This window comes from Petromyzon marinus, chromosome 60, assembly GCF_048934315.1.
Source record: "Petromyzon marinus isolate PM22_M1 ecotype Great Lakes invasive population chromosome 60, UKy_Petmar_22M1.pri1.0, whole genome shotgun sequence".
In the NCBI taxonomy this organism is placed as follows: domain Eukaryota; kingdom Metazoa; phylum Chordata; class Hyperoartia; order Petromyzontiformes; family Petromyzontidae; genus Petromyzon; species Petromyzon marinus.
This window is the reverse complement of record NC_133726.1, coordinates 4,829,091-4,901,179: the sequence shown is the minus strand read 5'-3', so window position 1 is coordinate 4,901,179 and position 72,089 is coordinate 4,829,091. Positions and strand designations below refer to the sequence as shown.

Sequence of the window (72,089 nt, the reverse complement as noted above, 5' to 3'; positions counted from 1 at the left end):
AGTTTTATTTCTCGTCCTGAAATGAAATTGCTGATTTATTGCGAGTTTGTTTTTTCTCTCGCAAGAATGCATGGAATATTAACGCTCCAGGATAAGGGAAAAACAGAGCCGGTAACCGCTGCAAGCCGAGGTTTAAACCCGGGTTTTTCAGCCCCTGCCTGTGATGAGAGCGGTGTTCTTAAGAATGTTGAGTTGATGGTCTCAGTCCGGTCACCACTGACTCGCACATATATCCACAGACTCCCACAGAGCAATAGACTCGCATAGAGACCCATATAATCACACAGAGACCCATAGACTCACATAGAAACCCACATACTTACATAGAGACCCATATATTCAAAGAGACCCATAGACTCACACCGAGATCCATAGACTCACATAGAGATCCATAGACTCTTACAGAGATGCATAGACTCACATATAGACCCCGACTCACACAGATCCATAGACTCACATAGAGACCCATATACTGACATAGAGATCCATAGACTCACACCGAGAGCCATATACTCACATAGAGATCCATAGACTCACATAGAGACCCATAGACTCACGTAAAGACCCATAGACTCACACCGAGATCCATCGACTCACAGAGAGAACCAAAGACTCACATATAGACCCAGACTCACACAGATCCATAGACTCACATAGAAACCCATATACTGACATAGAGATCCATAGACTCACACATAGAGACTCATAGACTCACATAAAGACCCATATACTCACACCGAGATCCATAGACTCACACCCAGATCCATAGACTCACACAGAGAGCCATAGACTCATATATAGACCCAGACTCACACAGATCCATAGACTCACACCGAGAGCCATATACTCACATAGAGATCCATAGACTCACATAGAGACCCATATACTCACATAGAGATCCATAGACTCACACATAGAGACCAATAGACTCACATAAAGACCCATAGACTCACATAGACTGAGCTGTGATTAAACAGGGTTCTCAAGTGCAGTGAGTTGATGATCCCTGGACAAAGCTCAGCCTACCCGCAGTCTAAATTTTGAAAAAATTGGCGGTTTTCTTTTTAAGCGCCACTTTTTAAAAAATGTATTGCTGTGGGTTTCACACGTGATGATGATTGCTTTTGTTGCAGTCGAAACGTCGTAAGAATTTTATTGTTTTATATTTGTATTATTTTATTGTTTCCCTTCAACGTGACTTTACCGAAAGAACCAAGAAATATGAATACCCGCAGTCTGTCATCCACACCGCACCGACTTCTTGCGATGAAGTTCAGCACGGCAATAGTGGCACCTCCTCTCCCGTTACCATCAATCCCGACCGCCTGACACCACAGACGCCAATTCCCCCTGGACTGTCCTGGTCAATTGATACGTGTATTCTATCCATGTGACAACCCCCCACCACTCCCACTCCCCCCCCCCCACCCCCCACGTGACTATTCTTTGACACAAGGTGGTACACTGCTGGCTGCCATAAGCGTCTAGTAAAAACACTTCCGTCTGAAGGGCATCATGTCGAGAGCACTGGACTAATTCTAGATTTGAAGTTTTCGTGACTGCAAGGACCCATACTCTTTGGTTATTTCGGTAAAGTCACGTAGGTGATAAAAATAAAAAAAATATGAAATAAAAAATGAAAACAACTAAATTAAATATTTTTTTGTTTTATTTTATTAAAATTTTCATTATTTTTTTTGCCTACTTGACTTTTCCTGAAAGAACGCAAAGAGCATAGCATTAGACTAGGCTAGCTTTAGACGAAACTCGTTTTTATTTAGTCAGGTCAGGCCCACTGGAGCTAAATCTCTTTCTTTTTGTCACAAGCGACCTGGCAGTCCACCAATGATGGCTTTAATTAAGTGGCCTATCATTCTCGCGTGGGAAATTAAGGCCAGCCACACACTTTGAACGTTCAGTGGTTCTAAGTGTGGTGGGGGAAAACCCCGAAGGCTCCTGAGAAAACTCCACGCGACCACGGGAAGAGAGAGAGAGAGACACCGCAAACTTCAAATATACAGCAGCAGGCGTCAGGGTCGGAATCGAACTCACTCCTGCCCCGAAGTGATATTGTTTTGTTCCCATCATTTTGCGGCGCGGCGATTTCGCTCGGTGAGAATGTCCAATGCCTCGCTAAATAACAAGCAGACGCCACGAGAGTCGTCGTGGCGGTGAGAGCCGGCGACACACAGACACACAAACATAGCAGGGACAGCTTCTGAACGTTCATTCATTAACTTTTGTCAACGGTTGAACATTCGTCAGAGGTGGGTTGACATCGGCACGCGTTTCGTGGCGTGCCTGGCAAGGCTTACGGGGGCCTCCAAGGCCGTGATGTACTCATGGCAGAATCCCATCTTGTCTAGATTAGTTAAAGTTAAAGGAGCATTTATTTACTTATTTATTTTATAGAGCCTGGTGCTGATGGTGTCAAGGGCACGTGGCAGATTTAGTCGTGGGGGGGGGGGGGGGGGGGTGGGGATGGTTAACATTGGTAAAAAAATAAAATTTAACCGGAGCAGACACATGATATCAGTGGGCACGTTTCGTAAATACGCGATATGATAGAAGGAAGGAGTGGAATAATGAACGAAGAGAACGGATGCCCGGGAATTGCGATGCTTGAGGAGCTGAAGGTGGGGGGAATAAGGAGGTGGGTGGAGGCCAGAGAAGGATGAAGGAAGTGGATGGAGTGGATATTCCGCGAAAACTAAACTATTTCTTTTTTTTTAAATGAGAATAAGTTTTTTCCCCCTTTCATCTGGCAACAAAACAGTCGTGTTAAGTTGTTAAAACACCAAACTGAAACCTTTTACAAGGAATCATGTTTGCATTAAGGGGCCGTCCATAAATGACGTCACGCACCTAGCGGGGGTCAGAAATTTGTGACGATGTGTGACGACGGGGGGGGGGGAGGTTGAGAAATGTGACGTCACGTAAAAATGCGCAACTTTAAATAAATATAGACAACACGTTCTACTTAATTAAATAGACTTTTTAATAAATGTTTTCTCCTACAACATCAGAGTGCAGCGGCACATTAAATACGCACTACAATGACAATAGTTTAAAGCGATTTGAAGCATGTTTTATTTTTTTGGTGGGGGTCAAAAATCGTCCAAAATCGTGTGACGTCATTTATGGACGGCCCCTAACCACAATACTTGTGGTGAAAACGCAAACAAAAATCACCCCGAGCTCTCATTACTCTGATTGTGACGTTGTCTCTGTGCCGTGTGACGCCTTTTGGCGTCCTCTGGTCTAACACCGTTTGAGACGAGGCTCAAAAAGAAATCCGTCTCTAAGGTGGACCAATCAGTTTCAAAGACAATCCATATACTATCAGAGTAGGAAATTTTGTTTGCATCCCGACCACAAGTTATTGCGGTTAATGCAGAAATGATTTCGCGCAAAAGGTTTCAGTTTGGTGTTTTAGAATTTATTGTCATATTTTGGTACTGGCAAAAGGAGGTCCCGTGAAGTTTTTTTTATTTTTTATTCTTACCGGGTAAGGCCCCACTGAGCAACACAGCTCGTTCTCAGAAGAGCCCCACTGGCGATCCCAAACGATAGCCTCAAGGCAGTGGCTTATTATTATTATCATCATCATCATCATCACGTGGACATCTTACACACCACCTGTCTGATTGCCAGAAAGGGAAAAAAATCTTGATTTGAAGCTTTCGTGACTGCAGGAATCCATACTCTTTGTTTCTTTCGGTAAAGTCAACGTAGAGTATAAAATGAAATAAATCACGACGTTTCGGGCGCAACACAAGCGTCCGTCAGCAGGTGGGGAAAATATAAGAAAGGGTAAAAAAACTATTCTTATTTCTTCATACTTTGATACTGACAAAAAGGTCCAATTTTGTAAACTCATTTTTTATATACCACGATGTGGCTCATCATCATCATGTGGAAATTTCTAGCAGCAGCTAAATATTCTAAACGCGTGATGTTGATTATAAATGTGGAGGGAACAAAACCGGAGTACCCGGAGAAAAATCCCCGCTACCACGGGGAGAGAGAGAGAGAGAGACACGACCTCCTGCATACCAGGCGAGGTAGTTAACATCTTATAGACACCGTGATGATGATGATGAGACAGAGAGACACGCAAACTCAAAATATACAGCAGTAGGCATCAGGGTCGGGATCTAACCCACGACCTCCTGTATACCAGGCGAGGCAGTTAATATCTCACCATGGGGAGAGAGAGACACACGCAAACTCCAAATATACAGCAGCAGCAGGCATCAGGGTCTGGATCGAACCCACGACCTCCTGCACACCAGGCGAGGGTAGTTAACATCTCCTAGCCACCGTGATGATGATGATGAGAGAGAGAGAGACGCAAACTCCAAATATACAGCAGCAGGCATCAGGGCCTGGATCGAACCCACGACCTCCTGTGCACCAGACGAGGTAGTTAACATCTCATTGCCACCGCGGCGCCAAGGTGGAGCACCGCAATAAGAGAGAACTGATGCTCCCCACGAGTGAATCAGAATCAGAATGTTTATGTCTACTGCAGGAGGAATCCGATGAGCTTTCAAGCTCTTTCCATCACTCATGTCCAGTCGGGGCACGGGGTCAGAACGTTACAACAACAACAACAAAAAGTTACAGAAACACGATGGGAGTGCAAGTGATGTCCCATGCGGTGGCGGTGATAGACGACCCAGGTCGACTCAGCCTCAAATGAGTCCCTGGTGCGGTGTGTCAACGTCACCAATGGGGAGACAAAGGCGGCCGGGCGTGGTGTTGGTTCACCCAATCGCACCTCGTCGTGTGCCGTGCCGGCCTTCGTTGGTGCTGCTCGCTGACAGCACTTGCCCAGAACCCAGGGCTTGAACCCAGTATCTAGGTTGTGCCGGCGCAGTGTCTTAGAGGGTCGTCCATAAATGACGTCACGCGATTTTGGACGATTTTTTTACCCTCCCCCCCCCTCGTCACACGGCGTCACAAAAAGTCAGACCCCCCTCAACTATGACGTCACAAAGATCTGCTTCCCCCCTCCCCCCCCCCCCCAAATAAAAATAAAACATGCGTCAAATCTCTTTAAACTATTGTCATTGTAGTGCGTATTTAATGTGGCGCTGCACTCTGATGTTGTAGGAGAAAACATTTATTAAAAAGTCTATTCAATTCAGTAGAACGTGTTGTCTATATTTATTTAAAGTTGCCCATTTTGATCTGACGTCACATTTCTCAACCACCCCCCGTCGTCACACGTCACAAATGTCTGACCCCCCCCCCCCCCCCAGGTGCGTGACGTCATTTATGGACGGCCCCTTAGGCAATGTTGCCATCATGGAACCCGAGTGAAAGTGACGCCCAGACACCGGGCTTGAACACAGCTCCTAAAGCTCTACAGTGGGGCTCGCTGTCGCTGACATCTCAAGGATCAACTTAACGGGTGAGCAAAATAACAAGCTTGGCCCAGGATGTGAACCCAGGTCTCTCAGCAAGGCGGGCTCAGTTAGACGTGCTTGCTGACACGACTAGTATGCCGCAGTGGCTAGGAGATGTTAACTACCTCGCCTGGTGTACAGGGGGTTCGTGGGTTCGATCCCGACCCTGACGCCTGCTGCTGCTGTATATTTGGAGTTTGCGTGTCTCTCTCTCTCATCATCATCATCACGGTGGCTAGGAGATGTTAACTACCTCGCCTGGTGTACAGGGGGTTCGTGGGTTCGATCCCGACCCTGACGCCTGCTGTATATCTGTAGTCTGTGTGTGTCTCTCTCTCCCCGTGGTGAGATGTTAACTACCTCGCCTGGTATACAGGGGGTTCGTGGGTTCGATCCCGACCCTGACGCCTGCTGCTGCTGTATATTTGGAGTTTGCGTGTCTCTCTCTCATCATCATCATCATCACGGTGGCTAGGAGATGTTAACTACCTCGCCTGGTGTACAGGGGGTTCGTGGGTTCGATCCCGACCCTGACGCCTGCTGTATATCTGTAGTCTGTGTGTGTCTCTCTCTCCCCGTGGTGAGATGTTAACTACCTCGCCTGGTATACAGGGGGTTCGTGGGTTCGATCTCGACCCTGACGCCTGCTGCTGCTGTATATTTGGAGTTTGCGTGTCTCTCTCTCTCTCATCATCACGGTGGCTAGGAGATGTTAACTACCTCGCTTGGCATACAGGAGATTCGTGGGTTCGATCCCGACCCTGACGCCTGCTGTATATTTGGAGTCTGTGTGTCTCTCTCTCTCATCATCATCACGGTGGCTAGGAGATGTTAACTACCTCGCCTGGCATACAGGAGGTCGTGGGTTCGACCCTGACGCCTGCTGTATATTTGGAGTCTGTGTGTGTGTCTCTCTCTCTCCCCGTGGTGAGATGTTAACTACCTCGCCTGGTGTACAGGAGGTTCGTGGGTTCGATCTCGACCCTGACGCCTGCTGCTGCTGTATATTTGGAGTTTGCGTGTCTCTCTCTCTCTCATCATCACGGTGGCTAGGAGATGTTAACTACCTCGCTTGGCATACAGGAGATTCGTGGGTTCGATCCCGACCCTGACGCCTGCTGTATATTTGGAGTCTGTGTGTCTCTCTCTCTCATCATCATCACGGTGGCTAGGAGATGTTAACTACCTCGCCTGGCATACAGGAGGTCGTGGGTTCGACCCTGACGCCTGCTGTATATTTGGAGTCTGTGTGTGTGTCTCTCTCTCTCCCCGTGGTGAGATGTTAACTACCTCGCCTGGTGTACAGGAGGTTCGTGGGTTCGATCCCGACCCTGACGCCTGCTGCTGCTGTATATTTGGAGTTTGCGTGTCTCTCTCTCTCATCATCATCACGGTGGCTAGGAGATGTTAACTACCTCGCCTGGTCTACAGGAGGTTCGTGGGTTCGATCCCGACCCTGACGCCTGCTGCTGCTGTATATTTGGAGTTTGCGTGTCTCTCTCTCTCTCTTCCCTTGGTCGCGTGGATTTTTCTCCGGGTCCTCCGGTTTTTCACTCCAGTACTTAGTATCAACATCACGCGTTTAACAGCAATTGGCTGCTGTACATTAACACTTGATGACGAAAATCCCAATTCGTTCAACTTTCATTCTTGATGGCAAGGTCGCGTGTTAAAAAGAAAAAAGAGCTACCTGGCTGAGAGCTACCGTAAACTGTTAAACTAAAAAATCAGGGAAATAGTTTGATAAAATAATGAATCCTTAAGCCAGACCACCGCGATTGTAGCAACCGCAAAGCTCACCACGAGAGGGTGCTAATCGGACAACGGTCGTGAAGCATCGCCATGCGGTGGTCCTCGTTCCATCGCGTGAGCGTTCCTAAGGCGCACGGCCAACGAATCAGCGGATGTCGAATCAGCGCTGGCCCGTAAATGACGTCACGCACCTAGAGGCGTGATGAGGGAGGGGGGGGGGTTTGAGAAATGTGACGTCACATCAAAATGCTGCAACTTTAAATAAATATGGACAACACGTTCTACTTAATTAAATAAATATACTTTTTTAATAAATGTTTTTTTTCCTACAACATCAGAGTGCAGCGCCACATTAAATACGCACTACAATAGTTTAAAGCGATTTGAAGCATGTTTTATTTTCTAAAAGGAAATATGGTTTTGGTGGGGGGGGGGGTGGGGCAGAGCTTTGTGACGTCATATTTGTGGGGGGGTGTCTGACTTTTTGTGACGCCGTGTGACGAGGTGGTGGGAGGGGGGGTCAAAAATCGTCAAAAAATCGCGTGACGTCATTTATGGACGGCCCCTTAAAGCTTTCGTGACTTCAGGAATTAATATTTTTTTTGGGGTATTTCGGTAAAGCTACGTAGATAGAACAAATAATAAAATTAATAAAATAATAGCAATATCGCGACGTTTCGATCGCAACACGAGCAATTCGTCATCAGGTGAAAAATATAGCGGGAGAGCTGCTGAGGCAGGGGAAACAATGACTCTCCCGATAAAGGAGGTATCATAATGTTAATGCTCACCCCGAGCCCTCAATACTCTGATAGTGCGCTGTTTTTGAGTTGTGCGCCTTTTGGCGTATTCTGGTCCAACACCAATGGAGACTTAAGGGCTCTAAGAAAAGCCGTCTCGGGTGTGGACCAATCAAATTCAAGGACAGTGCCAATATTATTATCAGAGTTGTCTTTTTTGTTTGCATTTTGACTGCTTGTGTTGTGGTTATTGCAAACATGATGCCTTGAATAAAGGTGTCAGTTTTCACCTGATGACGTTTGCTTGTGGTGCGATCGAAACGTTGCGATATTGTTAATATTTCATTATTTTTTAAAAAAAAAATCTACGTGGCTTTATTCACATTCTTTATTCTTTGCCACGACCGTGATGTCACGTGCCACGCCGTGCCCCTTCGATACAGCCAGCCGCGTGGACGATTTCAAGGGCCACATTGCCGCTCGTGGTTACGCGTGCTCGCCACCGCCGACTAATGCCGATGCCGGTCGAGCGAGCGTGCTGGCGGTGCAGCTGCGTTTATGCGACCTAAGCCAACACAACTCGATTATGGATCTTTGTCTTTGAGGGCGTCAGTGGGCGAGTTGGGGCGAGCGAGCGGGCGAGTCGGGGTGGGGGCACTTTTCACAATGCGGCACGCTTCCCGTGCCACTGCCGCAATCCACGACCGCTTCCGCCGTGGGCGTGCGGGCTGTCAGTGGTGGCGCGGTACCACTGCAGGCCCGTGGCTGCCGGTTCCTGGAGGTGTGACGCGTGTCACCTTCACACGTCACCACACCTCGTCACCACACCTCGTCACCCCACACGTCACCCCACCTCGTCACCCCACACGTCACACCACCTCGTCACCCCACCTCGTCACCCCACACGTCACACCACCTCGTCACCCCACCTCGTCACCCTACCTCATCACCACACCTCGTCACCATGCCTCGTCACCCTACCTCGTCACCCCACCCCGTCACCCCACCTCGTCACCCCACACGTCACCCTACCTCATCACCACACCTCGTCACCATGCCTCATCACCACACCTCGTCACCATGCCTCGTCACCACACCTCGTCACCCCATCTCGTCACCCCACACGTCACCCCACCCGTCACCCCACACCTCACCACACCTCGTCACCCCACACGTCACCCCACCTCGTCACCCCACCTCGTCACCCCACACGTCACCCCACCTCGTCACCCCACCTCGTCACCCCACCTCGTCACCCCACCTCGTCACACCACACGTCACCCCACCTCGTCACCCCACACGTCACCCCACCTCGTCACCACACCTCGTCACACCACCTCGTCACCCCACACGTCACCCCACACGTCACCCCACCTCGTCACCCCACACGTCACCCCACCTCGTCAACCCACACGTCACACCACCTCGTCACCCTACCTCATCACCCCACCTCGTCACCCCACCCGTCACCACACCTCGTCACCCCACCTCGTCACCCCACCTCGACACCCCACCTCGTCACACCACACGTCACCGCACCTCGTCACCCCACACGTCACCCCATCTCGTCACCCCACACGTCACCGCACCTCGTCACCCCACTTCGTCACCCCACCTCATCACCCCACCCGTCACCCCACCTCGTCACCCTACCTCATCACCACACCTCGTCACCCCACCTCGTCACCTCACACGTCACCCTACCTCATCACCCCACCTCATCACCCCACCCGTCACCACCAGCCTGCAATGAACGCCCGCGGAAAAGTAGCCGCAGGAAATAAGAAACGATATACACTGTATATAGATCATCTCTGCTTGTGTGTGTATATTTTAAAAGAACAGGTTTTATTCACGTTGTTGCGGCCTCGATTTGTGCGATTTCGCGTTTACGTGGTGAACATATTGCCGCACAAAATTCGCTCAATGCGGTTGGAGTCCGCTCACTAAGCGGCTATGCGGTCGAACGCGAGACAAGATCGTGGGACAAGATCGTGTGTGTGTACTGTGTGCGCTACTCTGCAGGTGCCTGTCTTACACACAGAGATGCATAGAGATACAGTGAGGGAAAAAAGTATTTGATCCCCTGCTGATTTTGTACGTTTGCCCAGAGACAAAGAAATGCTCAGTCTATAATTTTGATGGTAGGTTTATTTGAACAGTGAGATACAGAATAACAACAAAATCCAGAAAAACGCATGTCAAAATTTTTATAAATTGATTAGCATTTTAATGAGGGAAATAAGTATTTGACCCCCTCTCAATCAGAAAGATTTCTGGCTCCCAGGTGTCTTTTATACAGGTAACGAGCTGAGATTATTAGCACACTCTTAAAGGGAGTGCTCCTAATCTCAGCTTGTTACCTGTATAAAAGACACCTGTCCACAGAAGCAATCAATCAATCAGATTTCAAACTCTCCACCATGGCCAAGACCAAAGAGCTCTCCAAGGATGTCAGAGACAAGATTGTAGACCTACACAAGGCTGGAATGGGCTACAAGACCATTGCCAAGCAGCTTGGTGAGAAGGTGACAACAGTTGGTGTGATTATTCGCAAATGGAAGTAACACAAAAGAACTGTCAATCTCCCTCGGCCTGGGGCTCCATGCAAGATCTCACCTCGTGGAGTTTGCAATGATCATGAGAACGGTGAGGAATCAGCCCAGAACTACACGGGAGGATCTTATCAATGATCTCAAGGCAGCTGGGACCATAGTCACCAAGAAAACAATTGGTAACACACTACGCCGTGAAGGACTGAAATCCTGCAGCGCCCGCAAGGTCCCCCTGCTCAAGAAAGCACATATACATGCCCGTCTGAAGTTTGCCAATGAACATCTGAATGATTCAGAGGACAACTGGGTGAAAGTGTTGTGGTCAGATGAGACCAAAATGGAGCTCTTTGGCATCAACTCAACTCGCCGTGTTTGGAGGAGGAGGAATGCTGCCTATGACCCCAAGAACACCATCCCCACCGTCAAACATGGAGGTGGAAATATTATGCTTTGGGGGTGTTTTTCTGCTAAGGGGACAGGACAACTTCACCGCATCAAAGGGACGATGGACGGGGCCATGTACCGTCAAATCTTGGGTGAGAACCTCCTTCTCTCAGCCAGGGCATTGAAAATAGGTCGTGGATGGGTATTCCAGCATGACAATGACCGAAAACACACGGCCAAGGCAACAAAGGAGTGGCTCAAGAAGAAGCACATTAAGGTCCTGGAGTGACCTAGCCAGTCTCCAGACCTTAATCCCATAGACAATCTGTGGAGGGAGCTGAAGGTTCGAGTTGCCAAACGTCAGCCTCGAAACCTTAATGACTTGGAGAAAATCTGCAAAGAGGAGTGGGACAAAATACCTCCTGAGATGTGTGCAAACCTGGTGGCCAACTACAAGAAACGTCTGACCTCTGTGATTGCCAAGAAGGGTTTTGCCACCAAGTACTAAGTCATGTTTTGCAGAGGGGTCAAATACTTATTTCCCTCATTAAAGTGCAAATCAATTTATAAAATTTTTGACAAGCGTTTTTTCTGGATTTTCTTGTTATTCTGTCTCTCACTGTTCAAATAAACCTACCATTAAAATTATAGACTGAGCATTTCTTTGTCAGTGGGCAAACGTACAAAATCAGCAGGGGATCAAATACTTTTTTTCCCTCACTGTACATACACACGACAAATACAGAGATCCCCACGTACAGCCTTAACAGCCTTAACAGCCTTTTGGGACAAGTGCTGTTAGCGAGCACCTATGAAGACCGGCACGGTACACAGGGGGTGGCGATGTTTACTACACATCGCACTAGCGACTCATTTGAGGCTGAGTCGACCTAGGGGAGGCCCGGAACCGGTTCACATAATCGTCAGTGATGCTGGGCGTGAGCGGGAATCGAATTGGGTGCGACAGGTTCGTAGCGCAGCGTAGCGTTAACCGCTCCTCATCATCATCACCACCACCACCATCACCACAGACACTATCATCATCCTGTAAGCTGACATTCTGTCTGCTTTAAAGGCTTTGTTTGTCTCCCTCTGTACTTTTCCACGAGAATCTCTGACAAACCCTCAGTTCATTAAAACAATTCACAGTTCGCCTTTGAAGCTGAAAATATATCTTGAAAAGGTCATTGGGCACAGCCCAACAAAAACCAAACGTTTCAAATTCCACCGATAAACGTGGCCTCCAGACACAAATGTCCGCTCATAATTGGCGGACAGAGAGGGAGCGGTGGCGCGGTTGTTAGTGCACTGCTCAACAAAACCCAGCTGACCCGGGTTCGATTATCCCGGCCACGGATATCATCAATGGCGAGCGACATCGGAATTCGTTCTGACCATCGTATGGGCAACCAAAACTGACCACCAGTGGCCATGACAATGGGGGAGGCTTTCGTCCGGCAGTGGATTAACAAACCGCTGTACATTAATCAATGCAACTCATTAACGCGTGGAATTATCCATACTCATTGGTTCTTTAGGTAAAGTCACGTAGGTTAAAAACCAAAAAAAACCTAATAATTTAAAAAACAATTTTAATTTTTAAATAAAAATAATTGTAATTTAATTATTTTATTTCATTTTATTTTTATTCATTCATTTTTTTACCTACGTGACTTCACCTATAGAGCCAAAGAGTATATGGATCATTGGCAGTCGCGAACACTTCAAATCTAGAATCGTGGAATGATACAACAACGGCAAGTTCTCCCTGTTGCACCAGCACTGGACTTGCAATCCCGGTTCAACTCCATCTCCCTGGCGTGACAGTTTCAACAACTGTGCGAGATTCCCCAAACTTTAACTAAACCACTGGTCGCCTTTTCGGCTTCGTTCTCCGGTCTGACACTGGTGGTGAGACGAGGCCCTAAGGGGCCGTCCATGAATGACGTCATGCGATTTTGGACGATTTTTGACCCCACCCCCCTCGTCACACGGCGTCACTAAAAGTCAGACCCCCCCCCCTCAAATATGACGTCACAAAGCTCTGCCCTTCCCCCCCAAAAAATCATGCTTCCATTTTGAAAATAAAACATGCTTCAAATCTCTTTAAACTATTGTCACAGTGTAGTGCGTATTTAATGTGGCGCTGCACTCCGATGTTGCAGGAGAAAACATTTATTAAAACGTCTATTTAATTAAGTGCAGAACGTGTTGTCTTTATTTACTTAAAGTTGCAGCATTTTGATGTGACGTCACATTTGTCAAACACCCCTCCCCCGCTCGTCACACATCGTCACAAATGTCTAACCCCCCCCCCCCCCAGGTGCGTGACGTCATTTATGTACGGCCCCTAAAGAAGGCCGCTGTCTCCGGCGTAGGCCAATTAGTTTCAAAGACAATGCCACGTATTGTCAGAGCGTGTGTGGTGTTTGCATGTTCAGCACAAGGACCGTGTGTGTGGTCAATGCAGACGCGATTCCTTGCAAAAGGTGTTTAAATATCTTACACACACCACATGTTTTATTGCCATAAAAGGGTAACAATCTTGATTTGAAGCTTTCGTGACTGCAGGAATCCATACTCCTTGTTTCTTTCGGTAAAGTCCACGTAGAGTTTATAATAAAATAAATCACGACGTTTCGGGCGCAACACAAGCCTCCGTCAGCAAGTGGGGAAAAAATTCAGAAAGGGTAAAAACTATTCTTATTTCTTCATACTTTGATACTGGCAAAAAGGTCGAATTTTGTAAAGTCATTTTTTATTTACCACGATGTGGCTCATCATCATCATGTGGAAATTTCTTGCAGCAGCTAAATATTCTAAACGCGTGATGTTAATTATAAATGTGGAGGGAACAAAACCGGAGTACCCAGAGAAAAATTCTCGCGACCACGGGGAGAGAGAGAGAAACACGACCTCCTGCATACCAGGCGAGGTAGTTAACATCTCATAGACACCGTGATGATGATGAGAGAGAGAGACACGCAAACTCCAAATATACTGCAGGCGTCAAGGTCGGGATCGCACCCACAACCTCCTGCATGCCAGGCGAGGTAGTTAACATTTCATAGCCACCGTGATGATGAGAGAGAGAGACACGCAAACTCCAAATATAGAGCAGGCGTCAAGGTCCAGATCGAAACCACGACATTCTGTATACCAGGCGAGGTAGTTAACATCTCCTAGCCACCGTCATAATGGTGAGAGAGAGACACGCAAACTCCAAATATACAGCAGGCATCAAGGTCCAGATCGAACCCACGACCTCCTGCACACCAGGCGAGGTAGTTAACAGCTCCTAGCAACCGTGATGATGGTGAGAGAGAGAGACACACGCAAACCTCAAATATACAGCAGCAGGCGTCAGGGTCGGGATCGAACCCACGACCTCCTCCATACCAGGCGAGGTAGTTAACATCTCACCACGGGGAGAGAGAGACACGCAAACTCTCAAATATAAAGCAGGCGTCTGGGACGGGATGGAACCAACGACCTCCTGTGTACCAGGCGAGGTAGTTAACATCTCACCACGGCGAGAGAGACACGCAAACTCCAAATCTCCAGCAGGCGTCAGGGTCGGGATGGAACCCACGACCTCCTGTATACCAGGCGAGGTAGTTAACATCTCCTAGCCACCGTGATGATGATGATGAGAGAGAGAGAGACACGCAAACTCCAAATTATACAGCAGGCGTCAGGGTCGGGATGGAACCCACGACCTCCTGTATACCAGACGAGGTATTTAACATCTCCTAGCCACCGTGATGATGATGATGATGAGAGTGAGAGAGACACGCAAACTCCAAATTATACAGCAGGCGTCAGGGTCGGGATGGAACCCACGACCTCCTGTATACCAGGCGAGGTAGTTAACATCTCCTAGCCACCCTGGCGTTCCAAATCTCAAATCCGCCATCGCATCGTCTCGGTCCAGCCAGCAGCAATGAGTGGGCACACGTCAGGGAGTGGGGGTGGGGGTACAATGTGGGTCCTCCCACCCCTTCTTCAAGACGCCTGGCCACAGAGGAAGAGAATGGCGTCAAATAACCTTCTCGAGTCGGGCCATTGAAGTTGCGATCCCTACCGGCGGAGGCCCTCGGAATCTGCCAGCAGTGGCGTCGGCATGGCAAGTGCAGGGGCTGCGCTTTGACCTTTGTGTCGAAGCAGCTGTGTTGAGTACTGGAACATCTTCGCCGGTTAGAAACATTTAGGCTAGCCTGCCTTCGATCCATCCAGGGTTTAACCAGGCTGAATTGTGTGAGGAACTCACAAATCCTTGAAAGATCTGGGCAGGGTCCATTCGGTGAGCTCCTCTGGCAGGCAAGGCTGGGTTGGCTGGGTCACGTAGCCCGCATGCCCAGCCACCGCATGCCGAAACAGCTTTTGTTCGGCCGGATCGAGGGGGCTAAACGGGCGCGGCACGAGCTAGAGAATAAATGGAGTGACGTGGTACAGGAGGACGTGGTGCTGAGTGGACTTGCCGATGACTGGTTCCAGCGGTGTCAAGATCGGCCTCTGTGGAGGAGGCTCGTGAAGGACGCTATTGGGCAGTTGGAGGCAGTCGCCCTCCAACAACAACGGAGGGCGGAGGAGCGACGCTCACAACAACGAGCGGAGCGCCGGGTGGCTAAAGCACAGCAGGTTGGCACAGTAGGGGGCACAGGTGGTGCATCAGCCACTCATCTCGGTCATCTCAGTCAGTCGACCCGTGGCACCTGCTGGGTCTGTCCCGTGACCTCCTGCAAGCGGGCGTTCGACACTTCACGTGGCCTCAAGGCGCACATGGCCTGGCACAAGCGCCGTGGTGATGTCACCGCCACTTAGTGGCGAATGGCGGTTGTTGTATGGGTATGTGTATATGCGTGTATGGGTATGTGTGTATGGGTATGTGTGACTGTGTGTGTCTGTGTGTGGGGAGCGGTAGTGTAGCGGTTAGAGCTACGCTGCACTACGAACCTGGCGACCCGGGTTCGATTCCTGCTCACGGCCAACATCAGTGATGATTTTCTGAACCGGTCCCGGGCCTCCCCTAGGTCGACTCAGCCTCAAATGAGTACCTGGTGCGGTGTGTAAACATCGCCACTGGGGAGACAAAGGCGGCTGGGCGTGGTGTTGGCCACCCCACCCCCTCGTGTGTATCGTGCCGGCCTTCATAGGTGCTACTCGCTAACAGCACTTGCCCCAGCAGTCCGTTAAAGGCTATGGGGTGGGATCTTTTTCTGTGTGTGTGTGTGTCAGAGTGTTGTTGAAAGGGTTCAGGCTGCACCGCCCACCTTTCGCTGATAACTGGGAAATTGCAAGGGCTGCGCCTTTATTTGATTTTTTCTTTATTTTTTTCGTAACCTTAAGAAAATTAAAAAAAGGAAGACGAATGAACATCGTTCGTGGCGGCAGCGGCGCTGCCACTATGCGAACGCGGAGTATTCGCCTCCCGAAATTCCAAGGGCTCGCGAACCGCGTACCCTTGGAACGGTCTTCGCATCAAAGGCCGTTCCAGGTTGGCCTCTGCGAGCAAAGCGCTGCAGAGACCCACCCCGAGGCAAGGGCTCACGGAATTCACGGATTGCAGAGATCTTCCCGTACAGCCTTCACAGCAGACTGCTCGGAGGCACGGGCAGCAGTAGCAGCAGCAGCTAGCAGCAGCAACTAGCAGCAGCAGCAGCTAGCAGCTAGCAGCAACAACTAGTAGCAACAGCAACTATAATCAGCAGCTAGCAGCAGCAACTAGCAGCAGCAGCTAGCAGCAACTAGCAGCAGCAGCTAGCAGCAGCAACTAGCAGCAACTAGCAGCAGCTAGCAGCAACTAGTAGCAACAGCAACTATAAGCAGCAGCAGCAAGCAGCAGCAGCTAGCAGCAGCAGCAACTATCAGCAGCTAGCAACAGCAACTCGCAGCAATAGCAGCAGCTAACAGCAGCAACTAGCAGCAGCGGCTAGCAGCTGCTAACCGCAGCAGCATTTAGCAGTAGCAGCATCAAATAGCAGCAGCAGCTAGCTGCATCTAGCAGCAGCTAGCAGCATCAGATAGCAGCAGCAATAGCAGCAGCAACTTTCAGCAGCAACTTTCAGCAGCAACAGCACCAGCTAGCAGCAGCAGCAGCTAGCAGCAGCAACAGCAACTTGCAGCAGCAGTAGCAACCAGCAGCAGCCAACAGCAGCAGCTAGCTACATCTAGCAGCAGCTAGCAGCAGCATCTGACAGTACAAGCTTTCAACAGCTTGCAGCAACAGTAGCTAGCAGCAACAGGAGTTAGCAGCAGCAGTTAGCAACTCGCAGCAGCCACGATCAATTAACTGCTGGATATGAAGTCCGTAGCTGGTCTTAAGGTGTAACTATCCTGAGATGTAACAATCCACCTACTGTAGCTTACTGCGCACGAGGCGATGTTGAATCGTCACCCCATTGGCTGCCGCTTCCGTGATTCGTCTCGACCGTCGAACGTCATCGGCGTCGTCATCGGCGTCGTCACAGCGTGGGCGTGACGCGTCCAGCCTGAGCGTCATTCATTTCCAGCCGTCACGTGGAGTCAGCGAAGGGGGCGCAGGTCGCGTAACTATCGTAACTAGAGTAACTAGCATAACTAGAGTAACTAGTGTAACTGGAATAACTAGAATAACTAGAGTAACTAGTGTAACGAGTGTAACTAGCGTAACTAGCGTAAGTAGAGTAACTAGCGTAACTAGAGTAACGAGTGTAACTAGCATAACTAGTGTAACTAGCATAACTAGTGTAACTAGTGTAACTAGCGTAACTAGAGTAACTAGTGTAACTAGAATAACTAGTGTAACTAGTGTAACTAGAATAACTACAATAACTAGAGTAACTAGTGTAACGAGTGTAACTAGCGTAACTAGCGTAAGTAGAGTAACTAGCGTAACTAGAGTAACGAGTGTAACTAGTGTAACTAGCGTAACTAGTGTAACGAGTGTAACTAGTCTAACTAGCGTAACTAGAGTAACTAGTGTAACTAGAGTAACGAGTGTAACTAGCGTAACTAGCGTAACTAGAGTAACGAGTGTAACTAGTGTAACTAGTGTAACTAGCATAACTAGTGTAACTATCGTAACTAGAATAACTAGAGTAACTACTGTAACGAGTGTAACTAGCGTAACTAGTGTAACTACAGTAACTAGAGTAACTAGAGTAATGAGTGTAACTAGTGTAACTAGAGTAATTAGTGTAACTAGAATAACTAGAGTAACTAGTATAACTAGCATAACTAGTGTAAGAAGCGTGGGGGGCAGGGATGCCTTGCCTACTGATAATGTAGTTACTACGCCACTGATAATGCAGTTACTACGCCACTGATAATGTAGTCACTACGCCACTGATAATGTAGTTACTACACCACTGATAATGTAGTTACTACACCACTGATAATGTAGTTGCTATGCCACTGATAATGTAGTTACTACGCCACTGATAATGTAGTTGCTACGCCACTGATAATGTAGTTGCTACGCCACTGATAATGTAGTTACTATGCTACTGATAATGTAGTTACTACGCCACTGATAATGTAGTTACTACACCACTGATAATGTAGTTACTACACCACTGATAATGTAGTCACTACACCACTGAGAATGCAGTTACTACGCCACTGATAATGTAGTTACTACGCCACTGATAATGCAGTTACTACGCCACTGATAATGTAGTTACTACACAACTGATAATGTAGTTACTACACCATTGATAATGTAGTTACTACACCACTGATAATGTAGTTACTACGCCACTGATGATGTAGTTACTACACCACTGATAATGTAGTTACAAAACCACTGATAATGTACTTACTACACCACTGATAATGTAGTTACTACGCCACTGATAATGTAGTCACTACACCACTGATGATATAGTTACTACGCCACTGATAGTGTAGTTACTACACAACTGATAATGTAGTTACTACGCCACTGATAATGTAGTTACGACACCACTGATAATGTAGTTACTACGCCACTGATAATGTAGTTACTACACCACTGATAATGTTGTGACTACACCACTGATAATGTAGTTACTACGTCACTGATAATGTAGTTACTACACCACTGATAATGTTGTGACTACACCACTGATAATGTAGTTACTATGCCACTGATAATGTAGTTACTATGCCACTGATTACACTATGTAACACAATTTTTGTTCCTGGGTACTAAGTGTGATATTTTTAAATTACGTATGCGTTAAAAGTATCGAAAATGGCTATTATCATTACTCCCCACAAACTTTGTTTTTGTGACCAGGATTTTACGTGAACGAAAGACACAAATGCACACCACGTTTTCTCATTGACAATAAGTACATTTCAAAATATCACTGTCCTGGTCAGGTAAATTCTGCAAAAGAAGATAATGTGTTTAGTTTCATTTGTAGATTTTTCAGTCATTTGTTTACCTTACCTAAACTTTGCACTCCCATCGTGTTTCTGTAACTGTTCGTTGTTGTAACGTTCTGACCCCGTTGCCCCTCCTAGACATCTCTGATAAAAGAGCTTCATAGCTCATCGGATTCCTCCTGCAGTAAACAAACAAAAATATTCCGATTCTGTACGACTCGGAAACTGGTCGGACAGCCGAAACAGCAAACAGTAGTTGTAGTGAACAAAATCAATAAATAAATGTTCCAGAGGGATACGCAGCCGTGCTGAACAAGACTGGGCTTAGTGGTGTGGTTGCAAGTGTGGCTGCTGAACACGGGGTCGCTTGTCAGCCTTGGGATGATATGTGCCAGCATTGCCCGAGGTGACGAAGGGTGGACAGAGTCAGTGAGAGATTGAGATAAGTGGCGACCCGAGCCCTCTGTTGAAACCCGCAGCTGGACTTTAACCCGATCCTCGTTGCCTCCGAGTGTGCAGTGTGGAGATGTTCGTGTGGGTGTGTGTGTGTCTGTGTGTGTGTGTCTGAGTCATCTCAGTCAGTCGACCCGTGGCACTTGGGTCTGCCCCGTGACCTCCTGCCCGCGGGCGTTCGACACTTCACGTGGCCTCAATGTGCACATGGCCTGGCACAAGCGTCGTGGTGACCTCACCGCCACTTAGTGGCGAATCGCGGTTGTTGTTGTGTGTCTGAGTCTGTGTGTGGGTGTGTGTGTGTCTGGGGAGCGGTGGTGGAGCGGTGAGCGCGAACCCAGCGATGGTAATTACTGCTCATTCAGAGGAGTTGGAGACGCTGCTGCTGAAACTGGAGCGTGCCACTAAGAGGTGGGGCCTTACCATCAGCCCCACCAAAACTAAGCATCTGCCTGGGTATTTTGTACCATCGGACACTCCACCCACACAACTCCCAATCGGTGATGGGGCAGTTGTGGACTGAGTGGAGAGTTTCCCATACCTGGGCAGTGTGCTCATGATAGACTCCGGTTTAACAGCAGAGGTCTCACTCCGAATCAGTCGAGCGGCAATATCTTTTCATCGGTTACGAAACGCTGTGTGAAAGCTACCTGGTCTGTCGCTCCGCACGAAGCTTCAGGTCTTCTCGACCACGGTCGTTCCCTCCCTTCTCTACGCTTGCGAAACGTGGACCCCCCTAATGGAACATCTTCGCCGGTTAGAAACATTTAGGCTGGCCTGCCTACGATCCATCCTGGGTTTAACCAGGCTGGATTGTGAGGACTCACAAATCCTTGAAAGATCTGGGCAATGTCCCATCGGTGAGCTCCTCCGGTAGGCAAGGCTGCGTTGGCTGGGTCATGTAGCCCACATGCCCAGCCACCACATGCCTAAACAGCTTTTGTTCGGCCGGATAGAGGGGGATAAACGGGCGCGGCACGGGCTAGAGAAGAGATGGAGTGATGTGGTACAGGACGACGTGGAGCTGAGTGGACTTGCCGATGACTGATACCAGCAGTGTCATGATCGGCCGCTGTGGAGGAGGCTCGTGAAGGACGCTGCTACTGGGCAGTTGGAGGCAGTCGTCCGCCAACAACAACGGAGGGCGGAGGAGCGACGCTCACAACAACGAGCGGAGCGCCGGGTGGCTAAAGCACAGCAAGTTGGCATAGTAGGGGGCACAGGTGGTGCATCAGCCGGTCATCTCGGTCATCTCGGTCAGTCGACCCGTGGCACCTGGGTCTGCCCCGTGACGTCCTGCCAGCGGGCATTCGTCACTTCACGTGGCCTCAAGGTGCACATGGCCTGGCACAAGCGTCGTGGTGACGTCACCGCCACTTAGTGGCGAATGGCGGTTGTTGTTGTGTGTGTGTCTGGGTGTGTGTCTGGGTGTGTGTGTGTCTGTGTGTGTGTGTCTGGGGAGCGGTGGTGGAGCGGTGAGCGCGAACCCAGAGATGCAAGTTCGACTCCCGCTCACGGCCAACACCAACATCAGTGGCGTAGTAACTACATTATCAGTGGTGTAGTAACTACATTATCAGTGGCGTAGTAACTACATTATCAGTGGTGTAGTAACTACATTATCAGTGGTGTAGTAACTACATTATCAGTGGCGTAGTAACTACATTATCAGTGGTGTAGTAACTACATAATCAGTGGTGTAGTAACTACAATTTCAGTGACGTAGTAACTACATTACCAGTGGTGTAGTGACTACATTATCAGTGATGTAGTAACTACATTATGAGTGGCGTAGTAACTACATTATCAGTGGCGTAGTAACTACATTATCAGTGGTGTAATAACTACATTATCAGTGACGTAATAACTACATTATCAGTGACGTAGTGACTACATTATCAGTGACGTAGTAACTACACTATCAGTGACGTAGTAACTATATTATCAGTGGCGTATTAACTACATTATCAGTGACGTAGTAACTACATTATCAGTGGCGTAGTAACTAGATTATCAGTGACGTAGTAACTACATTACCAGTGACGTAGTAACTACATTATCAGTGCACAGCAGCCAAATAACTCTAGACGCGTGGTGTTGATTCTAAATGCGGAGGGAAAAACCGGAGGACCCGGAGAAAAATCCACGCGACCACGGGGAGAGAGAGAGAGAGACACGCCAACTCCAAACATACAGCAGCAGGCGTCAGGGTCGGGATCGAACCCACGACCTCCTGTATACCAGGCGAGGTAGTTAACATCTCCTAGCCACCGTGATGATGATGATGAGAGAGAGAGACACGCAAACTCCAAATATACAGCAGCAGGCGTCAGGGTCGGGATCGAACCCACGACCTCCTGCACACCAGGCGAGGTAGTTAACATCTCGCGACGGTGTCCGTATCAACATGGTCAATAACTTATCCTCATTCCTCCAGCGTTGATAAATCAAGTGACCTTTGGTTGCTGTAACTTTATTGAGGTTTAGCGGGAGGAGGCGTCAACATTGGAGGCCGGGAGGATCTGAGCGAGTCGCACGCGCACGAGTGATGCGAGTCACCAAACTTGACAGGTTCTCTTATCCCCGGCATGATAACGTGGAATGTCCATCACGATCTCGCGCCCGCCCCGTGCCGTGTTGAGCAAAGAGACGCAGCGGCCTGAATTGTCACTCTTCACTTATTTAATTTTTAAAAATAAAAATAAAAATGGTTGCGAATCTTTATTCTCTCCGATAAATTATCCCGCTGTTAATTAACGTTACTGAAATTACCAAAATAAAAAAATAATAAACACATCAAGCCTGATTTATGTAGTAAGGCGCTGTTTGAACTCAAGCTATGAAAACACGGAACGATAAAAAGCCGTGGCCTTTATGAAGCGTGGATACGGGGGTTGGTGGTGGTGGTGGGGGGTGGTGGTGAGGTGGTGGTTGTGTTGTGTGGTGGTCGGTGGTTGTGGTGGGTGGTGGGGAGTGGTGGTGTGTGGGTGGTGGGGAGTGGTGGTGGGTGGTGGTGGCGGTGGTGGGGGGTGGTGGTGGGTGGTGGTGGTGGTGATGGGGGGTGGTGGTGGGGGGTGGTGGTGGGTGGTGGTGGTGGTGATGGGGGGTGGTGGTGGGGGGTGGTGGTGTTGTGTGGTGGTCGGTGTTGGTGGTGGTGGGGAGTGGTGGTGGTGGGTGGGTGTTGGTGGGTGGGTGGTGGTGGGTGGTGGTGGGGGGTGGTGGTGTTGTGTGGTGGTCGGTGGTGGTGGTGGTGGGGAGTGGTGTGTGGGTGGTGGGTGGTGGTGGGGAGTGGTGGTGGGTGGTGGTGGCGGTGGTGGGGGGTGGTGGTGGGTGGTGGTGGTGGTGGTGGTGATGGGAGGTGGTGGTGGAGGGTGGTGGTGTTGTGTGGTGGTCGGTGGTGGTGGTGGGGAGTGGTGGTGGTGGGTGGGTGTTGGTGGGTGGGTGGTGGTGGGTGGTGGTGGCAGTGTTTGTGTGAACACCACGAGGGAGTTTAGACGGCCGCAGGAAGGCATTTGATGTTCAGCTTTAACCGTGATTGTTGTTGTTGTTGTTATTTATTGTTGTTGTTTTTTTATTGTTTAGAGGGGTGGGAAGTGAGGAGGCTGGCAGAGCAGGGATGGAAAATGTCAAAAGTGCGGATTAAGAAGGGCTTGGTGTACCTCTCGTCCGTACTTGGTCTACTCTTCCACCTCTCATCCGCGTGTTGAATAGTCAAATGGCGCAGCCTTGCAGGTGCCTGCTCGTGTCACTGCTGGTGGATGTCGGCCTGCACCGGAGCAACATCTCGAGCTGTGTTTGGCCTACTCTTCCACGTCGCATCCACACTGTGGTTGAATAAGTCACTCACCCACTCACCCACTCGCTCACCACAACGCAAGCCACCTCAATTCTCTCTGTGTCTTCCATCGCACTCACGACTCCACTCTCGAATTCCTTGCTCCCATCATCATCACCAGCAACATCATCATCATCACCATCAACATCATCATCACCAGCAACATCATCATCATCACCATCAACATCATCATTATCACCATCAACATCACCATCAAGATCATCATCATCATCACGGTGGTGGTGGTAATGGTGGTCGTGGTGGTAGCGGTGGTGGTAATGGTGATCGTGGTGGTGGTGGTGGCGGTGGTGGTGGTAGCGGTGGTGGTAATGGTGGTCGTGGTTGTAGCAGTGGTGGTGGTGGCGGTGGTGGTAGCGGTGGTGGTAATGGTGGTCGTGGTGGTAGCGGTGGTGGTGGTAGCGGTGGTGGTAATGGTGGTCGTGGTGGTAGCGGTGGTGGTGGTCGTGGTGGTAGCGGTGGTGGTGGTGGTGGTGGTAGCGGTGGTGGTGGTGGCGGTGCTCCTTAACAGAAGAACGTCACGAAGCGAAGTCTTTTAAGAGCCATGTCACGCGGCTCGTAGCGTCACTGTGCACAAGCCTGGGTGTGACGAGGTGGTGTAACGAGGTGGTGTGACGAGGCGGTGTGACGAGGCGGTGTGACGAGGTGGTGTGACGAGGTAGTGTGACGAGGTGGTGTGACGAGGTGGTGTGACGAGGTGGTGTGACGAGGTGGTGTGACGAGGCGGTGTGACGAGGTGGTGTGACGAGGCGGTGTGACGAGGTGGTGTGACGAGGCGGTGTGACGAGGCGGTGTGACGAGGCGGTGTGACGAGGTGGTGTGACGAGGCGGTGTGACGAGGTGGTGTGACGAGGCGGTGTGACGAGGCGGTGTGACGAGGCGGTGTGACGAGGTGGTGTGACGAGGCGGTGTGACGAGGCGGTGTGACGAGGCGGTGTGACGAGGTGGTGTGACGAGGCGGTGTGACGAGGTGGTGAAGGGAGGGAGGGGGATTTGTAAGTCCGATGGCGATGCGACCCACTGACACCTCCCACCCCACAGACACCCCGACTACAGTTTAACACGCAAGGCTTTGGGCACCAATATTATTTGTAATACAGATTATCGTTCTTTGTTGTGGGCTTAGATCGCGTAAATACACCGCTGTGTGCTAAAGTTTGTCACCAATTGCCACGTTTTAGTCTACGTGGTAAACCTTAACAATTGGATTTGTCGGGTGGTGCCGGGTTTTACGACACATTTATCGTTACGCGATCTTACCCAAGAGAAGAAAAAACAAACCTCCCTTTAGTATGGATAGCTCCATATCGGCTTAGGAGATTAGGGCAAGTGCCGTTAGCGAGTAGCTCCTCACCTATGAAGGCCGGCACGGTGCGTGACCAGTCATCGCTAAGCCCGGCCGCCTTTGTCTCCCCAGTGGTGACGATTATACGCTACACCAGGTACTTATTCAAGGGCTGAGTCACCACCAAAGATAAGGACAAAGAACCCCCCCGTGTAGCCTTAACAGACTGTTAGCGAGCAGCACCTATGAAGGCCGGCACTGTGGCACGCGAGGGGGTGGGTGGCCAGCAACCACGCCCGGCCGCCTTTGTCTCCCCGGTGCTGATGTTTAGACACCGCACCAGGTGATCCATTGACGGCTGAGTCACCATCCCAAACCGCGCACGGGCCACACAGCACCACATTCAGCTGCCAAACTCGTTATACTCTCCTGTCGCATCAGATTTCGCGAAGGAATCTTGAATCCTTTGCGAGCGCTAACCTTGAGAAATATTGGCAACGCCAAGCGGCTGTCACCCATCGCCGTCCGTCAGAGATATATATATATATTTATATATTTCTAAATATATATAAATAATGCTGCCGTGCGCCTGTCAAATTCCCCGACAGATCTAGCAGCATACGGGCAGAGGGAGAGAGAGCGTGACGGATTATTCGGATCAAAGCGAGGCTGGCAGTGTTGCCGGTTCACGCGGGCCCGACTGAAAATGTAAAGTGATGGAAACAATAAATGGGGAAATACAACAGACAAGGGAGGGGGGGAGGGGAAAGTGTCTGTGTCCGTGTATGAGCGGCTTCACCCAGGTGCTCGCTAACAGCACTTGCCCCACGAGTATGTTAAGTCTATACGGGGGAACTTGATCTTTTTTTATTGTGGCCTTTATAGTTGCTCGCTAACAGCACTTGCACCCACTAGTCTGTAAAGGCTATACGGGGGATCTTTGTCTCTGTGCATGAGAAGCCGTTAGTGCGTGTGTATTTGATGCGCGCGTGCGCGTGTTATTGTGCATGGCAGAACTGGACACATTCCAATCGGTGAGCTCCTCTGGCTGGGTCACGTAGCCCGCATGCCCAGCCACCGCATGCCTAAACAGCTTTTGTTTTTCTTCTTTGGTTCTTTCGGTAAAGTCACCACGTAGAATGAGAATAAAATAATAAATTGATAAAATAATAAAATAACACAATAATATTCTCGCGACGTTTCGGCCACAACACAAGCGGCCTTCATCAGGTGAACAACGCTGTCCTACCAGACAGTCTCGTCCCTTCACCTGATGAAGGCCGCTTGTGTTGTGGCCGAAACGTCGTGAGAATATTATTGTGTTATTTTATTTTATCAATTTATTATTTTATTCTCATTCTTACGTCACTTTACCGAAAGAACCAAAGAAGATGAATCCTTGCAGTCACGAAAGCTTTAAATCGAGCTTTTGTTTTGACCGGACAGTGGGGGGCTAAACGGGCGCGGCACAGGCTGGAGAACAATATGGAGCTGACACGATCCAGGAGGATGTGAAGCTGAGTGGACGGCTTGCCGATGACCGGTACCGGCGGTGTCAAGATCGGCCTCTGCGGAGGAGGAGGAGGCTCGTGAAGGACGCTGCTGCCGGGGAGTTGGTGGAAGTCGCCCTCCAGCAACAGTGGGGAGGGGGCTGGGGTGGGGGCAGAAGAGCGACCCAGCCATTTGGCACCCTGGGCAGCGCAGTTGGTGGGTGCATCGGTCACTCGACTCAGTCAGTCAACCCATAACACGTGGGACTGTCGTCCGTCCCGTGACCTTCTCTACCTATCCTGGCGCAGCGATCAACCCACGTGCCTGCGTCTGTCCCGTGGCCTCCTGCCAGCAGAAAGGAGTCTTCGATACATCACGTGGCCTCGAAGCGCACCTAACCTGGCACGCGTGCCATGGTGACGTCGCCGCCACTGACCTGCAGGTGTTGTTGTGTGGGTATGGCCGGTGGTGTCGCAGTGATTGACGCGAGAATCGAACCCGGCCACCAGGGTTCGATTCCCGCTCACGGCCAACACCCAGTGACGATTATCTGAACCGGTCATGGGTCTCCCCTAGGTCGACTCAGCCTCAAATGAGTACCTGGTGTGGTGTGTAAACATCGCCACTGGAGAGACAAAGGCGGTCGGGCGTGGTGTTGGCCACCCACCCCCTCGTGTACCGTTCCAGCCTTCATAGCTGCTCGCTAATAGCACTTGGCCCTACAGTTTGTTAAGGCTACACGGGGGATCTTTGTCTTTGTGTGTGTGTGTTGTCTCTGTCTGCTTGTGTGTCTGTGTGTCTCCGTGTCTGTGTTTTGTCTCTCTCTCTCTCAAAATGTAGTTCTACCTGATGACGGTCGCTTGTGTTGCAATCGAAACGTCGTATTTCTATTATTTAATTCATTGTATTTCTACACGTGACTTTACCGAAAGGACCAAAGAGTAATTCCTGCAGTCACGGAAGCTTCAAATCAAGTTTGGGTGCCCTGAACCGGTTCAGATTTCACTCGCTGCCACTGCTGATGTGTGGGAGCATCGGCGGTGGGGGCTGCGCTAATCGCTGCGCCACCGCTCCTCAAACGTCACCACTCGACTCGGGCAACAACAACAACAACAACGGCGACAACAAAAAATTGAAGCGACAAACAAGGGGTCATTTTCCAAGGTTGAGAACTTAATTCCACAAACATTGCCATGCTTGTTACAAAGCAAAGACGCGCATACACACGCACACACACCACAGAGTGTAACCTCGGTTATAACGTCGATTTGTTAAATATATGTACATCATCAAACATATATATACATTTAACTTCTTTACCCGAAGACGAACACGAAAACAAAATGCCTAACACGGACATTGCTGGAATGAATCTTAACGTTAACATCACGTTAACCTGACGCACACAAAGTCATTGGAGTATTTGTACTTATTTTTTCCCCCCGCATTCGTTATATTTAAAAAAAACTGGACACTCGCTTCATCAATTGCATTTCAACCCCGCCCTTTCTCCCCCCCCCCCCCACACTCTTTGTGTTATAGAACGGCCCCGCGGAAGTGGATATCAGAGAGCCACCGCTGATGAGATCCCTTCTTTTTCCAGTGACACTCTGTGTTGGGGAAAACGGCACCGCGGATGCGGACATCAAAGAGTTACTTCTGAGATCTTCAGGTGATCTCAGCATGAGAGAATGGCCCCGCGGAACCGGACATCACGGAGCAAGCTCCGAGATGCATCCTTGTGCAAGTGACCTCCGTGTTAGAGGACGACCTCGACGATGAGCTATCATCATTGAGCGCATCGCCCAGCGTCTCATTGCGTGTCCCATGAACTGTGAATGTTTTGGTCTTCGTCACGGCAATGTGGAATTTCCACCGAGTAGAAGAGCGCTGCCTCGCTCACCTCGTGAGCAAAGCGACGCAGAGTGACTTTGAAACGTTTCCTTCATTCGGATTTGTACTTATTTCTTAAAAAAAAATAATATTATTTTCTAACAACACTTGTAAGGCTTTAGATTTCACCCCCTTTTTCAATATTTCGATGTTGCAGACGTTGCCCGCTTTGCGATATTTCGGCTGGCTGGCTTAGGGGGCTTTCACCTTCATCCAACCTCGAGCTGGAAAGCGCTTTTTTGTTTTTGCGGAAGCTTCATCCGCACTCTCCCTTCCTTACCCCCCTCCCCCCGTGTCCCTCCGTCTGTAAGTGGGAGATCAGGAAACCTCTCGCCGAGATCAGTGCCGGATGATCCTAGTAGCAAACGTATCATATGTAGCCACTACACTACACTACTACATGTGTAGTAGCTACATATGTAGTAGCTACTACATGTGTAGTAGCTACTACATGTGTAGTAGCTGTATGTGTAGTAGTTACATGTGTAGTAGCTACATGTGTAGTAGCTACATGTGTAGTAGCTACATGTGTAGTAGCTGCGTGTGTAGTAGCTACATGTGTAGTAGCCGCATGTGTAGTAGCTACTGCATGTGTAGTAGCTACTACATGTGTAGTAGCTACGGGCCCTGCACTTTCAAGGGCCCCGCGCTAAATGCTTTCAAGCTTTAAATTCCGGTTCAGTGATTCTGCACTTGCTCTATTACTATAGTACTATACCGCCTTCAACTTGTACGAACGACCGGGTGTTTAAGGCTAGCGATTTGTCGTATTATCTGGCTGTATAGCGAATGAGAAAAATACAATTACTTTACCGTGCAAGTTAAAAATGTTTCCTTCAGTATTTATGTGTTTTATTGATTTATTTATTCAGAGCCCCGTTATAACAAACGATGCAGGCCGCGCAATAGCCTAATACGGAACTTGCCGAGATGATCCGATCCGACTGACCCAGCAAGAAAACCGGCCAATGTTGATCAGAGCGTTAGGGCATCCATTGGCTCTGTGTCCGTCACTGGCGATCCGAAAGTCACAACATTTTACAGGGACATTGCACCGATTGTGAAGACCGATCTTCGGGAAAGCTGGGCCACGTTAATCCATGGGGTGTTGCCCCCAAAAACGTCCCAACAACAACAACAAACAACAACAACAACAAACCAGCGCTAAAGCGATCCGCCATGCCAGCCGAGGCGCGCACGCCTCTACCTCCCCCCAACCCCCCCCCCCCCTCCATTGGTGACGTCACAATAGCGTTGCGACGTCACACGTTCGGTGACGACGTCGAAGGCTTGCTTTGCGGTGACTCACATTCGTCATCGGTTCTTCACGCGCCAATGGAAGGAGGTTCACGCGAGTTCAAGTCAGTGGATGTGGAATATACCCCGAAACGTAACGTTCGCGTTTATGCCTCCTGCCGACACGCCTCGGCTAGCCACCTGCCCTTCTCCACCCTGCCACACCACTCCCACCCATCACCGCCTCGTGCGCTACTCGAAGGACGCCTCCAATGGTATCCTGCCAGCGCCTTCAATTCCCACCCACCCAGTCAACTCGCCCCCCCCTCACCCCCCCCCCCCCCCCTTCCTAACCTCTGAACTCACCCTGTCGGAGACGAGTGCGAGAGCCGTATTTTGTGCCCGCGAGCTAAGGGCCGTTGCCCGAAACGTCGCGTCTCATACATATGTTGTTTCATTTTAAGGCAAGCAAAGACAAAGACCCCCCCCCCCCCCGTATAGCCTTACAAGATGGTTTGGGGGCAAGTGCTGTGAGCGAGCATCCACGAAGGCCGGCACGGCACACGAGGGGGTGGGTGGCCAGCACCACGCCCGACCGCCTTTGTCTCCCCAGTGGCGATGTTTACTACACACCGCACCAGGTACTCTATTTGAGGCTGAGTCGACCTAGGGGAGGCCCATCGCTATGTCGCCATCAAGTTGCAGACACAATTGGCGATTTTCAACCGTGCGTTTTTAGTGTCTCTTTAAATTTGCTACAGATATTCAAAGTGTAATAAATTAGAATGTATTCCTTTTTCTTAAGTTAACATATATATACATTTCTCCCATGTGCGACAAAAAAAACAATATTGTTATATTTATAAAACAGACAATCCCATGCATGGAAGGCGGAAGTTAAAAGTCCACACGGATGGGTCATTGAACCTGCTTCCTGTACTGACTCTCCGAGTGATCCATCAACCCCCAACTTTGCTCGGGTCATCTATATATGTATGCTTAAAATACCAACTTCCGTTATGTTAATGTAACACACAAAACGTAAAAGCAACATACGTTAAAAACCGACTCATTGCCACGTATCCTTAAATATCGCGGGGGTAGCGAGCGCCTATTTAGGCTGACAACACTGCGATTACAGTGGGTTACAGTGCGCCTTTTTTTATTTAGGACTGAGTCAACCTACGGGAGGCTCACTACTTCTAACATCGCTCTCCAATGATGTTCGCTTTGCGGTATAAGGGGATCGAAAACCGAACTCAGTTCATCCTGGTTCGTAGTGCAGTGTGCTAATCACTGCGCCACCACTCCGCCTTGCAATGCATGACGCACAAACACACACAAACACACACAAAAACACACACACAAACACACCCACAAACGCACACAAAAACACACACACAAACACAAACACACCCACAAACGCACACACACACAAACACACACAAACACACACACAAACACACAAACACACACAAACACACACAAACACACGCACAAACACACACACAAACACACACACAAACACACCCACAAACGCACACACACACAAACACACACACAAACACACACACAAACACACACAAATACACACAAACACATACACACAAACACACACAAAGACGCACACAAATACACACACACACAAACAAACACACACACAAACAAACACACACACAAACACACACACAAACAAACACACACAAACACACACACAAACACACACACACAAACACACACACAAACACACACACAAACACACACAAAGACACACACACACAAACACGATCACACACAAACGCGATCACAAGCGAGCGCGCAAGAGACGCCGCTCTGTTCAACTCGCGGGCGTGAAGTCGAATTTCAAGTCACCAAAAACCATTTTCGTAAAAATACAAAACGAAAAAAGTGGCTTCGCGTATCGCTCACAAACGAACCCAGCAGCAGCAGTAGCAGCAGCAGCAACACTCGCCGTGTAACAACTCACGAACCCGGCGTGTCAGGCACTCGACAACTCAGCTACATGCCAGACTTTAAAGTGCAGCGGTACAAGATTGTTTTTTTTTAAAGAAAAAAAATAAACCCGAAAGGTATCCCAGAAGACGAACTCGTCACCTTCTGCTGTCCTGATCACTTCTTATGGTGTCAATCTCACTTCATATGGTGTTCATCTCACTTCTCTTGCTGTCCTGCTCACTTCTCCTGCTGTCCTGCTCACTTCTCTTGCTGTCCTGCTCACTTCTCTTGCTGTCCTGCTCACTTCTGCTCACTTCTCTTGCTGTCCTGCTCACTTCTCTTGCTGTCCTGCTCACTTCTGCTCACTTCTCCTGCTGTCCTGCTCACTTATCCTGCTGTCCTGCTCACTTCTGCTCACTTCTCTTGCTGTCCTGCTCACTTCTCTTGCTGTCCTGCTCACTTCTCCTGCTGTCCTGCTCACTTCTACTCACTTCTCCTGCTGTCCTGCTCACTTCTCTTGCTGTCCTGCTCACTTCTGCTCACTTCTCTTGCTGTCCTGCTCACTTCTCTTGCTGTCCTGCTCACTTCTGCTCACTTCTCCTGCTGTCTTGCTCACTTCTCCTGCTGTCCTGCTCACTTCTGCTCACTTCTCTTGCTGTCCTGCTCACTTCTCTTGCTGTCCTGCTCACTTCTCTTGCTTTCCTGCTCACTTCTCCTGCTGTCCTGCTCACTTCTACTCACTTCTCCTGCTGTCCTGCTCACTTCTCTTGCTGTCCTGCTCACTTCTCCTGCTGTCCTGCTCACTTCTCTTGCTGTCCTGCTCACTTCTGCTCACTTCTCCTGCTGTCCTGCTCACTTCTCTTGCTGTCCTGCTCACTTCTGCTCACTTCTTCTGCTCTCCTGCTCACTTCTCTTGCTGTCCTGCTCACTTCTCCTGCTGTCCTGCTCACACCTTCCCTGCGGTGTTCATCCCGAGCACCGGCGGGGGGTCACCGACCTCAATCACAAACTGCGACTGCGAGAATCTTCAAGTTTCACGTTGCGGCAGTGAGCGCCACACGATAAAAAATGAAACTGATATAAATTAACAAAAGGCGTCCCTGTGTTGTTGTTGTTGTTGTATTCGTGCTGTGCCAGTCCGCTCTTGAATTGAAGCTGTTTTATGTACGCAAAAATAATATAAATACAGCTGGGTAACTCCGCCAGAAATGTGTCTCCGCATATCCCAAGCCAGGCTTACAGGAGAAGGTTGAGCATCTGGTGGCCGTGAAACCCTGAAGCAAAAACATGAACAGACCTTGCAAACCAATGGTCCCTAAGTGCACCGCGGTTCCTTCGGTGGGGACAGGGGAGCCAGGAGTGTCGGGGCCCGATGACTCTGCCGCTGTAGGGACTGCAGATCCGGGCGGTGGGTGGGTAGGTAGGTAAGTATGTAGGTGGGTAGGTATGTAGGTGGGTGGGTAGGTAGGTGGGTAGGTAGGTGGGTAGTTATGTAGGTGGGTAGGTAGGTAGGTGGGTAGGTAGGTGGGTAGGTGGGTAGGTAGGTGGGTAGGTATGTAGGTGGGTAGGTGGGTAGGTAGCTGGGTACGTAAGTAGGTGGATAGGTAGGTAGGTGGGTAGGTAGTTAGGTGGGTAGGTAGGTGGGTAGGTGGGTAGGTAGGTGGGTAGGTGGGTAGGTGGGTAGGTAAGTAGGTGGGTAGGTAGGTGGGTAGGTATGTAGGTGGGTAGGTAGGTGGGTAGGTGGGTAGGTAGGTGGGTAGGTGGGTAGGTGGGTAGGTGGGTAGGTATGTAGGTGGGTAGGTAGGTAGGTGGGTAGGTAGGTGGGTAGGTAGGTAGATGGGTAGGTAGTTAGGTGGGTAGGTAGGTAGATAGGTGGGTAGGTAAATAGGTGGATAGGTAGGTAGGTGGGTAGGTAGTTAGGTAGGTAGGTGGGTAGGTAGGTGGGTAGGTAGGTAGGTGGGTAGGTAGTTAGGTGGGTAGGTAGGTAGATAGGTGGGTAGGTAAGTAGGTGGATAGGTAGGTGGGTAGGTAGTTAGGTAGGTAGGTGGGTAGGTAGGTAGGTGGGTAGGTGGGTAGGTAGGTAGGTGGGTAGGTAGTTAGGTGGGTAGGTAGGTGGGTAGGTAGGTAGGTGGGTAGGTAGGTAGGTGGGTAGGTAGTTAGGTGTGTAGTTAGGTGTGTAGGTAGGTGGGTAGGTCGTCTGCACATATCAAGGTGGAGAAACGTAAAGAGCGGCGATTATGGTGCGACCGGACGCAGTGGCCCTTGGAGCGGCAGGAGAGACGGCGCACGACGGGGCAGCGTGGAGGCGGTTGGCAAGGACGGCGGTTGCGGTGTTGGCATTGGCGTTGGTGGCAGTGGCGGCGGTGGTGGCGGTGGTGGCCGCGGTGACATTGATTTTGCCTTCGGTGTTTTAAATCCATAACCGCAGAATTTGCTCTCAATCAATGCCGGAAGCAAGGCGGAATGCCCCGGACCAAACACCCAGCGTGCGTTCCGGAGGTGACAAACTCATTTCTTTTCGAACTGCTGTGTTCAGCTTGTTATCCTCGCCCCAACGCACCTCCGATCAGCACCGTTGGCTACGCGCGGCCTGAAATAAGTTCAAAGGGCATGCGGTGCATGCAGTACGTACACGGAGGGCCTCAAAAACCCGGTCGCAAGGACCGCTCGACCGGCGCCGCTCTAACTCGCCGGGAAGTTTCGAGCGCCCGATCTCCACGCGACCCGTCAACCCCTCGCTGCAATCGCCTTGAAGGAACCCGCTGCTGGCGGTCGTGGCTTCAATCTTGCTCGCGGGGTTCTGAGAGGTTTCAACGTCTTGCCCACGGGGACCCGGGGGTGTAGTCTGGTGGTGGGGGGGGGGGGGGGGAGTCACAGCCCAGGGCAACGTTCACCCACGCTTCATGAGTGCCCATAGACACTCACGTTTGGGTGCGCGGTGGCGCTGTAAATCATCATCAATCACTGGCGATCATCATCATCATCATCACCGTCATCATCACCGTCAAAATGCGTCCTTCGTGGTCGATGCAAAAAAAGAAAAAAGAAAGTTCCTAACTTTTGCAGGAAACGTCAATAGCGAGTCCACAGCAGGTCACCAACTCCATCGCCAACCACCCCCCGCCCCCCCACCATAGGCACGTGGAATTTGCACTCGGCGTCTCCCGCGACTATGGCTAAGCCGCCGCTCCCCCGTTTCTCCTCCCCGCGGCCTTTTCCCTCCCCCCACCCCCCTCCGCAACCCTTGGCCCGCGCGCCACCTCAGTCCATGGGGTAATCCGGCGGGATGAGGTCCTTGATGCTGTTGATGGTCGACATCTCGAGCGACGCCCCGCCGATGGTGGACAGCGACGAGCCGCTGCGGTCCCACGAAGCGCCGTCGTGCCCCGCCCGCGGCAAGCCCGTCGCCGGCTCGTCGAAGCGCGAGATGGTGGGCAGGTCGTCCATGCCGACCGCCGCGCCTCCGGCCGCCGCCGCCGCCGCCGCCGCCGCCGAGGTCCCGTGCCACCGCCCGGGCTCCCAGTTGCCGGCGTGCGAGCGCTGCGTGACGACGACGCCGTCGAGCAGCCCGCCCGGCCGCGCCAGCGAGCCGTTGCGGTGCGGCGCGCCGTACGGGGTGATGTAGCGCGGCCCCGCCGGGCCCTCGCGGGAGGGGGCGGCGCCGTTGTGACGTCGCGATGACGCGGCGGCGGCGGCGGCGGAGGCGGTGGAGGAGGCGGGGGCGGCGCCGTTGTGACGTCGCGATGACGCGGCGGCGGCGGAGGCGGTGGAGGCGGGGGCGGCGCCGCCGTTGTGACGTCGCGATGACGCGGAGGCGGCGGAGGAGGCGGGGTAGGGCCCGCCGTTGACGCGGTGCTGCGCGTGGGTGGTGCTGCGGGTGTGCCGCGACGATTGGCTCGTCGTGGTCATCAAGGCGCCGTGGGACGGCCTGCCGGGTTTTGGGGGGGCGACAGGACGGGCTGCTCGGAGCGAGTCGCGCGTGCGCGGACGTTCGTGGTGGTGGTGGGGGGCTGGGTTTATTGTAAAGATGTGGCGAGGTTTTGCTCTGCTGTTGATCCTTGGCTTTTAATTTTACGTGTTTGGAAAGAATGTTTTTTTTTTATATATAGGTGACAAGTTTCGCTTTGCTGTTGATCTGTTTTTTGTATGTTTTATGATGTGTTAATCATTATTTAGATTTTCTCATATTTACTTTTTTACGAGAATTTTTTTTTTATTGGCGACACGTTTCGCTTTGCTGATTATCCGTGTTGACAAATAAATTCATTCAAAATGTTTCATACAAAACAATTATGGGCTACAAGGTGCACTTCACCGTTGACCCGTGTTTTTCAATTTTGATTGTTTTTTTTATATTTTACAAAGTTTTTACAACGTTGGCGGTTTTGTTTTTTTGGCTGTTCATCCGTGGGTGGAATTAAGTTCACGTAGAATAAGTCACGGTGGTTGAAGCGATAGAAGATAGATACGGAGGCGATGGACCGCCGCCGGTGAGCAGAGTGACTGTGGAGGATTGATGCAAGGAAGTCAATCAAGTGTTTGCGAAAATAACACCCACTATATATAAAAACAAAACCCACTATATAGAAACAATATCCACTATATATTATGCTCACTGGGAAGACAAAGACGGCCGGGAGTGGTGTTGGCCACCCACCCCATCGTGTGCCGTTCTGGCATGCATAGGTGCTACTTGCTAACAGCACTTGCCCCAACAGCCTGTTGAAGGCTATACAGGGGACCTTTATATGTGTGTGTGTGTCTGTGTGTGTCTGTGTGTGTCTGTGTGTCTGTGTGTGTGTCTGTCTGCGTGTCTGTCTGTGTGTATCTGTGTGTGCTTCTGTGTGGATGTCTGTTTTTCTCTGTCTGTCTGTGTGTATCTGTGTGTATGTCTGTGTGGGTGTCTCTGTGTCTGTCTGTGTGTATCTGTGTGTCTGTCTGTGTGTCTGTGTGTATCAGTGTGTTTGTGTGTATCTGTGTGTCTGTGTGCATATGTGTCTATGTGTGTGTGTGTCTGTGTGTGTAAATCTCCTACTTGTGGAACTTCACGACGAGGGCGAGGATGATGGCGAGGATGACGATGATGCCGAATACTATTGCTGCCGTGATGGCTCCCGCACCTGCATCACATCAATATCATCATCAGCATCGTCATCATCATCAATAGAAATATAATGAATATTATCATCATTATCATCATCATCAATATCATCAACATCATTATCATCATTCACATCGTCATCATAAAAAGCAACATCATTAATATCATTATCAACATCATCGTCATCAATTCATCATCAGCACCATCACGTCGCATTGTCCAATCATTATTAGCAACATCATTATCATCATCATCATCACAACCATTATCACCATCAGCACTGCTGAACTTCTCCAAGTGCCAGTTAAGAAGGGCCATTGGCCGAGACGTCCCTGAATCCGCGTTTTATTTTCAAGGCCACAGTGTGATTGAAGAATGTTTTGAGGTTTATTCTGAAAAATACGTAATCAAAATCGTCATCGTCATCATCATCATCATCCCATCAAAATCAATAAGTCAACAATGGTGATTGGTCCGATGAAATCCACGGTCATCTTCCACAGGAGTGTGGAATTTCCGCGGAATTCCCGCCCTCGCTCAGGACATTGGCAATTAAGAAGAGATGAGAAATCACCCCAAGGCTGTTTGAGCAAAGGTGGCCGTTCATCTGTTGTGTCAGTCACGCAGGAACGCTCCACTCAAGCGAGTTGGATATCCGTGTAAAGAAATATTCTGGCTCCGATCCTGAATTGAATAACGCGGTGCTGTCGAAATGTTAACTACCTCGCCTGGTGTGCAGGAGGTCGTGGGTTCGATCCCGACCCTGACGCCTGCTGCTGTATATTTGGAGTTTGCGTCTCTCTCTCTCTCATCATCATCACTGTGGCTAGGAGATGTTGACTACCTCGCCTGGTATGCAGGTGGTCGTGGGTTCGATCCCGACCCTGACGCCTGCTGCTGTTTATTTGGAGTTTGCGTGTCTCTCTCTCATCATCATCACGGTGGCTAGGAGATGTTGACTACCTCGCCTGGTATGCAGGTGGTCGTGGGTTCGATCCCGACCCTGACGCCTGCTGCTGTTTATTTGGAGTTTGCGTCTCTCTCTCTCTCATCATCATCATCACGGTGGCTAGGAGATGTCAACTACCTCGCCTGGTATGCAGGAGGTCGTGGGTTCGATCCCGACCCTGACGACTGATATATGAGTTTGCGTCTCTCTCTCTCATCATCACGGTGGCTAGGAGATGTTAACTACCTCGCCTGGTATGCAGGAGGTCGTGGGTTCGATCTCGACCCTGACGCCTGCTGCTGTATATTTGGAGTTTGCATATCTCTCTCTCATCATCATCATCATCACGGTGGCTAGGAGATGTCAACTACCTCGCCTGGTATGCAGGAGGTCGTGGGTTCGATCCCGACCCTGACGCCTGATATATGAGTTTGCGTCTCTCTCTCTCATCATCACGGTGGCTAGGAGATGTTAACTACCTCGCCTGGTATGCAGGAGGTCGTGGGTTCGATCCCGACCCTGACGCCTGCTGCTGCTGTATATTTGGAGTTTGCGTCTCTCTCTCTCTCTTTCATCATCACGGTGGCTAGGAGATGTTGACTACCTCGCCTGGTATGCAGGAGGTCGTGGGTTCGATCCCGACCCTGACGACTGATGTATGAGTTTGCGTCTCTCTCTCTCATCATCACGGTGGCTAGGAGATGTTGACTACCTCGCCCGGTACACAGGAGGTCGTGGAGTCAATCCCGACCCTGATGCCTGCTGCTGTAAATTTGGAGCCTGCGTGTCTCTCTCTCATCATCATCACAGTGGCTAGGAGATGTTAACTACCTCGCCTGGTGTACAGGAGGTCGTGGGTTCGATCCCGACCCTGACGCCTGCTGCTGTATATTTGGAGTTTGCACACATCTAGCTCCCTGTGGTCGCGTGGATTTTTTTTCATCCGGGTCCTCCGGTGTTTCCTTCCACATGTAGAATCAAGGTCAGGCATTTCGAGTGTTTGGCTGCTCTACATTTCCACACGTGATGCTGAGCCGTCACTTCGCTGCCCTGCCATTTGTGATAACCAGGTCGCTTCTGGAAAAAAATAAAGAGCTACATCGCACCGGTGGGACCTCTACCTGCTTAAAAAAAACTAAGAACAAAAAACGTTGAATAGTTAATAAGTAATCGCGTGTTATTGGATAGTTCAGACACAGGGATTGCAGAGCTCGGGGGGGGGTGGGGGAGATGGCGTGACGGACGACGTCGGTTGTGCCCGTAATCCAGCAGTGGATAGATGATGGCTGATGATGATTCTGATGACGAAATGGCCCCACCGCCCCCCCCCCTCGCCCCCACCCCACTACCACCACTACCACCACTACCCCCACTATCATACTCCAAACGTTTCATCAAGGAGCCATAAGCCACCATCACACCAACCCAGCTCATCTTCGTAGCAGCAGCAGCGGCAGCAGCAGCAGCGGCAGCAGCAGCAGTAGTTGTAGCAGCAGCAGCAGTAGTAGCAGCAGTAGTTGTAGCAGCAGCAGCAGGAGCAGCAGTAGTAGCAGGAGCAGCAGTAGTAGCAGGAGCAGCAGTAGTTGTAGCAGCAGCAGCAGCAGGAGCAGCAGTAGTAGCAGGAGCAGCAGTAGTTGTAGCAGCAGCAGCAGCAGGAGCAGCAGTAGTAGCAGGAGCAGCAGTAGTTGTAGCATCAGCAGCAGCAGCAGGAGCAGCAGTAGTAGCAGGAGCAGCAGTAGTTGTAGCATCAGCAGCAGCAGCAGGAGCAGCAGTAGTAGCAGGAGCAGCAGTAGTTGTAGCAGCAGCAGCAGCAGGAGCAGCAGCAGTAGCAGGAGCAGCAGTAGTTGTAGCAGCAGCAGCGGCAGCGGCAGCAGCAGCAGGAGCAGCAGTAGCAGCAGGAGCAGCAGGAGCAGCAGTAGTAGCAGGAGCAGCAGTAGTTGTAGCAGCAGCAGCAGCAGGAGCAGCAGTAGTAGCAGGAGCAGCAGTAGTTGTAGCATCAGCAGCAGCAGCAGGAGCAGCAGTAGTAGCAGGAGCAGCAGTAGTTGTAGCATCAGCAGCAGCAGCAGGAGCAGCAGTAGTAGCAGGAGCAGCAGTAGCAGCAGGAGCAGCAGGAGCAGCAGTAGTAGCAGGAGCAGCAGTAGTTGTAGCAGCAGCATCAGCAGGAGCAGCAGTAGTAGCAGGAGCAGCAGTAGTTGTAGCATCAGCAGCAGCAGCAGGAGCAGCAGTAGTAGCAGGAGCAGCAGTAGTTGTAGCATCAGCAGCAGCAGCAGGAGCAGCAGTAGTAGCAGGAGCAGCAGTAGTTGTAGCAGCAGCAGCAGCAGGAGCAGCAGTAGTAGCAGGAGCAGCAGTAGTTGTAGCAGCAGCAGCGGCAGCGGCAGCAGCAGCAGTAGCAGCAGTAGTTGTAGCAGCAGCAGTAGCAGCAGCAGTAGCAGCAGCAGCGTCTCTCGGCTCGGCAATCGAACGCAGGCGGCGGGCGGTCACCGCATCATAATCGCGCGGCGCTTTCAGACGCGCTGCTTCCGCGGCCGTCTGGAACGCTCTTCCCTTCCGTTACTAGGAAGCCACTGAGAGCTGTGCACTTTTAAATCATCATCATCATCATCGAGCTTGACAAACTCATTTGTTTACAACTGCTCTCTGTGTTTAGCTCGCTGTCCTCCCTTCGCACCTCCGGTCAGCATGGTTGGCTACGTGCGGCCCGAAAGAAGTTCAACGTACACGCAGTATTGAATGTGTTTTTTTTTCATTCCTCCATTAAACCAATGCGGTCCTTCTTATTTAACAAAGAGCAGGGGAGGGGCGGTCGTGATATTTGTGTGAATGTTTCGTGGCTGACGTCAACGGAGCTTTGAACCGCGTGACCCTAAACCTCGGCTCCACCGCCCGCACGCCCATGGATTGGAATTTTAGAGAAAGAGCCCGAACACAAAAGCAAAGAAAAACAAGTTTCTTGACACGGAACTCGGTGCACGGCAGGACGCGGGTTAAATAGATAAAGCTATGCACTGGTCCCCACACACAGAAGGGCCTGTGGAAGTGGATATCACAGAGCTACATCTGAGGTCGATTCTTCTTATTCTTCTTCTTCTTCAAGTGACACACTGGTCCACACACACAGAAGGGCCCGTGGAAGTGCATATGACAGAGCTAACCTCTGAGATGGCTTCTTATTATTCTTCTTCAAGTGACACACTGGGCCACACACACAGAAGGGCCCGTGGAAGTGGATATCACAGAGCTACCTCTGAGATCGCTTCTTCTTTTTCAAGTGGATCTCTAAGTCTCTGACGGGACTCGATATAAGTCAATGGTGGCTGGGCTGAGACCATCAACTTACTACACTTGACAAGCCGGTTAAATCATAACTGAGTCCATGTGAGCCTATGAGTCTCTGTGTGAGTATATGGGCATCTTTGGGAGTCTATGGGTCTTAATGTTAGTCTATGAATCTCTATGTGAGTGTATGTGTCTCTACGTGGGTCTCTATGTGTGTATATGGGTCTCTATGTGTGCATATGGGTCTCCATATGAATCTATGGGTCTTTATGTTAGTCTATGGGTCTCTACGTGAGTTTATGTGCCTTTATCCGTGTATACGGGTCTCTATGTTAGTCTACGGGTCTCTATGTGTGTATACGGGTCTCTATGTGAGTCTACGGGTCTCTATGTGAGTCTATGAGTCTCTATGTGAGTCTATGGGTCTCTGTGTGAGTCTATGCGACTCTATGTGAGTCTATGTGCCGTTATGTGTGTATACGGGTCTCTATGTGAGTCTACGGGTCTCTATGTGAGTCTATGAGTCTCGATGTGAGTCTATGGGTCTCTATGTGAGTCTATGAGTCTCTATGTGAGTCTATGGGTCTCTATGTGAGTCTATGGGTCTCTATGTGAGTCTATGGGTCTCTATGTGAGTCTACGGGTCTTTATGTGGGTCTACGGGTCTCTATGCGAGTCTCTAGGTTGCTCTGCCAAGTCACGGGTGACTGCGCTGAGACCACCAACTCACCGCACGAAAGAACCCTGCCGGGGTTCAATCCCTGGCGGCTGAGACCTGGACTTGAACCCAGATCCTCAGCGGCGGGGGCTCGTGCGACCACGCCGTATTTGTCCGTGCGTTTCCCTTTATTAAAGACGGCTTCGATTAGATAAGGCACTAAGGATATTAAATGCAAGCCCGCTGATTGAGGACATCTGCCAACGCCGAGTCGTGATTCGCCCACGTTGTTTGCACAGCCAATCAATGACCAGCAGCCCCCCCATCCCCATGCCCTTCCCCCCCCCCCCGTCCCCCCAACCCACCCCCCAATGAATAGAATAAAAATTCCCGGGACCCATTTAGCCCTTCTTGTGCAAACAAAGAGCTGAGGTTGTGAAGGTCGAAAAGGTAGATGAGTGGGTGGGGAGTGGGTGAGTGAGTCGGTGAGGAGTGGGTGAGTAGGTGAGTGGGATAGTGGTTGAGTGAGTCGGTGAGGAGTGGGAAGTGGGTGAGAAGGTGAGTGGGTGGGAGAGTGTTTGAGTGCGTCGGTGAGGGGTGGGAAGTGGGTGAGAAGGTGAGTGGGTGGGAGACTGGTTGAGTGAGTCGGTGAGGAGTGGGTGAGTAGGTGAGTGGGAGAGTGGTTGAGTGAGTCGGTGAGGAGTGGGAAGTGGGTGAGAAGGTGAGTGGGTGGGAGTGTGTTTGAGTGAGTCGGTGAGGGGTGTGTGAGTAGGTGAGTGGATGGGAGAGTTTTTGAGTGAGTCGGTGAGGGGTGGGTGAGTAGGTGAGTGGGAGCGTGTTTGAGTGAGTCGGTGAGGGGTGTGTGAGTAGGTGAGTGGATGGGAGAGTGGTTGAGTGAGTCGGTGAGGGGTGTGTGAGTAGGTGAGTGGGTGGGAGAGTGTTTGAGTGAGTCGGTGAGGGGTGGGTGAGTAGGTGAGTGGATGGGAGAGTGTTTGAGTGAGTCGGTGAGGGGTGGGTGTGAGTAGGTGAGTGGGTGGGAGAGTGGTTGAGTGAGTCGGTGAGGGGTGTGTGAGTAGGTGAGTGGATGGAAGAGTGTTTGAGTGAGTCGGTGAGGGGTGTGTGAGTAGGTGAGTGGGTGGGAGGGTGTTTGAGTGAGTCGGTGAGGAGTGGGAAGTAGGTGAGTGGATGGGAGAGTGTTTGAGTGAGTCGGTGAGGGGTGTGTGAGTAGGTGAGTGGATGGGAGAGTGTTTGAGTGAGTCGGTGAGGGGTGGGTGAGTAGGTGAGTGGGAGAGTGTTTGAGTGAGTCGGTGAGGAGTGGGAAGTAGGTGAGTGGATGGGAGAGTGTTTGAGTGAGTCGGTGAGGGGTGGGTGAGTAGGTGAGTGGGTGGGAGAGTGGTTAAGTGAGTCGGTGAGGGGTGGGTGTGAGTAGGTGAGTGGGTGGGAGAGTGTTTGAGTGAGTCCGTGAGGGGTTGGTGATTAGGTGAGTCGGTGGGAGAGTGTTTGAGTGAGTCGGTGAGGGGTGGGTGTGAGTAGGTGAGTCGGTGAGTGAGTACTCGGGTGGGTAGATGAGTGAGTGGCAGAGTGAGCAGGTGAGTGAGTCGGGTGAGTGAGTCGGGCGAGTAGGTGGCTGAGTGGGTTAGTGTCTGAATGAGTGGCTGTGTGAGTGGCCGAATCGGTGAGTGATTGGCTGAATAAACGGCTGATTGAGTGGACGAGTGGGTGGGTGACTGAGTGGCTGAGCGAGTGACTTTATTCAGACCCGCAATTCACCAACTCTCAGTAGAACGCAACCTGAACGGCGACACCACTGGCAACCGAGTCGCTCCTCGCCGCTTGTGCCAGGCCAGGTGTAGTTCAAGGTCGTCACGTGAAGTGTCAAACACCCGCTGCCAGGAGGTCACGGGACAGACCCAGCAGGTGCCGTGGGGTCGAACGGCTGCGACGACTGGCAGATGCACCACCTGTGCCCCCTACTGTGGCAACTCGCTGCGTTTTAACCACCCCGGCACTCGGCCCGTGATTGTTGTGAGCGTCGCTCCTCTGCCCTTCGGTGATTGCTGGAGGAGGGACTACATCCGACTGCCCAGTAGCGTCCCTCACGAGCCTTCTCCACAGAGGCCAGTCTTAACACTGCTGGTACCAGTCATCGGCAAGTCTACTCAGCTCCACATCCGCACGTATCCATCCACCCACCTACACACTCATCCAGTCACCCACGCACTCATCCAACAACCCACACACTCATCCACCCACTCGCACACTCATCCACCCACTCACTCACACACTTATCCACCCACTCATCCACCCGCCCACACACTCATTCACCCACTCGAACACTCATCCACCCACTCACCCACACACTTATCCACCCACCCACTCATCCACCCGCCCACACACTCATTCACCCACTCGAACACTCATCCACCCACTCACTCACACGCTTATCCACCCACCCACACACTCATCCACCCGCCCACACACTAATCCACCCACCCGCACACTCTTCCACCCACCAACCCACACACTCATCCACCCACTCGAACACTCATCCACCCACTCACTCACACACTTATCCACCCACCCGCACACTCTTCCACCCACCAACCCACACACTCATCCACCGCCCCACACACTCGTCCATCCCCCCACACACTCATCCACCCCCCCCCTCCACACACTCAAACCACCCACCAACTTATCCCTTAGCCAACAGCTACTGGAGGAGGACTGCCCTCCACCTGCCCACGAGATCCTCAGCACGCAATGGTGGCACCAGGGTAGGGGGCTGCCGTGTCACGTGGAGTTGGTCATAGCCGTGTCACGTGGAGTTGGTCAAAGCCGTGTCACGTGAAGTTGGTCAAAGCCGTGTCACGTGGAGTTGGTCATAGCCGTGTCACGTGGAGTTGGTCAAAGCCGTGTCACGTGAAGTTGGTCAAAGCCGTGTCACGTGGAGTTGGTCATAGCCGTGTCACGTGCAGTTGGTCAAAGCCATGTCACGTGCAGTTGGTCAAAGCCGTGTTACGTGGAGTTGGTCAAAGCCGTGTCACGTGCAGGTGGTCAAAGCCGTGCCACGTGGAGTTGGTCAAAGCCGTGTCACTTGGAGTTGGTCAAAGCCGTGTCACGTGCAGGTGGTCAAAGCCGTGCCACGTGGAGTTGGTCAAAGCCGTGTCACGTGCAGTTGGTCAAAGCCGTGTCACGTGGAGTTGGTCAAAGCCGTGTCACGTGGAGTTGGTCATTGCCGTGTCACGTGGAGTTGGTCAAAGCCGTGTCACGTGCAGTTGGTCAAAGCCATGTCACGTGGAGTTGGTCAAAGCCGTGTCACGTGGAGTTGGTCAAAGCCGTGTCACGTGGAGTTGGTCAAAGCCGTGTCACGTGCAGTTGGTCAAAGCCGTGTCACGTGCAGTTGGTCACAGCTGCGAGTGGTGGAGCAGTTGCGAGTCGCTCACTCTGGATGAGGATGTCTTGCGTGCTCGTGCCATTGGCGAGCGTCGAGGCCAACGTGGTGGCATTCAGGGACATGGTGAGCGGTGCCACGAGCTGGGGGAGACAAAGACGGCAGCGGGAGACATGCCTTACCCGGCTGTCGATTCGGTCATCATCGTCATTGTCGTCGTCATCGTCGTCGTCATCATCGTCGTCATCATCATGATCATCATCGTTGTGGTCATCATCCTCGTCGTCGTCATCGTCGTCGTCGTCATCATCGTCATCGTCGTCACCATCATCATCATCGTCGTCGTCGCCATCCATGATCAACGTTACGGGTTGGGAATCGAGCAGAACAAACCGTTAACAGAGTCAGCATTAACTCAGCGCCCGCCGCTTAGAGGGGTTCAAGCAGCGTGCAGAGCAAACGCCTACTCATCAGCGAGTTCACTCCCACCTCCACCAGCACGCTGCCTGGCTTCCACAACACACAGCTCATCAGCGAGTTCACAGCCACCACCACAATGCCTCCTCGCTTCCACAACACACAGCTCATCAGCGAGTCTGCTACTGCTACAACCACCACCACCACCACACAGCCCAGCTTCCATAAAACACAGCTTTTCAGGGAGTCCACCACCACTACCACCACGCTACCCCGGCTTCAACAACGCACAGCTCATCAGCGAGCCCACCTCAGTTCATCTGCGAGGCTCACGACTATGAATTCTGCATTCTCATCGTTCGAGACGGAACTCGGATGCTCTTAGAACAGCAACAGCAGCAGCAGCAGTCAACGTTGCTGTTGCTTATCTGCAAAACCGGCAGTCAAAACTTTGAATAGAAACGCCACTCAGCCGTTGGGCGTTCTACACAAAGCATCAGCAGTATGCACTCGCTGGGGTCCTCTCGTCTAAGACGACCAATTCGAGTCAGTGTGTCATCGACCGACTGATAACAGCAGCAGCATTGGGACAGAGATAACTATAGGACCGGTTTCGTCATTGTTAGGACTCATCAGCAGCATCAGCAGTGAGATAGTGACAACTGAGGGACTGGTTTCGCAAGTGTCAGGACTCATCAGCAGCAACAGCAGTGGGACAGAGACAACGGTGGCCGGCGTCCGTTATTGTCAGGACTCATCAGCAGCAGCAACAGCAGCGGCAGTGAGACAGACAACTGAGGGACTGGTTTCGTTATTGATAGGACTCATCAGCAGCAACGGAAATGTTGATTGTTCCCCAAAATCACGAAACGCTTGCTACTGCTGCTGCTACTGCAGCTGGAGCAATGCATTGGCCGGTTGTTCATTACGTGGCAGATGTATTAATCGGCTCTGTTGGGTCGAGAACGGTTGACAACACATCATTGTTTTTTACTGACCCAGAAATCAATTGTGGATCTCACATGGGTCTCTGTAAACGTCTTTGGGTCTCTGTACGAGTCTATGGGTCTCTGTGTGAGTCTATCGGTCTCTGTGTGAGTCTATGGGTCGCTGTGTGAGTCTACGGGTCTCTGTGTGAGTCTGTGGGCCTCTGTGTGAGTCTTTGGGTCTCTGTGTGAGTCTGTGGGTCACTATGAGTCTATGTGTCTTTGTGTGAGTCTATCGGTCTCTGTGTGAGTCTATGGGTCTCTGTGTGAGTCTATGGGTCTCTATGTAAGTCTATGGGTCTCTGTACGAGTATATGGGTTTCTGTGTGAGTTTATCGGTCTCTGTGTGAGTCTATGGGTCTCTGTGTGGGTATGTGGGTCTTTGTGTGAGTCTAGGGGTCTCTGTGTGAGTCTATGGGTCTTTGTGTGAGTCTATGGGTCTCTGTAAGTCTATGGATCTCTGTAAGTCTATGGGTCTCTGTGTGAGTTTATGGGTCTCTGTGCGAGGCAATTGGTCTCTATGTAAGTCTATGGGTCTCTGTGTGAGGCAATGGGTCTCTGTTTGAGTCCATGGGTCTCTGTGTGAGTCTATGGGTCTCTATGTAAGTCTATGGGTCTCTGGGTGAGTCTATGGGTCTCTGTGTGAGGTTATGGGTCTCTGTGTGAGTCTATGGGTCTCTGTGTGAGGTTATGGGTCTCTGTGTGAGGCAATGGGTCTCTGTGTGAGTCTATGGGTCTTTGTGCGAATCTATGGGCTTCTGTGTGAGTCAATGGGTCTGTGTGTGAGTCTATGGATCTGTGTGAGTCTATGGTTCTCTGAGTGAGTCTATGGATCTCTGTGTGAGTCTATGCATCTCACCATGAGGTAGGGAGGCGATGCTACTGCTTGCGTGTGATCTTAATGCAGTGATTTTACAATCAATTTTTGGTATTGGAGTTTATTGATTTATCTATGGGATAAACCCACATAATTCTTATGAAACTATAAGAATAGGTTGTACCCTTTCTGGAAATAAAACAGGTGCATTAAGATGTTAAAACACCAAACACAAACATTTTGCAAGGAATCCTGTCTGCATTAGCCACATATACTTGTGGTCAACATGCAGACAAAAACAATCCATGCCCTGGTAGTATATGATGACGCTTTGTCCTTGAAACTGATTGGTCCACACCAGAGACGGCTTTCTTTAGAGCCTCGTCTCACTAACAGCGCGAGACCAGAGGACGACGCCACAAGGCGACCAGCACAAAGACAATGCCACTATCAGGACACTGAGAACTCGGGGTCCAGCAGCCACATCACGTGACCTCCCCCTTGCCAGTATCAAAATACAAGAACGGGCTTTACCCTTTCTGGCAACAAAGCAGCTGGCTTTGAGTATGTTCAAACACCAATTAATCAAGTTTGCCTTAACCGCACTCGATACTCGTGGGGAAAATGCAAACAGACACGCTCTGATAATGATGTAAGCATTGTCTGCATGTTCTCCCCCGTTCTGCATCATCATGAAACCCTAGAAGGATGATGATGAAGACGACAGCAATTATGATGATGATGACGACTGAGATCGTGATGATTACTGGCATGAAGATGATGATTGGGATCATGATGATTAGCACGGTTGGCTACATACGGTGCCAAAGAAGTTCAACGTACATACACAATGGGACGGTGATTATTTTTTTAACAGATCACGATGACTGGCATAATGATGATGATCATAATCATAAGAATAATAGATTGATGCCAAAGATTAAGGAATTTGAATCATGATAATCCCGATGACAATCGATGGCTGACCGTGATTTGAACCGGCTTATTTCCGTGACCCTTGGATGATTGGCTGAGCTCTTTTAAAGCCTTGCGTGAACCTGCTGCTTTTACTAAGAACCCAGACTCTATTGCTAAGCCCCATCGGGCCAAGTCACCCCGCCCCTCACACCACCCCCCCCTCCTCTCTCCCGTACCACCCCCTCGACCGTGATGAAAATTAATAAAAATGAAATGAAATAAAAAAAACTACGACGTTTCGATCACAACACAAGCGATCGTCATCAGGAGGAACAAAAATGGGTTATTTTTTCTTAAGTGGAAACCCTCCCCGTAGAGGCGGCTAAATCTGATTAATTTGAACCTATCCACGTGACTTTACCGACAGACCCAAAGAACATGAATGCCTGCTGTATATTTGGAGTTTGCGTGTCTCTCTCTCTCTCTCTCCCCGTGGTGAGATGTTAACTACCTCGCCAGGTATACAGGAGGCCGTGGGTTAAATCCCGACACCGACGCCTGCTGTATATTTGGAGTTTGCGTGTCTCTCTCTCTCTCTCCCCGTGGTGAGATGTTAACTACCTCGCCAGGTATACAGGAGGCCGTGGGTTAGATCCCGACACCGACGCCTGCTGCTGCTGTATATTTGTAGTTTGCGTGTCTTTCTCTCGCCCCGACATAATTTTGGACAGCTCAAGTCGCTTCTGAGAAAGATCTATATTGCTCAGTGGGCCTTACCTGGTACACACTAATAAAAGCTTCGTTGAGATTAGCCCACACACAGTCGACTCCCACCCACACGGAAGGGAGGGGGGAGTTTCACAACAACATATCTGCGTGATCCACCAACCCCCGCAGCTGTACCCTCCCCACCCCCCCGTGCTGCAGATGATTTACGGGCTGTCCCGTGTTTAATTTATGAGCGGCACTGAAACGAGATTAGGCGCCTCGAGATAGTCGTGTCGATCACCATGCCACCGGTGAACTCGCTTTGATTGTGCAATTCACGGATTCGGGTTGATTCACCACCCGGCTATTTGGCTCCGCGGGGAGGGCGTTTGGCTCGCGATACGAAGGGCGTGAGTTCAAATCCGGGTCGCGGGTCGACTTAGTCCGTGATCACCACCACCACCACCACCCCTACAACCACCAACAGCCGACGGTGGCGTCACCACGGTGCCTGTGCCAGGCCAGGTGCACTTTGAGGCCACGTGAAGTATCGAAGGCCTCGCTGACGGCAGGAGGTCACGGGAAAGACCCAGCAGGTGCCATGGGTTGGCTGACTGAGATGACTACTGGTAGATGCACCACCTGTGCGCCCTACTGTGCCAACTCGCTGTATTTTATGCCGCCCGGCGCCCCGGTCGTTATTGTGAGCGTTGCTCCTCTGCCCCCCGTTGTTGTTGGAGGGCGACTGCCTCCAACTGCCCAGTAGCAGCAGCGTCCTTCGCGAGCCTCCTCCACAGAGGCCGATCTTGACACCGCTGGTACCAGTCATCGGCAAGTCCACTCAGCTCCACATCCTCCCGTACCGCATCAGCCCATCTCTTCTCCACCCCCATGTCGTGTCTGTTTAGCCCCTCTATGCGGCCAAACAGATGCTACTTGGGCATGCGGTTGCTGGGCACGCGGGCTACATGACCCAGCCAACGCAGCCTTGCTTTGCCAGAAGAGCTCACTGATGGGAATGTGTCCAACCACAACCACCACGATCATCATCATCGATCCAGGGCCGATAAAATGAGCACCGCCACTTTGGTGATACGTCATCAGCACTTTCGTAAGTTGGTCCCTTGCCATAGCACCGTCGAATGTCCTCCACGAGCTCAGGGTTCAAAATAATAATAAAACGAGTGCCGCTTTGTGCGACGTCTAGAGCAGCCGTTCTCTGGATCGACTGTCCCCCTGCCATGGCAATGTGGAATCTCCACCACCGGCTGAAGGCCGGGCACAGAGAAGAGTGGAACTGAAGAAGCTCACGGCACTTGGCGCCTAACGTCGGATGCGCGTGGGCAATTATAAATAGGGCACACCATAGCCCGTCGATCGGCAGGTCGCAAAGCGTTGGCACGTGCAACCTGGCACATTCACATCGCATGCCGGTTCGGGGTGGGGAGGGTGGGGTCTGAATCATCGCGATCGTCTACGGCCATGACCAATCCACTGCTGGATGACGGCCTCCCCAGAGCCGTCACCATGCGTCAAAAGCTTCCCGGCGCGTGGCGCGAACATTCGGACGCGTGGAGAGGCTGGAGTCTCAATGCGACGTGCCAGGGAGGGTCCTGCATTGGAGACGTTTTGCCCATTTCGCCGAATGTTTGGCCCTGTGCTCCATTGCGTGACGGGTGATGTAGAGAGTGGCCCCAAGCGTCAGGACAACATCGGGTTCGTATCTTTCTTAACAGACCGCAAAAGAGTGATTTCCATTTGTAATTGGCAGACGTTCAAACCGGCTTCCATCGTTGAACTTTCTTTCGCACCGTACGTAGCAAACCCGCGCTTATTGGAGGTGCAGGGGGGGGGGGGGGGCAATAGGACTAAAGGCAAGAAAACGCCAGACTGAATAAATGAGTTTTCAATCTAGACGTGGGTTTTCAATCTTGAAAGTGAACGCACGATGCGCGAAGCCTCTCTTTTGAAATTGTGTTTTGTTGTTCAGAGATTACAGCCTTGCGTGATCTTCGAACGCCTCCTCAATTCATGCCGGGGCTCTTGGGCGAACTTGGTTCACGGCAGATCCGAAGTGATTCCCGCAGGAGGGAGAAGAAGACGATGATATTATAATAATGATAATGTGAAAATAAAAAGTATTAACTTACAGAATAAACAATTTAAATGCCTCAATTGCCAGCGTTCACGTGAATAACATAACCCGCAGTTGCGCACGTGGTAGGCTTTCGCCATCAATATTATCCGTAACATAGCACTTTGCGGGGGGGTCAAATGGCGCAATTAAATACTTGTGTCGTTAAACCCGCCACCACCCGACACAGCCAGTTAGCAAGGTTTGTCACGTGAACAAAAGGTCACAAGCCACGCGTCCTTTACAAGGGACGAGGGCAGAAAACCAACTTGCTGTACTGCATCAGCAGCCCAGCCGGTTTGTGGGAGCTCTTCGCGAACGCGGCAAAATCGTCGCGTGATCCACCAACCCCAAGCCCGAGTCACCCTTTCGGAGGGCACGTGACACACCGCAAGTCCGTCACTACGCATTCAGCACAACTGTCATGTGAGTTGCATTTATTTACGTTTAAAACTGTGTTTACATTTTTATTTTATTTTACCATGTACTTTATAGCTCTGTATCAGAAGTCGGCGACCTAGCTATCACAAATGACGGCTCAACGAAGTGGCTTTTCATCATCATCATCACGTGGAAAATTAATAGCAGCCAATTACTCTAAACGCGTGGTGACGTTGATTCTGAATGTGGAGAGGAAAAAAACCCGGAGGACACGGAGAAAAAACATCCATGCGACAGAGAGACACGCAAACTCCAAATACACAGCAGGCGTCAGGGTCGGGATCGAACCCACGACCTCCTGTATACCAGGCGAGGTAGTTAACATCTCCTAGCCACCGTGATGATGATGAGAGAGAGAGAGACACGCAAACTCCAAATACATAGCAGGCGTCAGGGTCGGGATCGAACCCACGATCTCCTGCATACCAGGCGATGTAGTTAACATCTCCTAGCCACCGTGATGATGATGAGAGAGAGAGACACGCAAACTCCAAATACACAGCTGGCGTCAGGGTCGGGATCGAGCCCACGACCTCCTGTATACCAGGCGAGGTAGTTAACATCTCCTAGCCACCGTGATGATGATGAGAGAGAGACACGCAAACTCCAAATATACAGCAGCAGGTGTCATGGTCAGGATCGAACCCACGACCTCCTGTGCACCAGGTGAGGGAGTCAACATTTCACCACGGCACTGCCATGCGAACGAGTGAGTGTGTGTTCTGGTTCCGGCCATTGTGAACGCTCCTGCCCGGGGGTGGGGTGCAATAATTAAATAACTAAATGCTCCCTTGCACAAAAAGAGTAAAATCTGAGCAGGCAAGTCGACATTCTGGTTATGCTTCGAGTACAAAAAAGCTTACCAATTATTGTTGGCCTTTTGCCAGCGGCTGAATGGCACTGTAAGAGATGTCTCTGATGCGTCGTACGCGAAGGCCGGATTCCGTTTCGGGGGGTCTCTTGGAAGTCACAGTTTGGTAAGGGTGTAGGGCGTGAGCGGCGGTGTTGTGATTGGAGCTCTGCGCTACGAGCCCGGCGAGGTCCCGAGATCGATTCCCGCTCACGGCCACCTACAGCAGTGACCAGAACACACACTCACTCGTTGTCCTGGGCCTCCCCCTAGGGTCGACTTGGCCTCAAATGAGTACCTGGTGCGGTGGGTAAAACATCGCCACTGGAGAGACAAAGGCGGCCGGGCATGGTGTTGGCCACCTACCCCCTCGTGTGCCGTGCCGGCCTCAATAGGTGCTCGCTAACAGCACTTGCCCCAACAGTCTGTTAAGGACTGTTATGCAGGAGGTCGTGGGTTCGATCCCGATCCTGACGATGCCTGCTGCTGTATGTTTGGAGTCTGCGTCTTTCTCTCTCTCCCCGTGGTGAGATGTTAACTACCTCGCCTGGTATGCAGGAGGTCGTGGGTTCGATCCCGACCCTGACGATGCCTTATGCTGTATATTTCGAGTCTGCGTGTCTTTCTCTCTCCCTGTGGTCGAGTGGATTTCTTCTCCTGGTCCTCCGGGTTATCCCTCCACATTGAGAAATATGCGTGTCGAGTTTGTCGCTGCTATAGATTTCCACGTCGATTGCCATCACGCTGAGCTATCATTTGTGGCCAGGTCGCTTCTGACAATGAGCTATAGAGAGCTCACAGTGGGTCTTACCGGGCAAAATAAAAAAAAAATGTTTAAGTTTAATTGGACGCGAATGACATTGCCAAGATTTGGATAAACAATGAATCTGACAACTCAGTTTTGTGGAGCTTTTATTTGTTTACGTGATATGCGACCGAGTGTTTCCATTCCGTCACGTTCTTTACGACTTAGTTACCCGGGCTAAAGCCTCGGGCGAGCCCTTGGCTACTGGCCCTGTCGGGAGGTTGAACCGATCCCGCGCCCCTCCGCTGTGCAGAGTCCGGCGTGTGATGAACTTTGGACAACAAAAGCTGACAGCAGAACCAGCCGCGCCATCCCTATCGCCAATCTGTGGCTGTTGAGATTCTCTCAAAGTTTTACAAGCGGCTGCTTCAAGATTACAGTGAACTTTTTTTTTGTTGTCGTTGTCGTCAATAGTGCAACGTGAGAAAAAAAAGAGAGGCCTGCCTTGGCGCACACGCAACGCGAATTGGTGGGTGCGAGTGTGGGACGAGTGGGCGAGTGGCTGTGTGTGAGCGTGGGATTAGTGGGTGGGAGATTGGTGGGGCGTTGTAAGTGGTTTGGGAGGGGGGGGGTGTGATACATTCAAAGTCACGTGTTTTTGGCTGCAACGCGATACCGATCACGATCCACCGCTTACGGACGGTGCGCTCACAAGTCGCTCTTCTTTGCTTCGCTAGCGCGAGACAATCTTTGTGTTTCTCTCTCTCTCTGTCTCTGTCTCTCTCTAACCCCTCTTTCTCTCTACCACCCCCTCTCTCTCTACCCCCCCTCTCTCTCTACCCCCTCTATCTCTCTACCCCCTCTATCTCTCTACCCCCTCTCTCTCTCTCTACCCCTTCTCTCTCTACCCCCTCTCTCTCTACCCCCTCTCTTTCTCTACCCACCCCCTCTCTCTCCATCTCTCTCTCTCTACCCCCTCTCTCTCTAACCCCCCCCCCCCTCTCTCCATCTCTCTGTCTCCCCCTCTCGGGGGCCGCAAGGGCCCTCTTTACCAGCGTGGACGGCACCACCCCACGTGTTCACCTCCTGTAGTGCTCGCTCGTCGCCGTGGCGCGCGCGATGACCACCACCACCACCACCACGTGAATTTCTTGTTTGTTATTTGTGTTGCTGGTGACTTTGTGTATTTCCTATCGGAATCGCCTCCGGTGCTGTTGCTGCTGGCGGCAATAAAAGTTGTTTAAAAGTCAAAGTCTCTCGATCCTGCACAGGGTTCTATCTTAACTCAGAGGTGGCTGCCCGAGCAAAGGCAACATGTCACGTGTGCTGAACAGTGCCAGACTGAGCTCATAGTTTCATAGTTTCATTTATTTTGTAGAGCCCTGTGAGCCATTCGGCTCTTGAATCGGGTGCAACCGCAACAAACAAAACAAAAACCAAAAACATGAACAAGAAAAACATCTTAAAGTGATCTTCTTTGGTTCTTACGGTAAAGTCACCACGTAGAATGAGAATAAAATAATGAATTGATAAATTAAAATAACACAATAAAATTCTCACGACGTTTCGTGACTTTACCGAAAGAACCAAAGAAGATTAATCGTCACGAAAGCTTTAAATCGAAAAATAAAAATCTTAAAGTGGCTTTGTGCATGTGCAGACAGAACATTTAGGAAAAAAAACATCAAAATATTCCTCAAATAGCACCGTACACCAACGCTGTGTGCAAAAATCCCAGTGGGATGCAAGTCAAACAACAAGAAAACTTAGATTAAGGCCATCAGCTCGTGCGAAGCCTCTAATATGTTATAAAGGAGCCCTAAATAAAATAAAAAGCACGTAAGTATTAAAACACAAATGTTTAACTTGCGCAGTAAAGTAATTGCGTGTTTTCACTTGCTATACAGCCAGATAATACGACAAATCGCGAACCTTAAACACCCAGTCGTTCGTAAAAGTTGAAGGCAGTATAGTACTATAGTAATAGAGCAAGTGCAGAACTACTACACGTGCAGCTGCTACACATGTACCTATTACACGTGTAGTAGCTACTACACATGTAGTAGCTACTACACGTGTAGCTACTACACGTGCATCTACTACACATGTAGTAGTTACTACACATGTAGCTACTGCTCATGCAGCTACTACACATGCAGCTACTACACATGTAGCTACTACACATGCAGCTACTACACGTGTAGCTACTACAGAGGTAGCTACTGCACATGCAGCTACTACACATGTAGCTACTGCACATGCAGCTACTACACATGCAGCTACTACACATGTAGCTGCTACACATGCAGCAGCTACTACACACACAGCTACTACACATGTAGCTACTACACATGCAGCTACTACACATGTAGCTACTACACATATGTAGCTACTGCACATGTAGTACACATGCAGCTACTACACATGTAGCTACTACACATGCAGCTACTACACATGTAGCTACTACACATGTAGCTACTACACATGTAGCTACTACACATGCAGCTACTACACATGTAGCTACTACACATGCAGCTACTACACATGTAGCTACTACACATGTAGCTACTGCACGTGTGGCCACTACATATGCAGCTACTACACATGTAGCTACTACACATGTAGCTACTGCACATGTGGCCACTACACATGTAGCTACTTTTGCTACGAGGATCATCCGGCACGGCAGCTGGAATGTACCCGAGGTGCTGTGCACAGATCCGTGACCGCGCGATCAAAAGTGATGCGTGAAGTCGTTCAGGGGCCAGAGGACATCCGCGTCGCACCCTGGGGCGAACAGGAAATGGCTCTGCCTACCGACCACGCAGCTTCACCCGCGCCTGTCCACCGCCACAAAGTGTCCTTTGTGTGTCTGTAAGGCAAGAGGCCAGGCACAGGGGTAGCTGGCGCTGGGGGTGCCCATAGGCTGGACTTTCTCAACGGTGCTCATGTACTTATGCGTGTTGGACTTCTTTCGCACCGCACGTAGCCAGCCGTGCTGATCGGAGGCGCGGTGGATGGACAACTACAACAACAACTGAACACAAACGAAGCAGTTCCAGAGAAATTAGTTTTCCACCTTTAGCGGACGGACCGCGAGCATGGCATCGGTGCAGGGCCTCCCGTGGCTTGATACCACGCGTGGCCTGATTCCACGCGTGGCCTGATTCCACGCGTGGCCTGATACCACGTGGCAGCTCAGCAAAATCGTCTCCCCCCCCCAGCTGCGCCTATGGCAAGGCGACGCGTTGGGTCATCCTTGCCAGGACCTTTTTTTTACCAGGGAGATAGCCTGGTAACTTGTCACGAATCGCGAGGTCCCCCCCCCCCCTCCCACCACCATTGTTATGGAGGGGAGACCACGAGGATCCCGAGGCGATCCTTGTAAATCGCGCACAACCTGTCCTTGGGCTGGAGGGCCAGTGGCATTGCGATGATGTCGTCTGAAGCCCGGCCTGCAACGAGCGGAATGCTCCAGCACCACTTTGCTATGGGGGGTGGTGGGAGGGGGGCATCTCACGGATGCAAATTTCAAGGTGATGTCGTGCGGAACCAGGCGAGAGAACTTGAGAGAACGGGATCGTGAGCTCGCTTGCAAGAGTCACCCTGGGAGGGTGTGGGGGGGGGGGTATGAGTCTGCAAGCAGGGGGAGATGATTGCTGATCTGTGTGTATGTGTGTGTATGTGTGTCTGTATGTATGTGTGTGTCTGTTTGTTTTGTCTTTGTGTAGGTGGGGAGCGATAGTGTAGCGGTTAGCGCTACGCTGCGCTATGAACCTGGCGACCCGGGTTCGATTCCCGCTCACTGCCAACACCGGTGACGACTATCTGAACCGGTCCCGGGCCTCCCCTAGGTCGACTCAGCCTCAAATGAGTACCTGGTGCGGTGTGTAAACATCGCCACTGGGGAGACAAAGGCGGTCGGGCGTGGTGCTGGACACCCACCCCCCTCGTGTACCGTTCTGGCCTTCATAGGTGCTCGCTAACAGCACTTGCCCCAACAGTCTGTTAAGGCTATACGGGGGATCTTTGTTTTTGTGTAGGTGGGGAGCCGTGGTGGAGCGGTTAGCGCTACGCTGCGCTACGAACCCGGCGACCAGAGTTCGATTCCCGCTCACTGCCAACACCGGTGACGACTATCTGGGCCTCCCCTACGTCGATTCAGCCTCAAATGAGTACCTGGTGCGATGTGTAAACATCGCCACTGGGAAGACAAAGGCGGTCGGGCGTGGTGCTGGACACCCACACCGGCCTTCATAGGTGCTCGCTAACAGCACTTGCCCCTACAGTCTGTTCAGGCCATACAGGGTATATTTATATTTGGACCCAATGGGTTTAATTGAATCTTGATTTGAAGCTTTCGTGTTCTTTCTGGTTCTGCAGTTTCATTGCTGGATTATTTTTTTTCCGCCTGAGGACTACCGCCTGTGTCGCGATCGAAACGTCGTAATATATATTTTTGTTCATTTTTTTCCACCTATGTGACTTTACCGAAATAACCTAAAGAGTAGGGGTTAATTTCGTTGATCAAAATCTTGGCAATGTCATCCGTGTCCAATTAAACGATGTTTCTTTGCCTGTTACTTTAGCAGGTAAGGTCCCACCGCGCTGCACAGCTCTTTTTTTATCAGAAGCGACCTAGCGAGAGACAGTTGCCCAACGAAGTGGACCATCGCGGGGAAATGTTCAGCGGCCAAACAACTCCAAAACGCGCGACGTTGATTCTAAATGTGGAGGGAAGAAACCGGAGGACCTGGAGAAAAATCCACGCGACCACGGGGAGGGAGCCACGGAGAGACGCAAACTCCAAATATACAGCAGGAGGCGTCATGGTCGGGATCGAACCCACGACCTCCTGTATACCAGGCGAGGTAGTTAACATCTCCTAGCCACCGTGATGCGATGATGATGAGAGAGAGAGAGAGAGACACGCAGACTCCAAATATACAGCAGGCTTCAGGGTTGGGATCGAACCCACGACCTCCTGTATACCAGGCGAGGTTGTTAACATCTCCTAGCCACCGTGATGCGATGATGATGAGAGAGAGAGACACGCAAACTCCAAATATACAGCAGCAGGCGTCATGGTCGGGATCGAACCCACGACGTCCTGTATACCAGGCGAGGTAGTTAACATCTCCTAGCCACCGTGATGCGATGATGATGAGAGAGAGAGACACGCAGACTCCAAATATACAGCAGGCTTCAGGGTTGGGATCGAACCCACGACTTCCTGTATACCAGGCGAGGTTGTTAACATCTCCTAGCCACCGTGATGATGAGAGAGAGAGAGACACGCAGACTCCAAATATACAGCAGGCTTCAGGGTTGGGATCGAACCCACGACCTCCTGTATACCAGGCGAGGTTGTTAACATCTCATAGCCACCGTGATGCCGAATGCCTTTGTTCCGTCTCCGGACGGATGACTTCAGCCAACACCCAGTGTCAAGAGGTCACTTGAAGGCATCTGGCCTCGTCAGCTGCATCACTGCACGGATGTTCATCGTCTGGGTGGGGAGGGTGTGGGTGGGTGTGGAGGAGACCGCCACAGTCAACCCTGACCTTCGTTGTTGATCGGGGGACGAGCTCAGAACAGTCTGGGACGCGTGGCCTCTCACATCGCACAGCCATCATCATAATGATCATCATCATCCTCCTCCTTCAATTCAGCAGAAGAGTGGACGACCGTAAATCTCCTCGTGGTTGTCGAGAGACAGAACCGATCCTGCGGACCTCCTGGATTCCGCAGACGTCCAGGCGGTACCGCTCCAGCCCCTGACAGAGGAATGGCAGCCTCTCCTCCCCAGCTAGAGGGCGTTGGGCTATCCACCGTGGCTGGCTGAAGCAATTGGCTGTGTGTGCGCGTGCGTGCGTGTTTGTTTGTTTCTACAACACCCCAAAAGCCTCGTGGTCCTCTCTGGCAGTGCAGCGCGAGCAAAAATGCAATGGGCCCTCTGTCAAAAATTGGGACCGTCACCATAGCCGCTGAGGCTTTGCTCGAACCAACGCTGACGGACTGCCCCGATGGTGATAGGCAAGGAACCTCTCTGTTACACGTGGGTCCTAGTTTTACGGAAGAAAAAAACCCACAAACTAATATATTAATATATTATATATCATATATTATATCATATAATATATATATCATCATGAGGTGTGAAAACCACAGCAAGAACATTTGAAAAAACGCCACTTTTTAAAATGTTTACCGCCACCCCCCCCTACCCCTCGGGATCGAACCTACGACCTCCTGCGTACCAAGCGAGGTAGTTAACATCACCTCGCCACCGTGATGATGATGAGAGAGAGAGAGACATGTAAACTGCAAATATACACCAGGCGTTAGGATGGGTAACGAACCTATGAGATCCTGCGTACCAGGCGAGGTAGTTAATATCTCCCAGCCACCGTGATGATGAGAGAGAGAGAGATGCACGAAAACTCCAAATATAGAGCAGGCGTTAGGATTGGGATCGAACCAATGACCTCCTGTGGAACCAGGCGACGTAGTTAACATCTCCTAGCCACCGTGATGATGTTGAGAGAGAGAGAGACACGCAAACTCCAAATGTACACCAGGCGTTAGGATTGAGATCGAACCTACGACCTCCTGCGTACAGGCGAGGTAGTTAACATCACCTAGCCACCGTGATGATGCTGAGAGAGAGAGACACGCAAACTCCAAATATATAGCAGGCGTTAGAATTGGGATCGAACCTATGACCTCCAGCGGAACCAGGCGAGGTAGTTCACATCACCTAGCCACCGTGATGATGCTGAGAGAGAGAGAGACACGCAAACTCCAAATGTTCACCCGGCGTTAGGATTGGGATCGAACCTACGACCTCCTACTGAACCAGGCAAGGTGTGGGGTTTGGCCACACCAAACCACACGCAACAACTTCGTAGATTTTTCTCGTTTACCCGGGCGAGCTGGCATGAGTGTCGTTGCTCTTTTTCAGGAGGGTCCTGCCAGGTATCCGCAGGAGGGATGTGGTTGATGATTATTCTATGGATACGGGGTGGCCCAAAACGTCAGGACACACAGTCTCTTGACTTTTCGCACGATGACACCTTCAGCGGTAGAGGAGCGCAGAGTTTGGGGAATTTTTGGTTCCGCTGGCTCTGGTCCCTCCTCCTGGCGCCTCTGAGTCGTCCTCTCCCCTCTCTCTGAGTCGTCCTCTCTCTCTCTCTCTGAGTCGTCCTCTCTCTCTCTCTCTGAGTCGTCCTCTCTCTCTCTGAGTCGTCCTCTCTCTCTGAGTCGTCCTCTCCCCTCTCTCTCTAAGTCGTCCTTTCTCTCTCTGAGTCGTCCTCCCTCTCTCTCTCTGAGTCGTCCTCTCTCTCTCTGAGTCGTCCTCTCTCTTTGTGTCGTCCTCTCTCTCTGAGTCGTCCTCTCTCTCTCTGAGTCGTCCTCTCTCTCTGAGTCGTCCTCTCTCTCTGAGTCGTCCTCTCTCTCTCTGAGTCATCCTCTCTCTCTGAGTCGTCCTCTCTCTCTGTGTCATCCTCTCTCTGAGTCGTCCTCTCTCTCTCTAAGTCGTCCTCTCCCTCTGTGTCATCTTCTCTCTCTCTCTCTGAGTCGTCCTCTCTCTCTCTCTGAGTCGTCCTCGCTCTCTCTCTGAGTCGTCTTCTCTCTCTGAGTCGTCCTCACTTTCTCTCTGTGTCATCTTCTTTCTCTCTGATTCGTCCGCTCTCTCTGAGTCGTCCTTTCTCTCTCTGAGTCGCCCTCTCTCTCTGAGTCGTCCTCTCTCTCTGAATCGTCCTCTCTCTCGGAGTCGTCCTCTCTCTCTGAGTCGTCCTCTCTCTCTCTGAGTCGTCCTCTCTCTCTGAGTCGTCCTCTCTCTCTGAGTCGTCCTCTCTCTCTGAGACGTCCACTCTCTCTCTCTGAGACGTCCTCTCTCTCTGAGTCGTCTTCTCTCTCTGAGTCGTCCTCTCTCTCTCTCTCTCTGAGTCGTCCTCTCTCTCTCTCTCTGAGTCGTCCTCTCTCTTTCTCTCTCTCCGAGTCGTCCTCTCTTCTCTCTCGGTCTCTTCCCTGAGTGAGCCAATGTCGTTGGAAATAATCCCGCGATTGCTATTTGCACGTCTCTCTCGATTACAAGAGTTTGGTAATATGCGCGTTCCTTTGGCAAATAACTTTACACACGATGAACTTTACACACAGAGAAAATATACAACCACGCTCATGTAACGAAGTCTACAGTTACATAAGGATGTGTGTATCTTTGGCCTAAAAATAATGATAAGAACTATTTAAAAAAAATGTTATTCAGCATCAGGGTGTTTATCAATACTCGAAGCGGAATCTGATGAGCTATAAAGCTCCTTTTATTTTACTGATGTCGAGTAGGGCCACGGGGTATGAACGTTACAACAACAAACAGTACAACAACACGATTGGAGTGCAAAGTAGAGGTAATGTATGTCGATCACTTAAAAAAAAATACGAATGAAACTCAACATGTTAATTTTTTTTCCTTTTACCACGTAAGACTCACTGAGGTCCAGAGCTTCTTCGTCAGAAGCGATCTGGCCGCCACGAATGATAGCTCAACGAAGTGGTCCATCATCATCATGTGGACATTTATGTTAGCACGTGTTCACCAGCAGTGTGTTTTCATTTTTTTTATAAAAGCGACAAAAAAACCCCAGGACCGGTTTCGCCGTTTATGAATCTCATCAGCAGGGCGTGGCCGGAACAAAGACACGCAAAGACAAAGGTCCCCCGTATAGCCTTTACCGGATGTTGGGGCAAGTGCTGTTAGGGGGCACCCGTGAAGGACGTCACGGTACACGAAGGGGGTGGGTGGCCAGCACCACGCCCGGCCGCTTTTGTCTCCCCAGTGGCGATGTTTACACAACGCACCAGGTACTCATTTGAGGCTCAGTCGACCTGGCTAGGCCATCGAAATCAGTTGGAAACGTGTAGCGGGCAAATAATCTAAACGCGTAGTGATGTTGATTCTAAATGTGGAAGAGGAAAAATCAAAAGGACCCGGACAAAAATCCCCGTTATCACGGGGGAGAGAGAGAGACACGCAAACTTCAAATATACAACAGCAGGCGTCAGCGTCGGGATAGAACCCACGACTGAGTGGATACCAGGCGAGGTAGTTAACATCTCCTAGCCACCGTGATGATGATAAGAGAGAGAGACACGCAAACTCCAAATATACAGCAGCAGCAGGCGTCAGGGTCGGGACCGAACCCACGACCTCCTGTATACCAGGCGAGGTAGTTAACATCTCCTAGCCACCGTGATGATGAGAGAGAGAGAGACACGCAAACTCCAAATATACAGCAGCAGGCGTCAAGGTCGGGACCGAACCCACGACCTCCTGTATACCAGACGAGATAGTTAACATCTCCTAGCCACCGTGATGATGATGAGAGAGAGAGAGACACGCATGCTCCAAATATACAGCAGCAGGCGTCAAGGTCGGGACCGAACCCACGACCTCCTGTAAACCAGGCGAGGTAGTTAACATCTCCTAGCCACACAAATATAGAGCAGCAGCAACAGCAGGCGTCAGGGTGGGGATCGAACCCACGACCTCCTGTATACCAGGCGAGGTAGTTAACATCTCCTCACCACCGCGGCGCCCCAAATATTCACCACAACTGCAAGGGGCATTGGGCTATAACTGACGCCGATTTCACTTAATCGATGGTCTCATCCCCTCGCACCTCCGATTTTCACGGTTGACTGCGTCATTTTTTCTTCACGCAGATGCTCTCTTGACGTTGATCCATCACAGGGAAGGGCAGAGCACGATGGCCAGATCAAATATAAGCGGCCACCGATGTTGGCTTTGGGCGTGAGTCGGACACACGGCGCCGGGATTCGTCCGCGTGGCACTCACCGCTGCGCCAACGCTCGCACGCACGCACCCATGACTAATAATGATCATAATTAATATGCTCCCTTTTTTAAAACCCCGGCACGTGGTCACGGAGACCCATACACGTCACGCTGTCACTGAGGGCCCTGCTAATAGGAATGCTCGGACCAAGTCCATTCCGCCTTTGGCCTCCACGACCAGCACCCAAAGCTCCGCACAGATGGATTCACGAAACCCATCGCTGTACTGGCATCAACTTTCGACGTGCAGCGGCTCCGAGTCGCGCGGTTGCCTACGTAGGGTGCGAAAGAAATTCAGCGTGCGAAACAACTTGGCCACGTTACAGGCCAAACCGACGACACCTGGCAAGCCACTAGCGGTAAACCATCCAATGAGGAACCAGCATCAACCCCGCTGAGCTTCTGAAATAAAACCCCGTGCTTATAATGAGGACATATACTTCTACACATACCATGCATTACATGATACGTGTAAATACCTATGTAACGACTCCTGACTCGATACATGAAACGCGTACAGGGATCTCCAGAGGCAAAGACGAAGGTCCCCCGTATAGCCTTTACGCAACGTTGGAGCAAGTCGCGTTAACGAACACCTGTGAAGATCGGTAAGGCACACGGGTGGGTGGGTGGCCAGCACAACGCCAGGCCGCCTTTGTCTCCCCAGTGCTAACGTTCAGACACCGCACCAGGGTACTCTTCTGAGGCTGAGTCGACCTCGGCGTAGGCCCAGGACCGGTTCAGATAATCGTCACCGGGATTGGTACCCGTGAGCACACACACAAACACACATAACTGCATTCCTCTGACAAGCTCGTTACTCTCCTGTCGCATGAGATTTCGCCTTGGATACTTGATGCAAAAGTGAAGAAATTAGGAATTCAAGACTCTCTCCGTGTGGTGTGCGGAGATCGTGGTCACTACCTCAGGACAGAACCACGGAGCGTTCCACGTGGAGGAGGGGGACTCACACAGAGACCCGTAGACTCACATAGAGACCCGTAGACTCACACAGAGCACCCATAGACTCACACAGAGACCCATAGACTCATACAGAGACCCATAGACTCACACAGAGACCCATAGACTCACACAGAAACCCTTAGACTCACACATAGACCCATAGACTCATGCAGAGACCCATAGACTCACACAGAGACCCATAGACTCACACAGAGACCCATAGACTCAAACAGAGACCCATAGACTCACACAGAGACCCATAGACTCACAAAGAGACCCATAGACTCACATAGAGACTCATAGACTCACACAGAGACCCACAGACTCACACAGAGACCCATAGACTCACACAGAGACCCATAGACTCACACAGAGACCCATAGACTCACACAGAGACCCATATACTCACACAGAGACCCATAGACTCACACAGAGGCCCATAGCTTTCACACAGAGACCCATAGAATCACATAGAGACCCATAGACTCACACAGAGACCCACAGACTCACACAGAGACCCATAGACTCACACAGAGACCAATATACTAACACAGAGACACATATATTCACACAGAGACCCGTAGATTCACACAGATACCCGTAGACTCACCACAGAGACCCATAAACTCACACAGATATCCATAGACTCACGCAGAGACCAATATACTCACACAGAGACCTATAGACTAACACAGAGACCCATATATTCACACAGAGACCTGTAGACTCAAACAGAGACCCATATATTCATACAGAGTTGCATAGACTCACACAGAGATCCACAGACTCACACAGAGACCCATAGACTCACACAGAGACCCATAGACACACGCAGATACCCATAGATTCACACAGAGACCCGTAGACTCACACAGAAACCCATAGACTCACACAGAGACGCATATACCCACACAGAGACGCACAAACTCACACAGAGATCCATATACTCATACAGAGACCCATAGACTCACATAGAGATCCATAGACTCGCAAAGAGATCCATAGACTCACACAGAGACCCACAGACTCATACAGAGAGTCATAGACTCACACAGAAATCCATAGACTCACACAGAGACCCATCTACTCACACAGAGACCCACAGACTCACACAGAGACTCATAGACTCACATAGATACCCATAGACTCACACAGAGACCATAGACTCAGACAGAGATCCACAGACTCACACAGAGACCCATAGACTCACACAGAGACCCATAGACACACACATATATCCATATATTCACACAGAGACTCGTAGACTCACACAGAGACCCATATACTCGTACAGTGATCCATAGACTCACACGTAGACCCATAGACTCATGCAGAGATGCATAGACTCACACAGAGCCGCATAAACTCACACGAAGACCCATATACTCGCACAGAGATCCATATACTCACACAGAGACCCACATACTCATACAGAGATTCATAGACTCACACAGAGACCCATAGACTCACACAGAGACCCATAGACTTACACCGAGAACAACAGACTCATACAGAGATCCATAGACTCACACAGAGACCCATAGACACACAGAGACTCATAGACTCACACAGATACCCATAGACTTACACAGAGACCCATCTACTCACACAGTAACCCACAGACTCACACAGAGACCCATAGACTCACACAGATACCCATAGACTCACACAGAGACCCATAGATTCACACAGAGACCCATAGACTCACACAGAGACCCATAGACACACACAGATACCCGCATATTCACACAGAGACCCGTAGACTCACACAGAGACCCATATACTCCTACAGAGATCCATAGACTCACACAGAGTCCCATAGACTTACACCGAGGACAACAGACTCATACAGAGATCCATAGACTCACACCGAGACCCACAGACTCACACCGAGACCCACAGACTCACACCGAGACCCACAGACTCACACAGAGATCTGTACTGGAGGAGACTTCATCACTAGCAGCGATGGTCCACCACTCGGCCAGTCCTTTACGCAATCACGCGGCTCATCAGCCACTGCAATGTCGCATCACAGCGGTGACAACTGCCGCAGCAGCAGCAGCAGGGAATCACTGCGACAAAGACTCCACTTACAATTCAACCACCCCCCCCTCCGTATCCCCACTCACCTCTCACGTTCCGTGGGTAGTTCACTGCTGGTGAAGTCGCCTCTCCTCCTCCTCCTCCGTCTCGCTGGCGTCCCCACAGAGAAGAACGCAACAGCTGAAGGAGACGCGCTCGGCAGGCGAAGTCAGACCTCTCTTCCCGTCACGACGCCGGGAGTCGCCAACTCGTCCATGGCTCCCCTCCCTCCACCCTCCCGGCGAGATCCTCTCCCGCCTCTCGTCCCACTCCCCCCCTCCCCTCTCTTTTGCTCTCTCGCCAAACGAACCCAGCCGACAGCGACGGGCGGGCAAAAGTTCCGGTCGACCCGAGGTCGCGCGGGCTAAGACGTCTCTACTGGACAGGGAGCTGTGGCCAGGTGGCTGGCTACAGGCGTCCAAGCGATTGGAAGTTCAAGAGTCCCGGGGCCACGCCGCTATCCGAGTCGCTCGATCGCCAACGACCCTTGCGTCGCGTCGCTTTACAGATGGCAACAACAACAAGAACAACAAAAATAACTCGAGACGAAAGTCCGCACGGTGTAGGCTTCCGACGGGCGGTTGTTGGGGCAAGAGCTTCGCTTGCGCGTGGCAACAGCAGCAGTGAAGGCCGGCACCAGTGAAGGCCCGGCAGGCACTGTGGGTCTCACAGCGTGGAAGGGAGTGATGTCACTAAGGTCCACGCCCGGCTGTCTCTGTCGCCCCAGTGGCGATGTTTACACCTTCGCACCAGGTACACTCGCTTGAGGCTGAGTCGACCTAGGGGAGGGGAGGGGTGGGGAGGGGGGTCAAGGTGTGGGAGGACCCAGGACCCCCTTCGTGATAATCGTCACTGCGTGTGCGCGCGTGCCCGTGAGCGGGGATCGAACGCGCGTGGCCGGATTTCAGAGCGCAGCGCTCAGCCACAGCGCCGCTGCGACCCACCACGCACACGAACACGCAGAGAAATGCAAAGATCACCCGTGCAGCCTTGAGAGAGTGGAGGGGCAAGTGCCGTCAGCGAGCGACTATGAAGGGCTTCACGGCACGCGAGAGGGCGAGTGGCCAACACCTCACGCGGCCGCCTTTGTTGCCCCAGTGGCGATGTTTACACTTCCGCAACAGGCTGAGTCGACCTAGGGGAGGCCCAGGACCGGTTCAGACAATCGTCACCGGGTGCTGTTGGCCGTGGGCGGGAATCGAACCCGGGTGGCCGGGTTCGTAGCGCAGCGTAGCGCTAACCGCCGTTCCACCGCTCCTCACTACAGCACGCAGACCCCGGCACGGTCGAAACTGCTCGGGTGATACTCAGTCACTCACTCGTAGAGTGGTGACCAGTGGCCTGATTGAGCTAATGCGGGGCTTGCCGCATATGTTATAAAAGGGCCCTAATTTTTTTTTTATTTTAAACACGTAAATATAGAAACGCAGAAATGTTTAACTTGCATAGTAAAGTAATTGTATTTTTTTCATTGGCTGTACAACCAGATAATACGACAAATCGCTAACCTTAAACACCCAGTCTTTCGTAAAAGTTGAAGGCGGTATAGTACTATAGTAATAGAGCAAGTGCAGAATCACTGAACCGGAATTGATAGTTTGAAAGCATTTAGCGCGGGGCCCTTGAAAGTGCGGGGCCCGTAGCTACTACACATGTAGTAGCTACTACACATGCAGCTACTACACATGTAGCTACTACACGTGTAGCAGCTACTACACATGTAGCTACTACACATGTAGCTACTACATGTGTAGCAGCTACTACACATGTAGCTACTACACATGTAGCTACTACACATGTAGCTACTACACATGCAGCTACTACACATGTAGCTACTACATATGTAGCTACTACACGTGTAGCAGCTACTACACATGTAGCTACTACACATGTAGCTATTACACATGTAGCTACTACATGTGTAGCTACTACACGTGCAGCTACTACACATGTAGCTTCTACACATGCAGCTACTACACATGTAGCTACTACACATGTAGCTACTATACATGCAGCTACTACACATGTAGCTACTACACATGTAGCTACTACACGTTTTGTAGCTACTACACGTGTTGTAGCTACTACACATGCAGCTAATACACATGCAGCTACTACACATGTAGCTAATACATGTGTAGCTACTACACATGTAGCTACTACACTTGCAGCTACTACACATGTAGCTACTACACGTGTAGCTACTACTACACATGTAGCTACTACACATGTAGCTACTACACATGTAGCTACTACACATGTAGCTATTACACATGTAGCTACTACATGTGTAGCTACTACACGTGCAGCTACTACACATGTAGCTTCTACACATGCAGCTACTACACATGTAGCTACTACACATGCAGCTACTACACATGCAGCTACTACACATGTAGCTAATACATGTGTAGCTACTACACATGTAGCTACTACACTTGCAGCTACTACACATGTAGCTACTACACGTGTAGCTACTACTACACATGTAGCTACTACACATGTAGCTACTACACGTGCAGCTACTACACATATGTAGCTACTACACATGTAGCTACTACACATGTAGCTACTACACGTGTAGCTACTACTACACATGCAGCTACTTCTACACATGTAGCTACTACACATGCAGCTACTACACGTGTAGCTACTACTACACATGTAGCTACTTCTACACATGTAGCTACTTTTGCTACTAGAATCATCGGGCACTGGGGGTGACCCACCAGAGGTGGCCACTCACACGTGGGGGAGGGGGGGGGGGGCCGGGCGAATCTTTGCCTCTCGAGACCCTCCCTGGCTTCTGTGTCACCGGGCGGAGGGTTCAGGCTCGAGCGCTTTTCTTCTTCTTCTTATTCTTCCTCATCATCTTCTTCTTCTTCCTCGTTCTCACCACGGCCGATGTCGACGGCCGTGACGACCGCTACGATGTCACTTTGCAGGCGGTCAAGCCCGGATGAGACCGCTGCAAGCTCGAGGCGGAGCCGTGCGTCATCGCTGTGATGTCTCCTACTTCGGATGTGTCCATCGGACGCGTCGCGTAGCTGCACGTCGTACGTGCGGTGTGCTCGGTTGTGACCGCAGTCGCCACACCGATACCGAAAGGCTTTTACTTTTTATTTTTATTTTGACCCATCCGTACATCGTCCGGTGCCGCTCCTGCCGCGGTTTGCGCAGTTGATGGCGTGTCAGAGCGGACCGTGAGCAAGGATCGTGGAATATCGAACCCCAGGGGATCTTCTTCTGCACGTTTTGATCTTAAGAGTTATCTGAGTGGGCACATGCGCGGGTATTGTTGTTGCTGCTGCTGCTGCTGCTGTCGAAGTGTCCGTGCATGGTGCTAGAGGGAGCCGTGGGAGTTGAATGGAGGTGATTTTGCGTTCGCTGTTGTGCGCGCGCGTGTGTGAGTCTCTGTGTGTGTGTGTGTTAACCTGGGGAGCGGTAGTGTAGTGGTCAGCGCGCTGCGCTACACATCAGGTGACCCGAGTATCGATTCCCGCTCACGGCCAACATCAGTGACGATTTTGTGAATAGGTTCTGGGCCTCACCTAGGTCGACTTAGCCTCAAATGAGTACCTGGTGCGGTGTGTAAACATCGCCGCTGGGGTAGACAAAGGCGGTCGGGCGTGGTGCTGGCCACCCACCCCCACGTTCGCCGTTGCTCGCTGACGGCTCTTGCCCCTACAGTCTGTTAAGGTTGTACGGGGGATCTTTGTCTTTGTGTTAATCTCCGTCTCTTTCGAGCATCGATGGCGAATTCTCTGAACCTGTCCTGGGCCCCTTCCTCTTAGGTCAACTCGGCCTTAAAACGAGTTACCCGGGGCGATGTGTAAACATCGGCATTGGGGGAGACAAAGGCGGCCGGGCGTGGTGCTAACCGCACCACCCACCCACCCACCCTCTCGTTTCAATCGGTGCTACTCGTTGACAGCACTTGTCCCCAATAGTTCGGTAAGGGCCATACGGGACATCTTTGTCTTTGCTTTAACTCTCTCTATCTCTCTCGCTGCGAGAGGTGGGGTTTTGGCAATGGTGACTAAAGTTTCTAACCACCAGAAGAACATATATATACCGTGTGTAAATATAAATATGCATGCGTGTGTGAGGAGTGTGTGTGTGACAAGGGTTGGTCTCAACCACCTCGTCCGACGCCCACCTTTGCCGCGATGACGTCAGCTGTGTGAAACGACGAAGCCCCTCCCCCTTCACCCCCACCCCACCCTCGTATCGACCCCCCCCCCAATCGCTCCTCACCCCTCCCCCTTCACCAATACCATCGTATCGAACCCAGGGCCCCCTTTCTTTCCTGCCGTGTTCAGACAAACAAGGGAAGTCGCCACTGCGACTCAACCACTTGCCGGTATCATCCCCCCCCCCTAGCCGGCGGGTTGGCTTGCTAACAAAGAGACAAAACTATCCACGATTCAGGGTTCATATTTTATCATTTTGGGGAGAGGAGGAGGAGGAGGAGGGGGGGGGTGGTTGTTAGATAGCGTAAAAAAATAAATGTGGTGTCGTCAAACCTGCCACCACACGACACAGCCAATTAGCAAAGGTTTGTCACGTAAACCGAACGCGCCAATTCGGTTACCGGTACAGCACGCCGGCTGTGTGTTGGAGAACAAACCCACCACACTTAGAATTTGAGTACGACGTTTCGCCTGCAATTGCAACCGACATTATCAGGCGGCAGCCACATTTGGCCACATTTGGCTGCCGCGCACAGAGCTGTGTGAGCTCTGTGTTCAGACGCGACCTGGCTATCACACACGACAAGCTCAACGAAGTGGGCTTATCACCATCACGTGCACATTTACATCGGCAGCCAAACACTCTAAACGCGTGGCGATGTTGATTCTAAATGTGGATGGAAAACCACCGAGGACCTCGGAGAAAAAAATCCACGCGACCATGGGGAGAGAGAGAGAGAGGGAGAGAGAGAGAGAGAAAGAGACACACAAACTTCAAATATACAGCGGGCGTCAGGGTCGGGATCGAACGCACGACCTCCTGTACACCTGGCGAGGTAGTTAACATCTTGCCAGAGCGCGGACCCCCAAGCAGATTCCACGTCCACAGTTCCCCTAACGACAATAAAATGGGGCGAGCGCTTTACGACCGAACCTTTGCACGTTTTGGCACAAGCACGACGCGTAACCGAAGGCCGTACGCTTCGTGTCTCGCTGATAATTAATCGTTTTGGAACTAGAAAGCTTGACGTGGCTAGGAGACTCGCCGGGTCTCAGCCGCTGCTCTGGGATTGAACCCGGTTACTCAGGTGCGAAGCGAGTTGATGGGCTCAGCCAGGACACCACTGCCTGACAGAGAGACCTGCAGACGCGCATAGAGACCCGACGACTCACACAGAGACCCGTAGACTCACATAGAGACCCGTAGACTCACACAGAGACACGCAGACTCACATAGAGACACGCAGACTCACATAGAGACCCGTAGACTCACATAGAGACACGCAGACTCACATATAGACCCGTAGACTCACATAGAGACCCTTAGACTCACATAGAGACCCATAGACTCACACATAAACCCGTAGACTAACACAGAGACCCATAGCCCCACATAGAGACTTATAGACTCGCATAAAGACCCGTAGACTCACATAGAGACCCGTAGACTCACACAGAGACCTGTAGACTCACACAGAGACTTTTGGACTCGCATTGAGATCCATTTAATTCATATAGAGACCCAAAGACTCACATTGAGACCTTTGAACTCACATTTATCGAGTTGTGATCAAACCGGATTTAAAAGTTACGTACCTGTCTAACTGCCTATCAATTTGACAAATATGTGTAATATATGCGGACCTACTTACCTGTATGTCAATATCTCTGTCCCATTGTCTTCCTACCTACCTGACCCGCCTGTCTGTCCGTTCGACAGTTATCGATCCACCTGCGGGCCTATCTGGCTGTCCGTGTGTGTGTGTCTCTCTATCCGGTGGTGCAGCGGTGGTGCAGTGGTTAGCGCGCTGCGCTACGAACCTGGCGACCCGGGTTCCATTCCTGCTCAGGACCAACACCAGTGACGATTATCTGAAGCGATCGTGAGCCCCCCCCCCCAGGTCGACTCAGCCTCAAATGAGTACCTAGTGCGGTGTGTAATCATTACTAATGGGAGAGACAAAGACGGCCGGGCGTGGTGTTGACCACCCACCCCTTCGCGCGCCGCGCCGGCCTGCATAGGTGCTCGCCAACGGCACTTGCCCCAACAGTCTGTTAAGGCTATACGGGGAGATCTTTGCCTTTACCTTGTGTGTGTGTGTCTCTCCTCTCTCCCTCCTCTCTCCCCTCTGCCCCACGCTCTACCTCCCTCGCCCATTGATCACCGGCAAGCAAGCACGCTGCATACTCCCCCGAAACCAACAAATGGCTTGGGGGGGTGTGGGGGGGTGT

The 72,089-nt window shown here is 51.1% G+C and overlaps 1 protein-coding gene across 2 annotated transcripts; it reads right to left on the bottom strand.

Moving 5' to 3' along the window:
• Positions 1 to 34,618: 34,618 nt before the first annotated feature.
• Positions 34,619 to 65,879, bottom strand: LOC116955517 (uncharacterized). 2 transcript variants are annotated; one of them, XM_076053282.1, is made up of 4 exons: positions 65,712 to 65,879; positions 44,795 to 44,885; positions 36,400 to 36,484; positions 34,619 to 35,292 (listed from the first exon to the last, which is right to left on the bottom strand). In XM_076053282.1, exons 2-4 carry the CDS (start codon positions 44,865 to 44,867, stop codon positions 34,626 to 34,628), a joined length of 825 nt encoding a protein of 274 aa, XP_075909397.1. In that variant the 5' UTR covers positions 44,868 to 44,885; positions 65,712 to 65,879; the 3' UTR covers positions 34,619 to 34,625. The 2 variants fall into 2 exon arrangements, with proteins under 2 accessions (XP_075909397.1, XP_075909396.1); XM_076053281.1 differs by lacking the exon at positions 65,712 to 65,879 and having other exon boundaries at positions 44,795 to 45,466.
• Between the last annotated feature and the right edge of the window lie 6,210 nt (positions 65,880 to 72,089).

Excerpts from the sequence above, each read along its gene's own strand:
- LOC116955517 (XM_076053281.1), bottom strand. The coding sequence starts at position 45,098 with ATGGATGGCGACGACGACGATGATGATGATGGTGACGACGATGACGAT. Across the intron at positions 36,485-44,794 it reads GCAAGACATCCTCATCCAGA|GTGCGGGAGCCATCACGGCA; the intron begins GTGAGCGACTCG and ends GATGTGATGCAG. Across the intron at positions 35,293-36,399 it reads CTCGTCGTGAAGTTCCACAA|GCCGTCCCACGGCGCCTTGA; the intron begins GTAGGAGATTTA and ends AAAACCCGGCAG.